The sequence below is a fragment of the Pelmatolapia mariae genome, linkage group LG7 (genome assembly GCF_036321145.2).
Source record: "Pelmatolapia mariae isolate MD_Pm_ZW linkage group LG7, Pm_UMD_F_2, whole genome shotgun sequence".
Lineage (NCBI taxonomy): Eukaryota > Metazoa > Chordata > Actinopteri > Cichliformes > Cichlidae > Pelmatolapia > Pelmatolapia mariae.
The window spans coordinates 41,577,161-41,643,594 of record NC_086233.1 but is presented as its reverse complement, the minus strand read 5'-3'; the positions used below and the strand labels follow the sequence as shown (position 1 = coordinate 41,643,594).

The 66,434-nt window shown below is 39.4% G+C and overlaps 2 protein-coding genes across 2 annotated transcripts; both read left to right on the top strand.

Annotated features, from left to right (window-relative positions):
* The first annotated feature begins 5,708 nt into the window (after positions 1-5,708).
* lrriq1 (leucine-rich repeats and IQ motif containing 1) lies at positions 5,709-41,331 on the top strand. Its single transcript, XM_063480332.1, has 27 exons — positions 5,709-5,790; positions 5,922-6,013; positions 6,816-6,912; positions 7,019-7,101; positions 7,203-7,317; positions 8,898-9,073; positions 10,690-10,764; positions 11,092-12,750; positions 12,905-13,057; positions 13,173-13,323; positions 14,153-14,346; positions 15,099-15,226; positions 15,518-15,591; positions 16,076-16,169; positions 19,343-19,522; positions 23,179-23,568; positions 24,121-24,283; positions 26,100-26,225; positions 26,436-26,525; positions 28,004-28,122; positions 29,348-29,419; positions 29,522-29,610; positions 30,422-30,523; positions 36,064-36,172; positions 36,533-36,593; positions 37,156-37,276; positions 39,862-41,331. Exons 2-27 carry the CDS (start codon positions 5,936-5,938, stop codon positions 39,993-39,995), a joined length of 4,833 nt encoding a protein of 1,610 aa, XP_063336402.1. The 5' UTR covers positions 5,709-5,790; positions 5,922-5,935; the 3' UTR covers positions 39,996-41,331.
* Positions 41,332-45,106: 3,775 nt separating this feature from the next.
* On the top strand, positions 45,107-50,170 carry alx1 (ALX homeobox 1). Its single transcript, XM_063479126.1, has 4 exons — positions 45,107-45,446; positions 45,797-46,101; positions 46,460-46,588; positions 49,016-50,170. Exons 1-4 carry the CDS (start codon positions 45,257-45,259, stop codon positions 49,349-49,351), a joined length of 960 nt encoding a protein of 319 aa, XP_063335196.1. The 5' UTR covers positions 45,107-45,256; the 3' UTR covers positions 49,352-50,170.
* Positions 50,171-66,434: the final 16,264 nt, after the last annotated feature.

The following is a 66,434-nucleotide window of genomic DNA, read 5'->3' as shown; positions in this document are numbered from 1 at the left end:
TTTGACTTTGAATTAAAGTACAAGTCAGAAAAGAGCAATACGAATGGAGACACTTATTCTGCCAGCATCTGCCCAGTCTGCAGGACATAAAAGCAATGATTTCTTGTACACCCCTACCTGAACCCCTTCAACGAGCCTTGTAGCTGGAACCAGTTAATGTGCTGCAAGCTGCCATTGTGTTTTTGCCTCATCTCACCACTATGCCCTCCAGCAGGCCGATTCTGTGATAAAATGAAATCCTGGTGTTTTAGCTTAGGTTTGTTTGTTTAATTGTTTAAGTTCATTGCCCCAAAGGTGCTGAGGTGGTGCTCCAGCTTTTGCTGCCTCATGTACTAATTAAGGAGGTGCTGACTCAAGTTCATCAGGACCACGACCATAAAGGTCTGGAAAGGACTAGACGTTCATGGTGCTACTGGCCAGGTATGTCTGCTGAGGTAGCTCACTGGTGTCAGGCATGGGAACATTGTCAAGTTGCAAAAAACACACAACCAGTTGCTCAAAGCTATATGGGACAGTTGTTGTCTTTTTGCCCAAATGAAAATTTTGCTATTGATTACACTCTGTTGGACTCTTCTTACAATGGGCTGGAGAATGAGCTGCTGCAGTGGCCCGTGTCCTTGTAACCGAGTGGTTCTCAAAGTTTGGTGTACCTCTTTGCATCCATTCAGGGACACAAATTTGAAAGCTCCCTGATCCAGCAACTTTGCATGTTTTACCTAACTGAGAAATCTTATACTACCCCCTACCATCCGTCTGGAAGTGTGAACGTTTTAATAGGACTTTGCATAATTTATACTCTGCCGGTGTCCAGGAATACTGTTGCATCTGTAAATGACCCCAGTAAAATAAAGTATGTTCATTGTACCTTGTGAAGGCTGTGGTAGGAGTGAATCTACCATCAGAAGAGCCCACATGGCGTAGAAATATCGGCCTTGGAACATAACTTGTCAAGTGACAGTGATTTGTTATTCCTGAGTTATTTCTTCATGTTGCCACAGTAGCAATTCATGAAAGAACATCATTTCAACTGCCAAACATGGTGGTAGTAGTTTTATGGTCTGGGGCTGCTTCGCTGCATAGGACATGGGTGACTTGCTGTGATTGATGGAACAATGCATTCTGCTCTCTAACCGAAAATCCCAAAGGAGAATGTCCAACCATCAGTTCGTGCCCTGAAGATCAACTGCACTAAAGTTAAGCAGCAGGACGATGATCTGAAAGACACCAGAAAATCCACCTATGTTCAGCCAAAATGAGTGTCCTAGTCAAAGCTCAGACTTAAATCTGATTGAAATGCTTTGGCACAACCTGAAACAGGCTGTTAATTCGAATAAACCCCTCCAGTATAACTGAATTAAAACAGGTGGGCAAAGAAGAGTTGACCAAAATCTCTCCACAGTGATGTGAAATACTCATTGCCAGTTATTGCAAACCCTTGATTGCAGTTCTTGGCACAACTGGTTTTTTGAGGTTTAGGGGGCACTTAACTTTTTCACACTGGGCCATCCATGTAGGTTTGCTTTTCCCTTAACAGATGAAAATGCATTTTGGGTTTAGTTGCAGTATCTTTGTCTCATATTCAAATTTGTTTGATGACCTGAAACATTTGAGTGTGACAAAAAATTAAAAAAAAACAACTAACAAATTAGGAGCAGGTGGGGAGAGTTTTTCACACTAGGCTACATATAGCAGAGCAACAGTTTGTTGTTCTTTCTTTTTGCACCTCACCTGGATATCAATTGCGATTAGCTGCTTTGTTTATGGGTTTAATACATTTAACACACAAAATAGAACCTGCTTGTAGAAAAATGGTACAACTAGTGTTACTACTTGTTCATATGCCACTCTATTTTGCCTTTATGTTTGTAGCCTTTCTTCATTTCATTTTTAATAACATAAACATTTGATGATTTTTTCCATTCAACTTTCCAATAAAGCTTGTACTGGGAAATAACAAAATAGTTAAAATCATGTAGGTCATGTAGGTTTCTGGATGCAGAATTAATTACATTTTTTTATTATGGAAAACTGGCATTCACTTAAATAAAAATGACAAATTTTTCATGTGATACGCTGCCCAAATAAATCATGCCTTATACCCCACATTCAAGTCTTAAGAATTTAAGGTTTGGCTCTAACTTCCTATAGCAGATGAAACTGCATTTGAAAAAAACCCTGCTCATTTAAGAATTACACATGAAACAACTAAACACAGACACACACACAGATACACGAGACTTGTTGGCTGGATTTGATGCTCTTTCAAAGTGAGGATTAACAGCAGTAACGCCTCCTCTTTTCTCTTTCCTTGGAACTGTCCTGTGCTCAAGGCCAAGAACAAGTCATGGGACTTACAGAACATATCAGACCTGAGCCAAGTGCTCTCATCATGTTTTTTTTTTTCTTTTTTAAAAATCCCTCTAAGGCACATGTGGTTGCCGATTTTGTAATGTCAAAGTCAGTGACATGCTGTAATTTAGTCCATTTGGTAATTCAAATAGGTGCAAAGGATAAAAAATGATTCCAATAGTAGGTACAGTTCTTTTAATCTCAAGACATTCAAAACTCAAATTCTCCAAAGTTGATTGAAAAACTATCCAAACAGTAGATGTTTACAACTTATTTAATAAATGAATACCTTGAAGATTAAAATGAAGACTAGTAGTCGATAAAAAGGTAGGCAAGTTACTTTTAGTGTATAGAACTGAAAATGAAAGCACTCATGCCTTTGCTTCTATATTTTTGTACATTTCAAAATCGTAACAAGTTTTCTGTTTGGACAAGATGTAAGTGACCATTACTCACAGCTTTTTGTCTCATGCCCTCTTCCTCTATTCTGAATGTGTTGTATGCAGAATAAAGTACTCTTTTCTGGAAGAACTATAGCAGTTAGTGTCCTCTACAGTTTGCCTCTGTTCATTCTGTCTCTACACAGTGGATTTTTGTACACTACATGCTGTAGGCTGATACAGAATAGTTTAGCTCGGGACATTCTCAGTAGATACATAGTTTTCAACTCTTTTGTGGAATTAACAAAAGAGCTATATTTCATTTTGCTCCATGGCTGTCAGCATGACCATTGATACAGGCTGTTCTTTGAAGTGTGAATGTTAAACCTATGCAGGGAACATGTTTGCAGTTTTTTGGAAAGCCTTGTGTTGCATATGGAATTTACAGTTCAAACAAGAGAGATGAGTTGTTTAAGTATTAAATGAAAAAAGCACAACTTTTACTTTAAGTCACTTGTAGTGGAGTAAGCTAATCCCAAATTAACCCTCACCAAACCCTCTTAGGTGGACTTATGATTGCAACAATAATCCCACAGTCATTTGAAGCTGATTTAGATGTACTAAAACTCACAATGGCAGCATAATGTTAACTTTGAAAGAGAATCCAAATCTGCCTTAAAGTCTAACTAGTTCACTTGTGTTGTCAGTCCACTGAGAAGAAGAAAAGCTTGGTTAGGAGGATGCTGGGATGACCTGGTTGAACTTCTCAAGTCTGAGCCACTCTTGTGTAGGAACAGCTTTGAAAATGTACCGCAGGTACTGATTGCACAAGCAAGACGTGATACGACAGCAGATACTTGCAAGAACGCAACACAAGGCGTTAAGCTTGCAGAGGTATTTGTGCAGGATTAGCTTGCTTAACATTTTCCCCATCACATGCACATAGTATCTTACCATCAGGTCAAGTTCCTTTATCATCTCGCTGAAGCAACAATCTGACTGTTCAAGTCTGCAAAACAGATAAAATGTATGTTTTCAGGCATGACGTCTAATTCTTCAGATCAATTGCATTAATCATTAATAAATACACACAGGTATTGCAAATTGTACCTTTGTGATGTGCAGTAAGTTAAGTTAAAGCTTAACTTTAAGTTAAGTTAAACTTTTTCCCTCCAATCCCTCTTTCGTCAAATCCCTCAGATGGAAATGATAGGCTCGATTTGCTCAATGGCTGCCAAGATAATGGCTACAGACGAGTAACAGAAAACCCTTGACAGTGTAAACACACGGCTGCTATCTAAACCTCTGCTGCGTTTGGGCCGGAGCCGCTATTGACTGGTGTAATCTGCTGCATAAATCTACAGCTTGGCCCTGTCTGGCTGCTGTCTGGGTTCCGTGCACTTGGACAAAAGCGCCGGACACCTTGCCCACTGACAAAGGGCCTGGCCCTAATTGGAGTAGACAAGGCTTGCTGATGGAGCCTTTTTAAGCAATTGAACTTGGTCAATGAATCTTAGGGGACCTAATACAACATAAGGGACAGGCAGTTTGACTCCAACAACGGCAGTAGCACCAAACTGTCCTCTAGCTCCCCGTCAGCCTAAGCACTGAAGTTGGGCTATGACCCATAATGACTTTTTATCAAAGTACAAAACTGTGAAGGTGTTGATCTTGTGCCACAGTAGGGTTGTAGATGGGCCGTGTTTCATTGTTATTGTGTAATTCAGCTTTGCTTTTTAAAGGACCTGGCGCCATTCCACTGTTTTGTTTTCATGTATTAGAATAGAGAACAGGCCTCACTGTGTCTCCTGACCAAACAGTTTTGGATGGAGGACAAGCTGTTCTTCGTTTGAAACTTATCAGGAAGGAGACTGGGTTCCTTTTAGAAAGCTATCAGGAATGTGTATGGGAAACCTGTGTGGGCCACTGGAATCTCCTCAAAGAGAAGACTATAGGACAAGTGCAAAGCCCTCACCACGGGAGAGAGGAACTGGTCTTTGTGATCAGAAATGCCATGGAAAAAGTGCGCATTGTTAGCAGCCCAACAGATTTTGTCCCTCTGGTCGTGTGATTCACCTACAAGGTCTCGGGCTCACTGACCCCCCCCCCCCTTGCTGGCTGTTAGAATGCCCACACAAGTCAGTGACACTACATTTTCTTCACACTAAGTAGCCAAATAGCTTTGCTGACCTCAGATTCATAATTTTGCTTCTGTAACTTCTGTGCAACTTTTTTCAATAACTGTGCAACAATATCAATTATTGTTTCAGTGTTTTCTAGTTGGACTTGACCAGACAGATCTACAATTGTTATGCTATAAGTGTATTGAAAATTAAAGCATTTTTATTCAGATCATTTTTCTGTAATTTGATAGAATTTGATATTAAAAGATGAAACTTTTGGTGTATTGTCTCTCTAGTTATTGTCACGCATTATAAGGGGCCTCTTCTAGAGCTGTGATCGCCATCTTGTGGTAGTTTTTTCGCTCTCTTCTGGTCGCCTGTTGATCAACGGGAAATTTAAACTGATGATGTAAAAAATTAAATAAATGCCTGCTTATTTGCTCTTTTTTCTTTGTCTCATGCGTTAGGAAGTTTCCAAGGATCAAAATAATTCAAGAATTGAATTATTAAATTGCAGCCAACGTTTGAGGCATTTTGAAATCATTTCATTTTTATAGCAAGCAACACGTTGTGATTTTCTTTTTTCTTCTTCTTTTTTTAAGGACACAATGTATGTGCCACACATAAAAATGCCTAAATTAGCGCCCTCTTCATTCTTCATGTAAACACCATAATGGTGTTTACATGAAGAATGAAGATAAAAATACTGAAGTCAATACAACAAATGCAGTCTAAAAAATTAAAAACAAAATGTAAACCGCCTTTTCCCATTTAAAATATGAATTAGTTTTTCTTTTGCGTTTTGTTCGGTAAGTCCCTTTCGAGACTTCGTAGTTCACAGCGTTGTTTCCATAGAGACAGAAATTCGTCTAGACGCAAGAGGATCCTTCAGCCAAGTTCTTCTAAGCTTGCGAGTATAGCACTAGTGCTGTATCCAGGTAGGACATTTTAAAGAATTACGTATAACTTAGCGGTAAATATGAGTACTTTGGATAAAAGTACGGTAAATGGTTTCAGCAACTGAATATTAGCAGACCGTCTAATGCCTTCATTTTCACTGCTCTGACAGATAAGTAAATCGTCATGCTGGAGCTGGATGAGCCATTCACCTCTGATGAAACTGAAGAAGAACAGGAAAATGTTTCATGTCATGAAGAAGAGGTAAGGGTGTGGGCCTCGTTCTAAAAATACAGCACATGCATGTATGTTTCCGCTATTCTCCAAAATATTCTCTTCATTTACTATTTTTTGTCCAATTCTGCATACATTCTATCACCCGAAGAGGTGGAAATTAGCAGCTATTTGTCAGGGTAGACACCTTAATTTATATCTCTACCACAAAAGCATCAGGATGATTCGTTTGAGAGCCACACGTGAGCTTAGAGTGACGCTGAACCGGACAGCGAAGCTAAACGAATAATAGATAGAAGATGAATTATGCACAACATAAGCTGACCTTCCGTAAATCCACTTACTGCCTTATGACTTTGTCTATACATCCCAACTATTGCTTTTTCATATAGTGAGTATGGATGGGATTTGAGAAATTCTTCCAAATAAAAGTAAATTGTACCAAATTGTCCAGTTCATTGGACTAATATCTCTTTAAGTGTAGTAATGCCATTTATGAATGCTGCTTAGAAAACAAAAAGATAATTGCAACACAGTGACCCCAAAACCTTTGAGCTTTTGTATGTGTGAGTCACATACAGTACAGACCCTTTTTTCTACTTTTGCATTGTCCCTGAACGTCTGCTGGCCTACTTTAAAATTAATCAGAAATCAATAGGGAAATTGATTGACCCATAAGCAGAATAGACAATGGATTTAGTATCAGTAAGAGTTATTGCTTCACTTTTGTCCCCACAATGCTTGCTAATATTGTTAATATTGCTTGCTTATATTAACATTTTCCTTTTGTGGCGAAAGCAGACCTAATAATTAATCTGTTTTCTGACCGCAGGCTTCAGATAATTTCCCACCAGCCCTTCTAAGCTACTTTGAAACATCAAAAACTAGAGCGGCAGTTTGTGAGAAACTTATCCTTGAGGAACTTGAAGGTAAGCAATAACTTACAGCATTTAACTAATGTGTATGGTGATAAAGCTGAGATTATCTCCTTACCGTTTTGGATTTTGTCTGCACTGTCTTTGAATTCCATGTCAGACTTCACACCATCAGATTCCACTGATAATATGATGAGGCTGTCAAATGAAGTCAGCAAAGATATGGTGAAAGTGAATGAACAGGTAAATTGGTCTTAACGGTCTAATCTCGGTTGTTTTATTACATCTAAAATATAATGTCACGTGGCCTAATTTTTAAAAATGATTTCTTTTTACTGATACAGGTGGGTGGTGAAACAGAAAATGAGGAAAAAAAGGCTGATGGGTCCCTTCTTCAAACACGAATAGTGACACAAAATCCTTTGACTCACTATATGTCCATGTGGCCTAATAATGAAGGTAGATAACATGTACATGTGTATTGTTTGGGACAAAGACACCATTTTTGTAGTTTTGCTTCTGTACATCACCACAATTGATTGTAGATCAAACAACCAGCATGTGCTTGAAGTACACAGGCCAATAGCTAAACTGGACTCAAACGTTTTTACAGTGTTTTATTATGAGGTCAACAGGTGAATTCGTGGCAAAGTGTTACTAATGATGCGGCCGTGGGTCAGGGGGGTGAAGGGGGAATTGGCAGGTTGTGACGGGGATGGAGCGGGTGTATCTGGGAAGAAAAGAGAACAAGGTTAAGAAGGCGCCAGACGCAGGGTATTTAGCGGAGGTGGTAATGACTGACAATGCTTACTGATAGTCAGGGTGAGCTTGGCTTTGAGGGAGAGGCGGTGAGAATCCAGGTGAGTACTGGCAAAGGCTGGCTGACCTGAGTGCCGCTGTGTCCGAGGTGGTGAGTGGTGGCTGGAGGGCAGGCAGGTGAGGTTCTTTGTATTTTTCCAGAATGCGAAGATAATCCAAAGAGAGCTGAGGTTGAAGGCAATGGCAAAAAAGGTCCAGGAAAACTGTAGCACAGGAAACCAAACCTGCAGGAGAGATGATGGCTCCGCCCAGGGGTGGAGACCAAGGGACTCAGGTGCCTGATGGAACTTTCCAGTCAAACCTCCAGATCCTGACACAGACTTTCTTTTTTAATCCCAGAGGTTTTTTACAAAATCTGTTAAAGAATTACAGCCCTTTTCATACACAGTCCCCTATTTCCCCCAGTTTCAAATTTAATGGGATAATTGATTGACAAGCAGTGGCCATGTGAGGCCTGATCATTTCTTTTTAAATTTCAAATGAAGCAGATATAATATCTCAAGTCAATTCAATATGTTTAATTTTTGTTTTTATAGCTTTATACTGTAATTTCAATTATTTATAATATCAGGCCAAAAGAGATGTTAGCACAAGTGAGTGAAAAAAGTGAAGAAAAAAAACTATCAGAGAGACAGCCAAAACTTTAGAAATGGCCAGAAAAGTGAACAACTTTGAGGTTACTGAAGTTCTGATGTTGCATAATACACCCATAATACACTCAAAATAAAAGTAAAAGGTAACATAGTTTGCCACAAGACGTCACTATTTTCATAGAATTTGCTGTCACTCACGACTTCAGTAACATGAAAAGGTAGATAATCCTGTCTTGTGAATAGACTTTTAAATTTGCAACTGAAAGCATAAAGCTAATGGTGATCAAGCTTCCTGGAGGTATATTTTAGTTAAATCATATATAATGTAGATGGACTCACAATCACTGCCACGTCACTGATGTAAATTTAGAAAAAATGCAAAATAAAAAAGTTAAAATAAAATGCATTGCCTCTCATTTCCCTAAGCATTGCCTTACACATTTATGGAAGATTAGATTTGGATCATTCTTTATGCAGGAAATTTGGTTGTTATTTGTTATTAGTGCATAACAATCAATGGAGAGGCAAGGCATGTCTTACTTTGAGCCTGATTTGAACTACATATGCATGGCATTCCTTTCTTGCTTGCTCAACTATTGAAGCCTTACATTTTTGTATTTGTCTTAGATGGAGCTGGAACAGATCGATGTTGGGAGACTGAGAAATATTTGGCCCGGGACTTTAGCAAACATGACATAGCACAAGAGAAACACTGTGATGAGGAGATGCATAAAAATGAGGAAAGGCAAAAAAGAGAAATTAACTTCCAGGAGGAGCTGAGGAAGATAATGGAGGCAGAGAAAGTAAGTTACTCTTGACTTTTTTTTCTCCCCTCGACATAGTACTTTTGGATCCAGGTGGTAGAGCAGCTGTCCCATAATTACTACGAATAAACAATAAGCTGGTACCAAATGTCCACGTACGTAATAAAACATGCAGCTGCCCCCACCAACTCTTCAGGGTAATTACATAACCCAGCCTTACTTGGATATGGAGGAAGTGGAAAAGAGGCCTCTGATAGCCTGGTGCACCACAGAGCCATTGTTTATGTTTATGGATGATACCTTACTTAGTAAGTACACAGACTTAGTACACAGACCGATCAAGCTCACCACAGAGGATATGAAAGGTTTGACTGTAATTGTCCACTGGAGCAAAAATTGTGTGTCTTTAGGACACTGTGACACAGTGAGAACACCATCCCCAAAGACACAGTGGGCAGAGAAGCAGAAGATCATCATATCAAGAAGAGCCTGAGTAAATGTGGTTATCCAGGTGGGTATTTGACTACGCTGGGAAGACAACTAAGCAGTGCTAAAGTGTCATCTAAAGTGAAGACCACTGGTGATTCCTTATGTGTCTGGAGTGTCGGAACAACAGTGACACATGTTTTCATAACATTGTGTCTCTGTGGCTTTCAAATTCCAAACAAAACTCTCAAAAGTTTGTCCACCCCGAGGATTGTGTCCTCTGCTTTAAACAGAGTAATATCGTGTACGCAGTTAAGGACCAAGAGGATTGAGATGAATTATGTATTTTGGTAAACTAAACAACCTCAAGCTTAAGAAATGGCACAACACAGAAGAGATAGCTTGTCTAGCCTGGACTCTACAGTCTGTTTACAGCATTAAAGCAGTGGTCACGCTTTCACTGGCACATGGAGGAACACTGGTTTGAGCGTAGTAACAAAGGAACCCTCCAACCAAACATAGTTTACACAAAGATCACATTGGGAAGACAGGTCAGAGAGGTAGGCTGATAAGAAAAAAAACAAAAATACACAACATGAGGTGAGAGGAGGAGAAAAACGAACTCCACCCAGACTGAGCTCCTAATGGGAGAACAGTTTGAGAACAGAAAAAATAATAATTAGGATAGATTGCAGATTATTGTTGTGTAATCTGTAGAGTACTGCAGCATTTTGGTAATTAGTGCAGTGTATTGTGATTGCAGTCCTGTGCTTCTACAGTAACTGTGGCAGGAGCAAGATTGGTGCATGAGTTATTCTCTCGCTCCTTTAAAATGAACTTAAACACCCGCATCGTAACCATTTTTGACAATTTCTGTCCCTTCTGTAGATTATTCCAGAAAACCGGGCCAGCATATTTAAAAGCCTTTCCCCCCCAGTTCTGTTCTGATTCTCAGGACAAACATTTGTATTATGATAATATGATGGGCTGGTATGGTGTGGTACAGGCTGGTATGTACAGCATTCATCACTAAAGTCAAGGGACCTGTTGTTTTACTGTGTTCTTAAGGAGTGGGGAAAATAAATGTATTCATTCAGATGCCTCAGTATTAGATGTTTCATACCCCTAGACAAGGGTACGGAGGGCAAACTGTCACAGAGAAAATACAGAATGCAGCAAAAATGGCTGTATTAATTAACCCTGTTGTGTTTTATTTATTCTGGTTCCAGCTACATGAAAAGAAACTGGAATTGATGGCGAAAAGAGCCCAGGAAAAACTTGAGCAGGAGATGCTGCTTCAGCAGGTAATTTTTTTTTCAAATTAGTGTGCAGTGTGACGTAGTGCACAGGCTCACATTTGTATTTTTAGACATTTGATATACTTTTGGGTATTTGTTATCAGCGCAGCATTTGGTAGAATCAATTTACTGAACATACTGGATTTATAAATCAGTGGTCCTCAAAAACACACCTTAAATTTAGTACTTATAGATTCTTTTTTCCATTTTGATTGAATACTTTTTGGGATGTTTGTAAATTCCATGTAGTTTGCTTAATATATTTCAAAGAATAGATTAAAGAAATGAGGCAACTAGTTTTCTTGTAACTCTATAAATATCATCTCTAATTAGGAACTGATTGGTAACTTACAAAAACAAGTGGAGAAAGAGAGGAGGATGATTGAGGAAGAGCAGAGAAGGAAAAACGAAGAGAAGAAAAGGAAAAATGAAGAAGAGAAAAGGAAAAATGAAGACATGCAAGCGAAAAAGAAGCAGGAAGAGGAAGACAGAAGGAAAATGAAGGAGGAAGAAGAGAAAATTAAGAGTGAAGAAGAGCAGGAAAGGAAGAAACTGGAAGAGAGGAAAAGATTGGATGAAGAGGAAAAGAAAAGCATGATAAAATTAAGACGTAAAGAAGAAAAGAAGCAAAAGGAGCTGTGGGAAAGGGAGGAGGTAAAGAAGAAAAGGGAAGAAGAAGAGATTAGAAAGAAAGAGGAAGAGAGAAAAATTGAAGAAATCAAGGAAGAGGAGAGGAGAAGAGAGATACAAGAGGTGGAGGAGATAAAGCAAAAGCAGAAGGAGAGAAAGAAAAACAGGAAAAGTGAGGACGAGGAAACAAGAATAATGGATGTCAAAAACAATGTGACAGAGGTTTCTGGAAGGAAGATGACTGAAGATCAAAAGACACAAAATAAAGAAACAAGAAGTATTAAGGAAGAAAAGCGAATAGATAACGGAGGTGAGGAAGAGAAGACAAGAAAGGAAGTTGTGAGAAAAACTACAGAGCATAAGATGGAAAGAAATGAGGTAGAGCAAAGAGAAAAGCCTGAGGTGAAGAAAAAGATGTTGAATGAAGACATCAGGGGAAAAGATGAGAATAAAAGAATAGATGACAAAATGCAACTCACGGAAAGTGAAGAAAAGAAAAAGAACGATGAGGAGAGTTTGGAAAATCAAGACACGATGAGGAAGGAGGAAAAGACTAAAACAAACGAAGAAGAGCTGATTACAATGAGAATGGAAAAAATGAAACAGAATGAAGAACAAGAACACAGAAACACAGATGAAAAAATAAAACTCAAGCCAGAGATTTGTGAGAATAAAGACCAGAACACAAAAATGGAACATGAGAGGAAAAAAGATAAAGAAAAGAAGCAAGAAGAGTTGCAGAAACACCAAGAGGGGCTTAGTATAGGAAAAAAGAAGGATGGGACGGGAAACAATGAAGATGCAAAGGATTATGGAAATGAGGTGAAGGAAAACATACAAGCAGAAGAAAGGAAAGTAGAAGAAGAGGTGAAAGAACGAGTCATAAGTAAGAATGAGCTGCGAGACAAGGAAAGAGAAAATAGCAGCATGCAATCTCAGAATCAGAATACTGGCAGGGCCTCACACTCAGGAGGCAACACCACGCAGACCTCAAGTGCTGATCCACTGCAGAGTGAATCTACAGCCGACCCCGTCAGCTCTGAAACGGCAAAACAACAAAACCTAAACAAGAACATCAGTCAGATCCCTGTGTATAAAACCAGTAACCGGCAAGATCCTGCAAAGCCTGGCACTTCTTCTTGTATTTTGCCTGCAACCCTTCCAGAGCACACAGAGCAGAAGAGGCTGTTGTGGATGAAGGAATGCATCCCTTGGTCTAAATTGTCCTGCCAGAACAGGAGGAAGCAGAAAGGATCAGTCCGGAGTAGGACAGGGCCAAGGAGGGTGGCAGAGGGTAGCAGTCTGCCCCCTCTGTGCCCACATACTCTGCTTCAGTCCACAGGCTGGAGATCCCTGCAGGAGGTAACATACTGTATGCTTAGCTGTGATCCAGGAGCACTGATGAAAATGTTTTGTACTTAAATGTTTGTTGTGTTCGGAAAGAATATTCACACATAGAACCCATTATTTTCATTTGAGATCCAGAAGCGCTGAAATATGTTTGGCTCTCTTTCAGGTTACCAGCGTGACCTTGGAGGACTTACCTGGCTGCAGCCTTTTTACCCTTGCCCAGTGTACTCAACTTCAGTCGTTCACCCTTAGACGCTGTGGACTGAAATCATTGGAAGGTATCAACCACCTACAAGAGCTCTGGTACATTGACCTACAGGTGATTATATTAGTTAGAAAATAACAAAAATAACAAAAAACTAGTCATTACTGTGATTTTTTCATGTTGTTTCAGTCATTTCAGTCACAACAGCTTTGCTTTTGTTTTGTTTTAGGAAAATGACATCTCATTTGTGGATTGTGAAAACATGAGCAGTTTACGAGTTCTTCAGCTTGCCCACAACAAGCTGACTTCCATCCATGGTTTAAATGGTGCTGAGAATTTAGATATTCTTGATCTCTCGCATAACTCCATCACCCGTATTGGTGAGAACTCATGAAACACTGACAGCTATTGAAAAAAGCCCCAAAAAAGAAAAACGGATTAATTTTTTCGTCAGTATAATGTCTGAAAGTGTTTGTGTTTTAAATACTTATTTGCTAACAATGTGTGTGTAGCAGCTTGAGATAACGCTTGACTGATCCGAACACCTGGTAAGTCTAAAATCCTCAAAAAAGAGCAGCATTCACTTAACCTGAGAACAGGCATGATGCCATCATGTTCCATGTAAACACAGAAAGTAGTATGAGTGTGAAACTTCAAAATAAAAAGAGTCTATGGAGTATGTCAAATGCATTTGGACTGCTTTATGTTTAACAAAATGAATTAAAGTTATGGCTCTTAACACCAGAATCCTGGTAAAAGACATGCTGCAGTTACAATACATTTCTTACATATATTTCATTTGAAATTCTAAATGACTACATTCAGAGCTTATCAAACCTGAGGAAATAAACGTGAAAATGAAAAAAACAAAACAAAAAACAGTATCTAAAATACCCGAAATCTTTCATGCAACATTTTACTTATTACCTCACATGCTAAAGGACTATCATAGATGAACATTAGGAATTCCAAGTTTCCCTCCAGGTCTAACAAAACTTCCTCTTCTGGTCAAAAACACAATGTAATGTAGTCTAACACAAGAGGGCAGCATCTCTCTTCTTTCCTGCTGAGGACTTCACACCATTCACTCTGCAGTGAAAACTGCAATTTTGACTCCATGTACAGACTGTACTTTTTTTTTTAGACTGTATCATGTCAACTTTTAAGACTCATGCTCTGCTTTCTGCATATATTCTGTCTGCTTCCTAGCTGGTCTGGAGTCTGTAAGGAGGCTACAGAGGTTGTCAGTGAACCACAACCAGCTGATCAACACCAAAGGGCTGAGAGATGTATATACACTGCTCCACCTGGATTGCTCTCACAACCACCTGGCCAACGTGGAGGGTCTGGAGAACAGTGCTCTGCTTCACACACTGGATCTAAGAGGAAACAGCCTTACTGAGGTAAAAACTCACGGCAGATGACTGGAAGCACTAAATCTAATATCACTGTTCACTGTTGCAATTTTGCGAGAGCTGCAGAGAAAGTGGTGTAGGTGTTTGAGACAGGTGATGGGCTTGAATTAAGCCTAAAATCCTTTTGCTTTTATCTACTACGTGCCCTTTTTTATTGAGAAACAGTTCCCCTTATTCCAGAAGTGACGTTTAGTGATAAACGATTGTCAAACCTTCAAAAAATAAAATAAAAACCAGGCAAGTATGACAAATGTAAATAAGGTGCTTAATTTCAATTTAAAAAAAAGAAGCTGATCCATCAGATCTAATCCAAGAAGTATCTCAGTCGAACACATGCTGTTGTTTGCTAATTCGCGTTTCTCAGCTGTGAAACTAAATTTTACCTGGCCAAATTTCACATTTTCTCCAGTCCAGCAGATGTGCTGTTAAAAATGTATATTATTGCACACATGTGATAATGGCCCACTCTATCCTCAGTAATCTTTCAGTCACAGATTAGCTATGCTTGTGTTTGCCAAGCCTGAAAGTTTTATCACAGTGCTTCACAAGCAGTGTGAAAATGAACCTGACGAGCTTCGCTTGTGGCAGGCACGCATAGCAGTAGGCATAGCAGGGCTAAAACAACTGACATTGATGGACGAGGTCGTTTCGTTGCTACAGCAGGAGCAGCGGTGTGAAGTTAGTCTAACCTCACAGTGTGATGGGTGTTAACTGACGACTTTGTCCTGTTGCTTCATCAGCCCCCGATTCTGAACAACCAGGTCCTCCTCAGAGAGCTGCATCTGGATGACAACAGCATCTCCTCCCTTCACGGCCTCACTGCCTGCTGGCTTCCTCTAATGCAGCACCTCTCTGCAGCTCAAAACGGGTATCCAGTATTCATCCAGTACTACTTGCCATCTGTCTTCGCCTAAGTTTTGTTATGTGATATATATTCAAAGTAGAAAATAACACATGTACGACAATTTTTTCTGGCTTTTCTTTCTTTTGAAAATGTAACTTGATATAAAAAATTGCAATCAGTAGGTTCTGTAAAACCACGACGAGTCAAAGCCACACAGTCGCATAAATTCAAAATGCTTCTGTGTTTAACGGTGACATGAGCGATGCATTGAGATGTGGTCTAGCTTCTAATGTAATTTGTCTCTTATTTTCCTAGAATTACTCAGCTGCCCTCCATGTCTAATTTTGTGTCCCTTGAAAATCTGGATCTTAGATACAACTGCCTGTCAGGTAACATGTTTTCTTTATAAAATGGTGAATGGGCTGTGCTTGTTTAGCGCTGTTTTACCTTAGTGGTTCGGCAAACGTCTCTTGTTCACTGTTATGCAAGCGCTACTCCTAATGGAGCATCGCCTGCTCTGTTAGGAGCAGCTTGGCCTTCATTGTTCTGCTCAGGACAGCCCGAGTATAGAGCTGCTAATCCTGTGATTAGTGGTCAACCTGTTTTACCACCTAAGCCACAGCCGTGGAAGAGAAGTATACCAGTTTAAAACCTGTGGTTTTTCTTCTTCTTTCAGCGCACTGTACTTGAACTATTGCCTTTATATTTTGTTGATCTTATTTCGCTGCCTTGTGTAAAATTTTGTAACTTTGTAACTTGGATATAAGTTCACTACACACCTCTGCTTATTTCATGTAGGTTGATATAGTTTGTAAGTTGGAGATATATTGAAGCTGAAGAATATATTGAAAAACGTGTCATGCTCTCTTTCAGAGCTGCAGAATGTGTGTGAAAATCTTGAGGGATGTCAGTTCCTGCGTGAAATCCACCTCACAGGGAATCCTCTTCAGCAGGAGAGTGGCTGGAGGTAGGGTGAGCACTGGACAGAGTAAGAAAATGACATGGGATACTGTCTTTTTAGAACTAAATATGTTGTTATCTGTATGTATCTGCTTTCACGACCCATCATGCAGTGATAGTGCATTGCGCTAGTTTCAGAAATCTTGAATTTTCTGGCTGCCTCTCGTTGAGGCACATTTCCTCACCTGCTCCACAGTTTCAAATCAAGATATAGTAATTAGAAATTTCTGTTCTTTTTGGAAATTATTTGGATAGAAGTTCCAGTTTCTGCCTCTTTTGCTCTTAAATATCACTCGCTATGATGGGTGATCAAAGGAAAATACCACTGAAAAGTCGGTATTTGCCTATCCAAAATTTAGTCTGTGGGCTCAGGTAGTCTAAACATTCCAGCTGAACACTGGTCTCCCTGTCCACTTCCAGGATTACCGCTCTGATCTGCATTGCCTATTAGATTACCAACATCTGTATGTGTGTATGCTGCACTAAGTGGTCATAATTTCCAAAATATTGATACAGCAGAAAAATCAATTATCTTTTCATTGTCAATTTGCTCATTCACTTACATTGCTTAAATATTTTACCAGTGTTAAGGCAGTTGCAATGAGTTTATATGAAAAATATGCAATGAGCACTTATATTCTTTGAGGTTCTACTGGGATGTCATGAGCAGTGATGTCAGCTGTTACAGGTTTGCAAAGTTATTTGGCTCCTCAGAGTCAGTTACACCCAGCAAAATAACCAAAATATGAAAAACTATACTAGTTTTGGAAACTTTTTGCTTATTTAATAGTCAGATTTTTATCATTGTTCATATGTTGGAGTTACTGCCCAGCAGGTTCAATAAAAGCTTCAATCAAAAAAAACACCCCAAAATGTTCTGTTAATTTTCTGCCAGTACCAGTGCCAATGTTGGGTTCCATAAATGGTAAATGGCAAAATTCAATGTGTAATTAAAAAAATACAGGAAAAACGCCTTTAAAAATTAATATTCATTTTAAAATGGTACATTGTACCATATTTTTTAATGATTTTTATTGTGCTGACAATATGAACATAAAATCTATTTTTTTAATCTTTAGATTGAGTTTTTAGAGGATTCTTTGCTGGAATAGGTGTAAAACTATGAGTTACTTGTGAACACTTTCTTCCTTAAGCCTTAACTGAAACATTACCTTAATTTTTCACTGAACTTTACTTAACCTCCAGTGCCAACAGTAGAATTAACCCTCAGTATTTCCACACTCATGCCCTTGCCCTTTCATCCTCAGCCAGTGATAACACTGGCTAAATAAAAGCACCAAAAGGCAAGTGCTAAGAATTACAATCCCTGTAGGCACCCCCTGATCCAGGAGAAATAGATGAAGAAAATACTGGCCCTGATTAATCAGAGCTGCTTAAAGAGCCTATGTTTTGGAGGAAGTCTTCACTAAATGAAATACGGAGTTGTGCTCATAGGAACTGGAGAATCAGGATGAAGGATCCAAAAAAGTGTTTTTGAAAAGAAAAGGAGGATAAAATTTATAACAGTTTAGTAAGACTCAAGTTGAAGTTTGAGTATCTCCAGTGTACTGTAGATATAGCTGTGAATAATGAAGCCCTTATATTAAAAAGGTAATAAGTTGCTGCTATTTATCCAATTTTGTCCAATTCGGGTTTGGAGCTTCATTTAAAGACAGCGAATCAGGCATCCTATTCAGGGTTGGAATCCAATTCTAATCTGTGTTTGAGAGACCCAGTGATCCACATCAAAACTTTAATCGTATCACAGTTTACAGATTATCTATCTATCTATCTATCTATCTATCTATCTATCTATCTATCTATCTATCTATCTATCTATCTATCTATCTATCTATCTATCTCTCTCTCTCTCTCTCTCTCTCTCTCTCTCTCTCTCTCTCTCTGTCTCTCTCTATCTCTCTCTCTAGTACTCTGGTAAGGAAAACCCACTGTGAATATATAAGTACATGTAAAGTACTTCACATTATAAGAAAGACATTTTCATATAAACCATTTGTGAATGCATCTGAAGCAGTAAATGACCTCAACACATGTTTTGTTCTCTCTGGTGAAGTCGTGGGACAGATTTAAGAGCATACAGTACTCTGGGAATCGGTTTTAGAAAACCCAGTTCTTAATGTTTTAAAAACTGACTTTGCAGCCCAAAGGCTTTTATTTTTGCAAATTTTATTGTTGCCGTTCCCTAGTGTCCTGTAGAGTTTCCAGCTCCACATTTTCCCACTGCACAGAGACCACATTTGGCCAGTGCTCCACTAGTAGATGCTCTTAGTCTGTTTCTCTGGCAGATAGTTGAGATTCCTCTGCTTGCACATCCTTAGCCTCGGGCAGTGGTTACCTCTCCCCCTGTATCACAGCCATTCAGGGCGCTCCTCCAGCTGAAGGCTCACACTACCTAACATATGCACTTTGGAAAGGATTTCTATCCAAAGTGGCTGTGTAACTACGCTTTTAGAAAATGGCACAAGATTAATAGTAATGAGTTCAAACAGGTTCAGATTGTAGACTCAGACAACCATTAATACCAGGGGATGACTAAATCACTGTACATATGGTCCTTTAATTAGTTCAGAGAACAAAATGTACTGTGTACAAAACAACATATACCGTGAGAGGAAAGTTAAACGGTTTCCTCAAAACACTACGGTCTAAACAGAGAATGGTTCTGCCAGCTTTAGAGCAGCTTTCTGTCTGGGTGATATAGCTGTGAATATTATTTTCTTAGTCAGGCAGTGATTGTAATTTGACAGTTATAAGTCGTATTAGTAAGTAAATAACTGGAAACAAATATAGAACTAAAATTAAACTACATCTATTTGGCAAAACTATTTTTGTGATCTACAAAATCTATTGAGTAAATTAAGCATCCTGTTTCATAGCCCTGACACCTCTGTGCAACCTTAGCCTCAGTTACTGAGCTAAACCTGAGTTCTGTTCAAGTTGCCCTCATTGTCTTTGTTACCTGTGAATAGTTTTGTTTATTATGAACTTTAAAAAATCACCAAGCTGTTTGCCTTTAATGCAGTGGTAATGAGTTCATACAAAGATACAGATATACATAATACCAGTAGCAGTTAAAATGGTATAAATGATGCATTTAAAAATATTAGTAAAATCACTTCTGCACAGCTCAGGTTTTGCTGATTTTACTTTCCTTTTCAGATCCACACTACAGAAATCAGTGCCTGGCCTTAGAGTCATTGATAGCCAGGAGACAGATTCCTTTTTCTTGCCTCCAGCTGTTCAGCAGGTCAGCTCGGCCTCAGACTGCTTCCTAACTTTGTGCCAGGCTCAGCTTCAGCAGACTCATAATTTACAGCAGCATCACAGCAGGGAGCACAGGTAAGAGACAGGCTGCCTGTGTCGATGTGCTGGCAGTGTGCTATGTGTTTAGTGTGGATAGCTGCAGGTTTTGCCGGTGGTTGGATGTGTGTTTGACCCCAGAAGTTACACTTTCTAAAGTTATCCACATTGTGGAAGAGAAAACAATCTGCAGATACAAGTGCTTATTGTGAACTCAGTTTACACAATTTCCATATTGTCAGATTTCATACTCACACTCATCTTATATTATCTGTATTTGTAAACTAAAATATTGCAGGTAAGCTGCAGATTTCTGAAGAAGCTTGAAAGCAGATCATGGGGAAGAGGTGCGAAATGTTCAGCTTCAAATAATAAAAAAAAATTGGTTATGGTAATAGAAAACGAGTACTGTACTGCAGAATTCTCGTCTCTTCTACTGTATGCATAAAAATCAAGTTATGTTTGACTGAGAGTACTTCAGATGTAAAGAGATAGGATGAAGGCATGAGGTCAAACGGAGAACAGGTTGAAAAGAAAAGCAGAATCAAATAGTAAAAGGGAATAATACAGAACAGGGCAAAACAACAAAAATAACCCGAAACCAATGCACCAGAGGTTATATTTTTTTGTCTTGTGCTGCTGAACCTGTCAGAGATACCGCCATCAAGCAGCGAGGAATGTTAGCTATCCTCTTGTTATGTCTGATACATAGGGCGTAGTGAGCCTAAAGACAACGTCCATCTATTTTCACAAGTCCTTCAATGTCACTGGCCTCTGCACATATTGACACTCCTATACAAGGAGGACCACCAGCACTTAAAACAGTGGTCAACTTTCTGCTTATCTTCCTGACCTTTTCAAATTACACAGTACAAAAGATGAAACGCGGTGGCGGCTTCTTGTATGGGTCACATCGAGGACTCCTATGGCTTGGGGGAGGTTAGCGTGGCCCTCCCCTTGCTTCGCCCCTCACTGTGTGCCCTCTACCCTTCTGGCCTCTGGACAATGAGCCATTTTGGGGGCTTTGCAAGAGCCAACACAGCCATTTAACCCCTGGCCTGACCTTGTGTCAGACTGAGTTTTTAGGGGAGTTGAGAAGAGTGCCACACGCCAGTCAACTGGTGACTGTAAGGTGAGGTACTGTGGCGTATTAGGGCTATTACTCTCTTTTACAAGGTGTAGGGATTCTACCAAAGTGCCTCTGTTTCACCCATAAATGAGCATGCCTTACAATCCAGTCCTGTATGCCATTAAATCAAAACATTTTGTGGATGTGGTGGGAAAAAGACAAATAAACCCATCTACTACCGCAATCTCCCCACTTTTTCCACTGCATTATATGGCACTCAATATTTTTTAGGTTTCAATTGCTCCTAATGTGGTTGTAATGTAAAAGAAGTGAATCAAAAATTTCTGTTTCTATGTCATGTGGAAAAAGATGGGTTATAGAGTTTTGCTAATGTGTGAGCAGTCTGAGTTAAACAAATGAAATGAGTACTTTCCACTCATTGTGCCTTCTGTTTGTGGTACCATCACACAGTATGGTAAGGAAAAACTGCTAAGGCAAAAAGCCAAAGCTTTGAAGAATACACCAGCATTAGTCCATTTCAGATTGCTGAAGCCTCATTTTAGCATTAGTTAAATGTGCCCTGAGCATCTTACAAAGGGTAGTGTGAACATCAGAAGCAACTACAGCAAACTATATGTTTTTGTGTGTTTGTTTTTATCTACATTTTAGCATTATGTCTTTTATGCTTTCTCCCACCCTTCACCCCAGCCAGTCATGTGAGATAGCTGGCCCTCCCTCTGGTTCTGCCGGAGGTTTTCATCCCCACTGTTGCCAAGTGCTTGCTCTTAGGGGTCGTCTGATTGTTGGGATTTTCTCTCTGTTTTTATCAATTTTATTGTTATCACCAAACCACATTTTTCACCCACAATGTAGAAAAAGTGAACATAGAAGTGAAACAGTTACACAACACTTTTGTTGTGTTAGGTATACACTTCTGGAGCTGTGAGGTCTTCTATATTCTGTTCGTAGTTGTCTGACAGTTGCGACAGACACAAATTGAATTTTCAAAAGGACAGTAAATGCCTCTATAATATAACTAGTATAGGGTTTGCTGCTGGCCCAGGAATTTCTTACAGCTCTCGACCTCAGTTTTTTTTAGAGTGGCCTCCTGGAAACACCCATATGATAAATCAACACCAAATATCTCTAAATTTCCTGTATTGTAAGTCAGAAGACAAATAACCACTGAGAGCTTTTAGCATCTACATACATGGTTGGATATGTTCACAGGCGAGCATTAATCAGTGAATAACTTTTCATTTTCCTGTCATGAACATTGTATACTGAAGCTTTCTTTTACCCGTGTTATGGTGACCCTGGAGTGAACCAGCAGGTAGAGGGAGGGAGGGTCACTGGTGTCACAATCCTTTAAGACCTTCTGACTCTTCTCTTTCTTATCCCACTGAGAATGAAGAGCGAGGTCTTTGTAGAGAAGAAGTTGCACTATTTGTGGCTACTGGCCTTCCAGACTGGCCGAGCGTCTCTGGCCCCTCGGGGTTTAAGACAAGGAGCGGAGCATAGCTAATAGATTAATTAAGTTTCCATTGAGGTAGCTTTGTTGTCAGTTTATCCCCTCAATGAAAGAGACATTATATGGTATTAGGGCACACACAGACCAGGCAGACAGCTCTCTCTCTCTCGCCCCTCACCACCCCTACCCTCACATAAATATAAGGACACACACTGACCACACCTATCACAGGCTGGCCAAGAATAAGAGCTAAAAATGGATATATATATTTGATATTTAAATCAAAATGGAATGGCTTTGATCCTTTTTGAATGATTTAATTTTCTAACACCACCGATCACTGTGTGTTTTTAAATAGATCTTTCTTTGAGAGTTTTGGTTATAGACTAGTAGTATAATCCTCATTGTGATTAGAATGTATGTGAATCTATTCTGGAAACAGAACAATTTTCTTCTTATCACCAGTATAATTAAATCTGACCTGCATAAAAGTCAAAGTTATAGCTTATCTGCTTTTACAGTATCAGAGCAATCCTCTCCACGGAATTCACCTCACAGGACATAGAGAAGACATATTTAAAGAATCTCATTCTTGCATTAAACAACCCTAAAAGTGGATAATTGCTTCTCCTGAGCTCAGAACAATATGAAGACATTTAAGCATTGCTGTAATTTTCTTTAGGGGTCATGAAATATAAATCATCATGGATGTATAGCACAGTCTGTGGTCTCACACTTCTCATGCAAGGAGGTTCAGTTATTGCCACTCAAACCACTGCTTACAGTAAACCTATTAAATAAATTTGATTGGGAACCATGTGGACTAAGATTAACTTTAATGTCATTCACTTTATTGCCATTGCACAGTCATACTTTGTGTTGTACAATGAAACTGGGGTTCCTTCCTTCATCGGTACTAAAAGAAAGGCGAACAGTAATCATGATAAATAAGATATATGCAGAGTAAGGTGTACTTGAAATGCAGAAATGAAATGGGCAGCGATAAAAATATATGTGCAAAAATAAAATCAGTTATGTAGGTCAGGTCAGGTCAGGTATTTGCATTGATTAGGACTATTTCCCTGTTGTCAAAACTGGTTTGTATTGCCAGTTAATAATGTAACATGAAATATTTTTGTATGTGTTTGTTTACAGCAGACTTGCATTTCCCTTTAATGATGTGCAAAGCTTCTGCCGGCACTTCAGTATGACTCTGAAGCTGGCTGAGGTCCAGCGATTTGCCCATGAATATGGTGAGACCACTGTGTCTGATGAACACTGGGCTGCAAGTCAAACAGCGCCTGAGAAAACACTGGATAGTGTCATTAGTGAAGAGCTTATGGATTGCCGAGATATAGAGTCCACTAACAAATTACCACCAGTCTTTCCAAATAGAGACATCATGAGATGCAGCTATTGGAATTTTGATGAGACTCCAGCTACAGAGAGTCACTATGACACATTTGGCCCAAAACAGGGTCCAGCGACCTTCTTCAGTGATGAAAAAGCATCTGTCTCCAGCCATCAAGACTTAAACCTCAAAAAGTAATTCACTCTCTGCTTTTATCTGAGTCACTCGTGTGTATGTTTGTATATTCACTCTAATAAAACCTTTGTATTCGATGAAAGATCAGCTGATAAAAATGCATGCGATGAAAACCTCCAAATTCATTCATGGTATACAACTGGATGCTGCCGACGTAAAGCAAACACTCTGTTTTTATGTAATTCTTTTAACAGAGCTCAGCCTTTTATTAGTTTCTGCTGCAAAGCATTTGTCATCATTGGAGCCTCCTCTACTTGATTTACACCAGAAGACGTTGAAGATTTTATTCATTTTAACACGCAGCTTTATCATTAACACTGTGCTATCTTTGGGAGGACAATAGATCTTTGATTTGAAGGGTGGCTTTAGACAGGCTTAAACTCTCCAGAGTCCTGCTCTCCAGATGTCTGCTCACATATAAATTCATGTTTTGAAAGATGAAGGTGCTATGACATCATGTGCAATATATCCCTCACTTTGTGTGTATTTAAATGCCTGTGTGTGTGTGTTTGTGTGTGTGTGTGTGTGTGTGTGTGTCCTTTTTTGAGCAGCACAGCAGCAGTTGTGATTCAGCAATGTTGGAGGAAATACAAGCAGATATGTGGGAACATTAATGCTCCCCCCATCACAGAGATAGGAGGAGAAAGAGGAGGAGATGGAGGAAAGCCAGAGTCAAGCACTGCTGGCAAACACTATGCGGCAACTGTCATCCAGGTAAAACATTTGTAGCTTGTAGCATTTGTAGCGTCCTACAACACTTTCCCTTGAAGATGTCTCGGTAACAACTTAGAACGGTTATCCAGGCGAGTTCATATGAATTCAGTCAATCAAACTGTTTACTGGTAATAGACCTCATAGCACCATATCACCCCAATAGAGCACTTTGCTCTCAGACTGCTGGCTTACTTACCTAGGATGTTTAAAACTAGAACAGGAGGCAGAGCCTTCAGCGTCCAGGCCCCCCTTCTGTGGAACCAGCAACCATTTGGAAGTAGGAGATAGACACCCTCTCTACTTTGAAAATTAGGCTTAACTCTTTCTTTTTTGAATTGGAAATGTTGTAGTACTAAATCCTCCATTTTTTATGCTGCAATAGGCCTAGGCTGCTGGGGGCTTCCCAAGGTGCACTTTCTTCTTCACTCACCTTTTTTCACTCACTATGTGTTTACACCCCTATCTGCATTTAATCATTAGTTATTATTAAACTCTGTCTCTCTGTGTGTCTTTTGTCCTGTGTTCCTCCCTACACTCACAACTTGTGACAGCAGATGGCTGCCCCTCCATGCGCTTGGTTCTGCTGGAGGTTTCTTCCTGTTAAAGTTTTTTTTTTCCACTGTCGCCAAATGCTTGCTCATAGGTGGTTGTCTGATTGTTGGCAATTTTCTCTTTATTATTTTAGGATTTTTAGCTTACAGTATTAAGCACCTTGAGGGTATTGTTGTTGAGATTTATATCCATCTATCCATTGGGCCACTGTGGCTATGATGTCTATTTTCATTTTGCAGTTGCAGAATTCAAAGGCAGAGGATTTTTGGTAGCAAAAGCTTTTAGGTTCCTTCTTGTGGCCTGAGTTTTATGTGTGTAGCCCAGATGCATTGCTTGATGCTTTGCATTTGCTTTGAACATAGCCTGGCTACACTAAAATCCCTGAAAGATTGGCTGTTGCTCCTAGGACAGCAGAGTCAAGGGCTAATCTGACTGCTATGCCCTTTATGCAGATAGCAGAAACTGCTGAATATCACAGATAGCAAATAGTTGATTTGTTCTATTTTGGGTACATTAATTAGTGAGTTTATAAAAATTTGATAAAAAGGAGTAGGAAAAAACCCCCATCAGAGTTTGTCATAGCTTAAGATTATGCATTGAGAAGAAACTGCTCACATTAACCTTTTATTGTGTAATTAAGGATCTTACTTCTGCATGTAGAAAGTGTGCCTGAAGTCACTTCCTCTTTGTGGATATCTGAAAATGCCAATTTTCATCCTTGAAAACTGAACTTCAGGCCTCATACGTTCTATGGAGGCTTACTCGGCTAATCCTCTGCACAGAGGTGTAAGCTGCTCTTCCGAAAAACATGCTACTCATCACCCCTCTCAAATCCCTTTTCAACACACAAAGTGTTTGATGACTCCTTGAGGGCTAGGTAGAGGCTGGGAGTTGCCGTGTACCGTGCACTACAGCACTGTGTAAGTGTAAGTGTGTGTTTTGTGCATGTCAGGGGGGTATAGAGTGATTAATCAGATTCCAAAGACGTGCGGTAGTAAGAGTTCTAAAATTCCTGTGCGGCTCAACTTGAAGTGAAGTGTGCCCCCCCCCCCTCTGCCCATTGGGAATTGCAGGATTTAGAGGCGCACTGGAGCTCTATTTGTCTCAGAGCAGCCTGGAGTCACACAGAGTTCAGACAGCAGAACACTCAGCAATTAAAAGAGGGGTTAACATGTTTTATCTTCCTAATGGGATAACATGCAATATTTACGTTTGCTCCATGATTCATTGAGCAACTACCATTTCTTTTTCTGGGTACCTCCAGGCATTCTGGAGGGGCTACACTCTGAGGAGGAGGCTCACATCTGCTCTTGCTGCTGTGACATGCCCCAGTGTTGGAGAGGATGACACCTTTGAGGAGGTGGACATAGATGAATTTGTCTTTGATGAGGTATCTGCACAAGCCTGCATGTTCTTCACTTTCACGATTTGGCAGTTGTTCCCCATCTCGCACCGCATCAGACCAACAAACCTGCACAGAGGCTAACACATAAATGTAACACATAAATATAGTACTGTATACTTCACTCCAAAGACACTTTATTTGTGGTTTGTTTGTCATTGCCGTCCAGAAATTAAAGTATTTTTCATTTTCAAAAAGGCAGCTTTGGAGGAACACTGCACATTGATGCTTTCTCAGGACTTGTCTCCCAGACATCAACTTGTGTCAGAGCAGCAATTATCTATGAAGGTAAAGTTTGATATTCTTAAAACCTGGTAGTCTTGACATGATATTCTCTAATACTTTGAAACCTGCTATGCAAATTGTGAATTTTGGGATTATGTCAGTGTTGGAGTTATTTTCTTGCTTGTCTCCCTCCCCTCCAGGAATTGTCTCACCCTCCCTTATTGATCTCTAAATTTATTCACTTGGAAAAACAGGATTATTTCCTGGAGGGCTGAAAGTTGCACAGCACCAGCAGATGTCATTTTTCATGCTGGCTGGACTGTCGTCCTGTTTTTTTTCTTCATTTACCTCTCGTTGGATCTTTTCTTTGGAGCGTGCTCAGCGCTGTACATCATGGTAGCCAGTTTAGGCGAGCTGATGTGGTGCAGCTGCTGGCGTGGTCAGCCTCAATATGTTGACACTGAGGCACAGATCAAAGGCAGGGGATGAACAATTTAGCACTTCGACCAAGAGAAAATTGAATCTGGAGAGTAATTAAGCTGTTACTTTGACTTAAATATGAGAATTCCATGATTGTGAACCATTCACTCGGTCAGCCACATACCTACAACAAAAATAGGCCCCTGAGTTAAGTGTCACTGGATATTATAGTGTAGAATGTAATCACTTTCCCCAAGAGTTACAGATAACTGTAGTGTTATTCCATGAAAAATTAATTAGTATGCCACAACAGACCGCTCAGATTTTTGTAACTATAATGAAAGCATGCACAATTTTACCTTTGTTACAGGTCCTTTAAGTACACAGATGTCAGTTGAAGTTTTCCACTAGTAATCTATGTCTATTTTTTTCCTAGGATTTTTGAGTGTGCTCAAGTTCATAAATACAGGAGAAAGCTACATTAGTTTTTCCAGCCTGAAAAACACATTCAATTTTTTAAAAAACTGCAACCAAATCAATTTTGCACAAACTCCAAGTGTCACAGTCTAAAGCTAAAATCCTGCCTTTGTTCAGAGTGGTTTTATCTCCAACCAGCTTTGAGTTTGATGAACAGTATAATAATGAAACATTTAGAAACTGAAAAAGCAAAGTCGCTCCGATTTAATGTCTGTGATGCAGAATAACAGAAATAAAAACACACACTGGTATCCCGGATGTTTTATGTGTATTCTGGCAATTCATTAGGAAAACTACAACAAGTGTGTTTTGGTAACATTTCAAGGCATATATCACCACGTGGGATAGGCATAGCATATAGCATATGGAAGATCTGTTTTTTAAAATCTAAATTTAATCTAAAAATAAACCTGAAGACGCTTTTCAAATTGTTTGCAATTGTTGTATGCATAATAGTCTGGATCAGCATCCTCTCTGATTTTCAGGATTTGATTGATTTTTTTTTCTAGCATCACAACTATCTCCACACACGTAAAAAAATGTAACTAAAAAAAGGTTAAATCAAATCTAAGTTGACGAAAATCTACTCACAAAAAAAAAGAAAAGTAACTTATGACTGTCATTAATTGATATATGTATTTCAGCCTCCTGGGCCCTGTCTTGATCCCTCCCAGGACATACTCCCCCTACCAAAGCATGCCTGGATGGCTGGGGAACATGTGGACTCAGCTGCACAGAGAATTTCAGCAGACGGTTCTAACAGGTACAACAACCCACAGCCACAGCATTTGAAAAAGCTGTTTATTTTAAGCTTTATATAGATTTTCATAATTATTGTACAAAGTTATATAGGGAAAAAGAAGATAAATAATTTTCATAATAGGACATATAGCAAACAGTGTTGATTTGTGACATTAACATTTTTCGTTAATGCAACTCCAAGTAGAAAAATACAATCTTTGCTAAGCACATTAAAGAGTCGGATGTATCTTAGAAGTTAGCCAGAGATTTTAACTGGGTTTACTTTTTCACATATGAAGCTCATGATATGGTGTTTGCTCTTGGAACAAAATACAGACAACCTGAAGTATGTGTTTAAGTGTTTCATGGATAGCAAAATATAAATCTGATATTAAAAATGCAAGGAACAATATTCAAACTGGTCCTAATAATGCAAGATTTTAATGTTATAAGATTTTAGTATAGCATAGAAAAAATGATGATACAGATGTTGACATTTCACTTTCTGGATATAAAAATGAGGATGACACACACTCTAAATCACGTTTATACTTTTGTTATGGTTGTGATCCACAAAATTTATCCACATATTCAGCTAGCAAAACACTCAAATAAGCAGGTTCACTGAATGACTGTTCAATTCTCCTCTCTATGATGTTCAGCTGATGTCACTGGTAATCTATAAAGTGGTAATATTTGTTTTCGTTTACTTTTTTACTTGGTGGCATACAAATCATAAAATTCAATGGCTTCCATTGAGGAAAAAAATTAAATGGAAAAGAAAACAAGGCAGCACTGCTCCACTTCCAGCATGCTTGTTATGTTGGTTACAGTTATGTGGATGACAGGTGCATCTTTTGCTACAGACCAGACAACAGTTTTCAGCTTAAGAGTTTGATCAAGCTTCAGTTCAAGTTGTTTTTGGCCCCACCGAAGATTGTGTTTGGACACACAAACACAATCTTCACTCACCACTAGCCCTACTCGCCCAGTTTAGCTCCCTCTGACTTTGTCCTTTTTCCTTAAATGAAATGGGTTTCCATTTTGCACATTTCTATTGCACGTCCACTGAGCATAATAATATTAGCAGCCATGCAGGGAAATATACAGCACTGCCCAAGGTGACAACCTTGACTTAAAGATCAGCCATAATTCAATCTCGAAAGATTTAAATATGTGTAGTCCCGTTGTGAATTTCTGCATCACAAGTTATGTTTTTAAGGACAGTAATTTCTTTATGATTCCAGAAACACATCTCCTACTTCCACCTCAGCGCTTAGTGGTCTCTCTGAACGATCAGAAAAGATTCTAGAAGAATGGTAAATCATCATCTCCTCCTCACTGCTTGCTGCAACTGTGTGTTGTTAGTAAATGGCAGAATGGCACTTTCTATTTGTCGTTTCTTTCCTTGCCATCTGCAGGGGCTTTACTGACAGCCACACAGCCCTTCTGCTGCTGAGGAGAGCTCGGAAGATGAAGTCAAAGAGACAACTGCAAAAGAAGCAAAGGGGTTAGTGTGTTTAAAGTGGGATAGGTGGAAATTTGAGATTTGGAAAAAAATCATTTTTGTATGTTTCTAGAAAATTCCCCATAAAATGTGAATGCTGTGATTGGAGATTAAACACTGTTGTGGTTTCCTTCTTCAGCCTCCTCATATGCAATGCTTCCTTCATTCATTAATCCTTCTACACCTCAGCTGATGTTTCTGTCTTTATATAGTTCACAAAATGGAGATAACTCCTGTTAAGACATAAATCTGTTGTCTAAAAAGGAGAAAGATCTCTCTTCATTCTCATTCTTCAGCCGTGCTTTAGTAGCAGTGAACCTTTCCGCCGCATGTATGTTAATGAGCCATAACAGACAGCAGAAGCCAGGGCCTGTCACCTCTCATTGGACTTATTTAAGAGCCTGCAAAGGAAATAACTATTGCCAAGTAACCTCATGACAAGTCGTCTTGTGGCGACTTTCATTCCATTTCATTGTAGTGGTTTAGTGTAACTGCAGTGAAAGGTGACCTCACCTCTGCTCTGTTCCAAGAAACAGTAGTTCTGCCATGGGTATCATGTCATGGTCATGTAATGGGAGGTTGGTCTTTGATCAGACTTTCAAATGCATGATTGCATTAGTGGTGCTCTTGTCATCTTGCTCCACCGACACACAGGTCTTTGTCGGCTTTAACTCCTAATGGCATCTGCCTCAGCTGAACCACAGCGCTGTGTTACATATGCACTAATATTTTCCGAATGTTTGATCCTGGTTTTCTGCTTCTGGTTTAAAGCCTGGCGTGTCCTGCTTTGACCTTCTCTTTCTCGCTGTGTTAGATCCCTCCGTCCGACTTGCCTTGTTCAGAAATTGTAATTACCAGCTTGGTCCAGCGGAGGCACAAAACACAACAGCACGATACAACAGAAATTATGCAAAAGGTAAGAAAAGAGATCTGTGCATATTTTCTAACCCAATAGTATTTCAAATGCTTGGATTATTTTTAAGAATTTTAAATTTAAATTAAAACTATTTAAGTCTGGTCTGGTCTTAGACTGGACCATTGCAAAGCAGAAGGGGTAGATGGTCTCACATTTGTCTCTAAAATACTGTGGTAGAGACGCTCATGATCAACTCAGTGATTGCAATTTTCAAAGGTCCTGCAACTACAAAACAAGCCCAAATCACCACCCCTCCACCGCCGTGCTTAACAGTTGGTGAGAGGTTTTTGTGCTGATATGTTGTGTTTGGTTTTTGCCTGTTGGGCCACTGTGCTTTATGACCCAACATCTCCGCTTTGGTCTCATCAGTCTAGAGGTGAAAGGTGTCTTGTGGATGGCTCAAATGTCCACATTCTTTTAAAAGAGAAGAGGCTTTCTTCTGGCAACCCCTCCAAGCCATATTTTTCCAACCTTTTTCTAATTGTACTGTCATGACGGTCAGGGTGTACTTTTCACAGGACTGTATGGCACAACATTTTTCCAAAGAGTTTTCAGTGTTATGGAAATACAGTGTCAAAAAAAGGCTATGGATTGATTATATGTGGGATAGTGTGATTGGTTGAGAAGAGTCAAAAGCCTCCCTCCACCTTCATCCATATTCTGCTGTGGCCTGGTGCCCTGCCCTGAGGTACAGAGAGGATTTGGCATTGTGACACACACAGACAGACTTAAAAGGAAGGGAAGCGCTGGAGGGAGAGCATAAGGGAGAGTTGGGGGGGGGGGGGTCTGTTTTTATCATGAGGGACTGTCTCCGTCTTTCCTTTGGACCCCACCACCACCTACCAGGGTCAAGGCCTCACATCCATGGAGTAAGAGTCTCGCGGTCATCCAGCAGTCAGAGGGATGCTAGAACTGCAGCATTTGCCAGCAGAAAGTGAAGCGATCAGTTATAAGACTAACAAACTAAAGAATTAGCTGTGAAGACGAAGAGCAGATTTGCCTGTCATTTTATGTTGCAGTCTTAAAAAATAGAACAACCATGATCTTTTTAGTGTAAAAATGTGGTGATTTATATGTGAACGAGTTCTCTTATTTTCATTAATTCTGAAGTTCTTCTGTCAGCAAACACTGTTTTGCCAGCATTACAAGTCATTTTCATCAGGACAGTGACGGACTAACAAATGTTCCCTTTCGGAGTAGGTGGCACAACATTCTTTTCCAATAATTATTTTCCATTGACAATTTATAAAATGCATGAAAAATGGAGCTTGACTATGACAGGATCATCCATCCATTTTCTTCCTCTTATCCAGCTCAGGGTCATGGGGGGAGCTGGAGCTATCTCAGCTGCGTGACAGCATCATTATGTTATCTATTGTTTATTTGAATTGCAGGTGTATTATGTCAACTTTCCAACATTGTGATTGCTGACACTGGAATTATGTGTGAGCACAATACTGCTGTGGATAAACTGTCAGCTAACTGGCAATCGAGGAATAGCTGTATCCCAATAACATATTACATTACAACAATATTTCCAGCTCTGTTTTTTTCCCATAGCTTCATCGCTCCTCCCCACCCTCTTATTGACGGTTTATCAAATGGGACTGATGCTTTTGAGCTAATACAGCTGATAAAGTAATGGAAGGATCTCTGGTTAGGGCATTCTCTTTCTTTCCGGTTTATATTCTGTATCCTCAGTCAGTTTTCTGATCTGACAGAAATGTGTAACTCTATCCAGCTTCAGTCTACGGGAAACGATTCCTACTGTCTTTTTACAGCATTGCTATAAGGCTGGCGAGTGAGGTGCTGTGTCAGTTATTAACTTGTGGTGCTGTGAAGCTGGGTCTCTGTAAAAGGGTCCAGGTTTGCCTACCTCCTTGCTCCCCTGGTCCTGACCTGTGTAAGACACCCCCTCCTCCGGATTCATCACCAGTGCCCGGGGCCTGGCTAGCCCAGCCCCAGACTGGCCCAGCCAGCGCTCCCCGACAGGGGCTAACGTTTCAGGCCTCGAGTCAAGCTCCTTCTGGAGGTGATTAGCCTCAAACCCATGACAGATTCTTTCCAAGATATCTGACGCTGCGTGTTTATTTTATCCGGGCTCTTTGTGTGGATGTGCTGGACATGAGTAACCCACTTGAAATGGGTATCAGTTTACATACCCAGACACGGAGACAGAGAGGGAGAGAATAGTGCAGAGCCACAACAAATTTTCTTCTAAAAGTTTAAAAGAGAATATAGATATACCTTTTCCTGTTTAAAATTATTTGCATCTTTTGCATGTGTCTGGGGTGCTGCAGATGTTGACAGTGTGGTGTGCCTCTAAGGGATTCTCCTAATTTCTACTCTTAATTACCACTCAACCCCTCCAGATGCACACACAGATACACACACACACACACACACACACATACATATCCATACATATACACACAGAGTTCTAATCATCCTCTTCCATCCAAACTGAGATCCAACCCCACCAAACATCCGTCCTCGTGTCACAGGGACACAATGGTATATATTTTTGTTTCAGCCTGGTTCCCCTACCTCCTGAGCATTTAACTTGATTTCACACTTGATGTCATCAACAAAGTCAAACTGAAACACAATCATTTTGTTTATCATTGATCAGTCAAAATAGCTTAGGCTGTTCCCCACCATTCATATGCATCCAATTTCAGCCCCGTAATCTCTAAGCTTCTATTTATCTCGTGCAGTGGAGCCTCTCTCCTCATACTACATGACTGAGGTGCATTGGCACACTTCAGAAACGAGCTGAGCCAATGTGCATTGGGGAATCAGTCATTCACAGAGTCAGACATCTAACTAAAACCACTGAGTTGCTAAAATGTCACACATTTCACTTAGCAAATGCCTAAAAAAACAGGATTATAAAATACTTTTCTATATTTTTAAATTTTTTTCCTACATTTTCCAACATTAGCCGTCTGCACAAAACAGAAAACGTATGCACTTTAGCCGTCTTATTCATTTAAATTCATGTTACTTACAGAAGGTCCCTTACAAGTCTCCAGTAATCGAGAAACATTAATCTGTCAAGTTAGAAGTCCTTTCAGGAGCAGTGCCTGAAAATGTGGGAACTAAACATTTACATTTTTAATTTCTGATGTGTTTGGATAATATGCAATTTGAACTGGTTCTCTTCAAGTATCGTCGCAAACATTTTCCTGTCAGTGTTCCAGTGTTTTTACAAAGTTAACAAATGGGTCTTAGAATGCTTTTAGATCAAAAGATGATTAGCATGTATGAATTGCTCCATCCTACTGTGGTTTTTATTTTCATGTTTTAGCAGACCAAAACCAGCCAATATGTTTGCAAGAGACAACTTCATTTTACAGACCTTATTTTGATTCAGATTAGCTTCAGTAACATGTTTGTAGAATCATTTAGAGTAAAGTCGCCTAATGCATGAAACCAAGTTTTAGGGGTTAGAAAAGCTTTACATCTCTGGTGGATAGATGTTCTAATCCACAGATGTGCACTGTTATTCCATCTCACACTTTTACATTTAGATTTGTTTTGTGACACAGCATGTATATAAAAGATGAAGATTCAGGCTTTCAACTTTAAAAGTAAAGTCAATGCGGAACGGCTTTAAACATGCATTTTTTCTCTCTCATTGCCAGAAGGAGAGGGACTCTTCTGGCTGCTCCAGAATCTATAAAAGTCTTTCTAAAAAATCTACTACTTACTTGATTTATGACCTCAGTGAAGGGTTTCCTAATGAGTATATGGTCTCAAATGCTAGTTTGAGTCTTACTGAGTACAACTTGATGTCCATTTTTATAAAAGGAATATAATGCAAGGTATTCTTCAGTGTGGGCCTCCCACTTGATTGATAAATCACTACAGTCTCTTTAGTTGGCTTCAAAAAACCAAGATTGCTCAGTCATCCACAAACTATGGGCATATTTTATCTATGGTTTATGCCTGAAGGACAAATCAAGAATCCTCTGACCTTAAAATATGTCTGTTATAAAGTGACTTGGTTGCTATATTTGTGCAAGTGCACAGTTTTACTCTTGACACAACTGTCCTTTAAGGTCACTATCATTTGTTTAGGAGTTTATTTTTTTTTACTTGTTATTGATACTGGCACTGACTCTGTGCAGGACTCAGTGTTTTTTGTTCCTTTAGTGAGGTTCGAGGAGAGGAGACTACTAAGTGACAACATTTTGAACGTTGTATATTTATGTGGTATGCGTATTTTGACTTTTGTTGTCATGATGCCAGGTCTCTCTTGAAAATGAGATTTTTAATCTCAATGAGATTTTTTACCTGGATAAATAAAGGACAAATAAATAAATAAATAACATCATCTCTCCTTCATCTCTGCTTTGCTGCAGGCCAAAACCTGAATGCTACTCCTCCTCCCCAGCTCTCTGATATTGACGAGATCCCCTAATGTGGTTAAAAGCCCCCCTTAACAGGCATGACTTTTACAGGCCCCCCTCATGATGTCCTGGAGGAGTACTCAAGGGGGATTGAGGAGGTTGAAGGAGGTCAGGAGGAAGCTCTAGTAGGGGGTTCTGAGGGGGAAATGGAGAGAAGAAATCTCTCCATGCTGCTCAAGTACATCAAACTAAATGATTTTTTTTTGTGGTTCTTATCTTGCATCAGTGTGTACAGATTTCTGTGCATGTGTTTACTTACCCTTTGTATTCACTGTATTTACTGTACGCGAGCAGGCTGGTGTTTGAAAACTGATATCTGGACTTCTCATGCACCATCTCTCCCTCTTTCTCTCTCAACTTTGGGAAGTGCAAGTAGCCATTTCCTGCCCTTTGCTGCCCCAGGGGAGGCATCTATCACTTGACGTTTTTAGTGCGGCTTCTCAATTAACCCATGAAAACTGTAAAGCTCTTTTCTTCTTTTTACAGCTCAGCAAAAGCAAGTGAATGGCTTAAATAAATGCATCATTAGTTCCAGCACTGGCCTGTCAAAATAAATTATCAGTTTACACCCATCTAAGGCAGCATTACTGTCAGTGCAACGTAAATGTTTATTTTGAATTACGACCTTATTATGGGATTTCAGCATAACCCGTAAATCACCGGCCTCTTGGATTTTTCACTTTCACAAACTTTTGAAACATTGCTTGGATTCAATTTTACAAAGAAAAACAAGTCACTGCCATTGTTGGAACAAAATGAGGCCTTTCCTGTTGCATCTTTCAGCAGTGCCACATGAATTATTACACCACCTTCTGCCCTAACATGACTTTGACCACTAATCTGTCCCGATGAGGGTAAGCTGGCATGCTGTAATGGCAGTAAAACGTGTCAAACTTTGCCACAGAACAGGCCTTGCAGCTGTTTATTTGTTCAGCTTGAACACTTGTAAGCATCTGTTAACACAAGCCCTGTACTGTCATTTAGACTCATGCTATCTTCTCCACAGCACATGGTGATCAGGCAGTTATTTCTTTATTGCCACTGTTGTCAAAAATGTTACCTAACCAACAAATTGAAAAAAGAACAGCCTGTGACTCTTTATTTCATTTCTTCTGTTGAGTGCAGCTGGTGGGGCTGAGACGGGCCATCAGCAGGCAGAGAGGACAGAGCAAGTTAAGCAAGATCAAACTCAGCAGTGGCTCTATACCCAGGCCACTCATGGGCATTCAGACAGGTGAGCTACTTAATGTAGATCATAAGGTGATGAAGGTGGTGTTTATGCATCTACCTGTATCGATTCATCTTAAGACCTGCGCTGTATCATTATAAAATAAAATATTCCAGTGCACTGAGAATGACATTAACTTCTGCTGAATCAGGGAGATGACAGAAATAAGTGAGTGTGTAGGCCTGTGCTTACCCTGCCCTATTTAAAAAAAACCCAGACATAATCCATATAATTTGTTTCTTTTTTTTTTAAATTTAATATGAGTTTTTTGCTTGGAAATGGAGACTGAAATAGAGAGTTAATCACTGGATTGGTGTGAAACATGCAGAACACTAATCATCTAAGCATTTTATGTTTTATCCTCAGTGATCATTTCTTACCGGACATAAACTCATCCATTCTGAACGGAGGCAGAGTGCAGCTCGTAGTGAGTATTGTCCCCCCCAGCCATGCTGTTTTCCTCCCTTGATTTGAATCTTTTTTGTGGCGCAGTTGCATGCATGTAAAGGTATGTAGTATTTACATTTACCAGTCAGAGTCACATCCCACACCGTAGGTCCTCTCCCTTGGAGTCTGTCTCATCAACTTTGATTTAAAGGAGGAAGGGGGGAGGGGGAGTCTGAGGTTTAGCTCTGTAGTGACACTTTCAATTGGATCAAGTGGGCGCGATTTCTTAATTTCACTTGTTGAAATCCCAGTGTCACACTGGAGCAGTTTGTTTAGACCTGAGAACGATGCTGATGGTTGTGAAGTCTTTGAAGTCACAAACCACAGGTCTCCTCGTGCCATTATGGAGCAGTGTGACTTATGTTTACTGGCAAGAGGAGCTGCCCCTTTCCTCTAGTTTCTTAGATATATGCTTTGACTGCAGAGCTGCTGGGTTGTTGCTTTTCAGAATGTTCGACTACTTGCATGAGATGTTTCATTTTGGGCCTCATTTGTGTGTGTGTGTGTGTGTGTGTGTCTGTTTCTGTGTGTGGTGCATGCAGGCTAACGCAGCATATGCAGATTGTCTAAATCACACCAGTGGACTGTGGGCCAACAGCAGTTTGGTTGGCCAGGGTTGCAAAGTGAACAGTTATGCCCGTAGAACCTCCTCCAGTCATGCAAGTGAGTCTTGTAAACTTGTAAACTGCTTTTCTCCACAACATCACAGTGATACTGGGAATAATGAACTGGTCTCTCAGCAGAGTGTAAAAAAATATCTGTATGTATGTGAAGTAAAAAAAAACAACTCTCCTTGCAGAAGTGTTTCCCTTAGTTGTTGTTTTTTTTAAACTAGTGTAATCCAGAGAAATGTAGTGTATACTGTATAATTTATAGCAAATTTAGAGATGTATATATATTTAAAACTCATTATGTGTGCAAAATCTTTTATGCAAATGTGTTAATTATTACAATTCTAGAAAGTTGCCCTTAACGTGAAACTAAGTTCTGACTTAAAAATAACAATTAAAAAAAGGACCAATAAACATATGAGCTCACTGTCACATATATCTCTATATTCTCCTGTTAGCAGTCACAGAGAGAAAAGCACGGGCTCAAATTCAAACTCTTCAAAATCTTTGGGCGGGGGGTGCACATAACTGTGTGTTTATTACATGTGATCTCTTTAGGTTTGCATAGTTGCACCTATGACTACTGGGCCACACAGATCTGAGTGCGCAGAGCCAGGGATAAAGGCCGCTGCTTATTCAGCCTAGACCGAGTCCGCTGGTCGTCTGCTGCGGGAGGGGAGGGGAGCCACAAGGTCGGACTGGGGACAGAGTGTCGTGAAATTCTCCTCTGACAGGAAACAGGCAACGAGGGAGAGAGAGAGAAAAAAAAATCAGTCCTTTCAGTGAAGAATGACTGGCCCTTCTGTCAGGAGTAGTGGGGCTCAGGAGTTTGAGTGACAAAGATGCTACTGACAGGCTGACAAGCAGATGACCACATTAAACAAGCCCAGGAATCCGAGTGAAGGAGAGCCCTGTCCATGTTAACGAAGCCAAATTGGATTCCGATGATGATTTCAAAATGATATCCACGAGGTGCAGCAACAGGAACGAGCATCTCCCTGTTAGGCAGGCAGACTCTACGGGGAGTGCGGCCGGGAGAAAGAAAGCCTCTTTGTCCGCACTGATCAAAACACCCATTATCAAAATTGTGAAGGGCAAATTGAAATATGGATGTATGTGTAAGGAAAGAATATTTCTTGAAAAGCCAATTAGATATTTTATAAACTTGGAAAGGGCATCTAATGGTCCCAGTGGTCATCAAAAAGTCATGGCTTGGAAATTCCTTATGGAGTAAAATCAGGGAACGCAGCTTCTTTGATGTAAATCTTCATACTGAGCCTACGTGATCCTGCAAAAAAGTGTGACTAACAATCGCCTTCGCCTCTAAAGGGGCATACATCATCAAAGTGGGGGTTTAAAGTTAGAGGGTTCACTTAGTTTGGTATAGCAGTAAAGACTACATAAATAGTCTATAACCTGTTGCAATGCGATACTCACCTCTTGCTGGGACAGTACCATAAAATGCATTTCCAGGCTCACACAATATTTTCATTACGTGTGCAGAGGAAACTACTTAAGTTAAGCTGCTCTTGCAACCCTAATAGGAGTAAAATGACTGAAAACAATTTGTTTGGTCACAGTGGTTTGTTAAAATGAGCAGTTTAAACAAAAATAAAACTGTACTGTTAATAACAGAATGCACGACTAGCAGTGCTATTAGGAAAACATGCAGCAATAGTTCAGTGTTCTGCTTCTGATTTCAAACACATTACTGCACAAAGTTCCTTAATATACTGAGCCACCAAAGCTGACCTGGGAATAAACACCAAAACACTGTGTATTAAAAGAGACCACGAGGAAAGGAAAATCACAGTGTTAGCCCAACAGACTTGAACAAAATCAAAACTTAGAGATGTGTGATTATGTGTGACTTGTGAGCGGATGGATATTCTATATAGTTTGCCAGCTGTGCGGATATTTGGGGCTAGCATAGAACGTGCGATGCATCCCAGCCCTCCCACCTAAAGAGCGCTTCGTGCTGTTGGACTCCCTGTGTGAGGCAGCCGTGCTGACTGCGGGTTTGCACTCTACACGTGGAATGCATCATACCCTGTAGAAGCGCTGCCTTTGTTCTGTATGTTTAAAAAGCTTTGTACTGATCCCCAGGTGAAAGTGGAACGCCCTCTGATACGGCACACACACTGCTCCTGAGAGGCACCGAACAAAAATACAAAAACCCGCCTGCTCACACTTAAGTCTTTAGTGTGAGATTTAATGCAGCACCAGCTTGAGTATTTTGAGTCACACAAAATTGACACTCAATTTTCAAAACATGTATATTAAGTACATATTACAAATCCTCATATTTTAACCTACTTAACACTGCATCATTAGTTAAAGCTTTTATATTTACTTTTATGCCATGCATTTTTAAGTACTTAACAATTTCTATAATGTGACCCTAGCAAACTAACATGACGTTGTGTGTTGCAAAGATAGCCTTCCCTCTAGAAAACTATGTTATGAAATTAATAATAACCCATGTTAATAAATTCTATAAAATATTTGAGCAGACACAGAAGTACAAAACGAGTTCTCAGTATCAACTGTTGTTATAGTATGAGTCAGCAAAGTGAATTCACTCTGCTTGTTTTGAATGTTAAATACTGAAGCCGTCTTCTTCCATTTTGTCTCCAGGAAAAGAAGTCCCATCTCCCGCGCGAGTCACGTCTGCCCCGTCAAAAAAGGAGCGTATCTCCTTCCGTGACAACCCGGTTCAGCTGAGCGGTGGCTGGGGAGGAGGCAAGAAAAGGGACAGAGTGCGCAAGTAAAAACACAAAGCCTCCTTCCAGAGGTCACCACTTTTCCTGCCCTGGCTCTGCAGCCTCTAATAGATGCAGTTGCAGCTTTCTTATATGTACTTCGATGCATTTTGCGTCAAAAGATTATTAAAATATGCGTTGGTAGAGCAAACGTGGATACTTTAGAAAGTTTTTAGCTATTAAAATTCGATGTGATTTTTCTTTGCCGGTCAGCTTGATTTTTAATGCTGTTTTATTGCCTGCACTGAGATGGAAAAGCAGATGAAAACTCAAGACTCCCTTTTCTGTAAATTAATTAAGGCCAACAGGACTCAGACCAGCCCAAATATCTGCAGGCAGTTCTATTATGTTCATTCAAGTATCAAATGCTGTGTTCTCAAGTATCATTGCCCAAACCTCACTGCATCCAACTAGCACCGAAACACATGGAACAAAGTCACAAATGTTGAGTGGATGACATGCTTCATATGCAAATGATGGCAGGAAATAAGAACCAGAACTTTTAATGCCTGTTTCTTAGGATGCTGTCATTTTGCCTCCATGCAGATTTTAAATACAGATTGTAACTATGAGATCAGTCTTACCCTTTTCCAATTTTCTGTTGCTTTCTCAGAGCAGACTTTATGAAAGTGCAGAATTTTAGTTCGACTGCCCTGTATTTGCGTTTAGCGCTTGCTAACCAAAAGTGCACGTGAAATGACTGCATTTATGTTCTCAGCACAAACGTTGGTGTTAGATTTGGAACACTGTTTTCTTTATCTTCTGCTGTGGATCGTAATGGCCTTGTCTGTGTATTTGAATTTGGAGATCCAAGGCATCCATCCACAAACACAAACCCTACTGAAGGCAGTGAACATCAGGCTTGAAGGTTCCTTGCTGGTCCGCTGCCTGAAAATGATAAGTTAATGAATGTCAAAACAAATAGTCAGAGTTGCAGAGTGGCTCCCTGGAAGGAAATGCATGTCGGCCTGTTTATTTTCCTTCTGTCTTTCACTTAAGCATGGCTTGAGGCTGTGTTTTGACTGTACACGATCTGATGGGGATTTTTGTCTTGGAGAGTGGCGCATGCCAGAGATGTGGTGGTCCTGCCCACTTGGGGGCTGTTGTGAAACTGGAGAGCACTGTTCTCCTGCAGCGGGGAGACTGATTCTTCTAGTTGCTTTTTTGTAGACTGTGATCATACCAGTACTGCATAAGTCAAATCTGATGCTTTGCTTTACAGACAGGTGTGCGTGGCCTATCTGTGCCTATGTCTTATCACTAGTATTACTTGACACAAGTTCAGATTTGCCATTAGAGCTGTTTTCTGCAGCTTCCTATTCTGAAGTGATATTGTTAAGCTGTAATCTACCACTCTTCATTTCATTTGTTTACGTTTGGATTATGTATGTAACCCAAGAGATCCAAAACCCATTGCCTTGTAAAATGAGAGCTCCACTGCACATTTAGATAAGACCAAGAATGTCCCTCTCAGCCTCGTCTGCCATGTCAATGGGACTTTGCTTCCAGATCTCTCCAAGTGCTCTCTTTAAATGCATTCAAGTCCATAAAACCACATTTCCATGTTTTCACTACAATTCGCAAATTTTGCACATTTTTGCTGGACATTTTTGAAGTACGTTGTGGAGTTATAACCAATTCCTGGCAGCTTTTAGGTTCCTATTCATTTCTGAATGTTTGAAAATGAATTAACAGACACGTGAAATGTTAACTTTGGCCAGTGGTTTCAATTTAAAGAAAGCAGTGGCTATCTGGAAAGATTTCTGAAGAACACTGGTGTACTTGCAGAATAATTCACTGTGATGTTAAAATAGTTAAAGCATGAGAAACACACAGACCTTTAAATGCAAATAAAGAAAGAATAAAGAAAGCTGTGGTGAGGCAATGCAGGATAAGGGTGTGGCATGACCTTGATATCAAGTTTGTGTGTTGCAAGAAAATAATATATACTCTGAAGTGATTACATTTTTTTTAGTCAATATTAAATCTTAAAGGGTTTGAATTGTATGTACATTCTTTAAAAAGGACCTTAATTTTGCAGAAATATACTGCTTTACTTAAAAATGCTTTCGAATGTAAAACCCTTATTGATAAAAATGACAGAGGAGTTGGATTCTATTTATTTCTACTTTATTAGTAACTCTGTCAGAGTAAGAACAGATTGTGCAAGCTGCCCTCTAAATGCAAGTTTGAGAAAAAGAAAATGGAAATGTTTTCATTATCAAATGTATCATTAAATGAATGTTTAGACACACTTTTTTATGTCTGTTTTTTTATGATGACTCGAAATATAAGATGTGTTTTATGAAGAAGTAAATAAGAAACACAATTTTTGTATTGTAATAATAATTGATGTGATATGATTTTGTTTGTTAAATTTGCTTTGATAATGCCTAAACTGCCTTTTCTTTTGCTACTGGTTTCAGCAGTTTACTACAATAACAATGGTTTATGTATGGTGTTTTGTGCTTTTATAAGTACTTGATGTCTTTTAGCATCTCCCATGACACAGAGGTCGTAAAGACTGTTTTGCTGTTCATTGATTTTTTTTTTTTTGTTAAGCCTAAACCTTTTAGATATGTTTCAAAGTATTAGGAAAAATATATTAATTTATTAATGTATTAATTGATTAATCATATGCGAAATTTATAGTCTACAAAAAAAATATCTTCACAATGACAAGACGAAGAAGAACGAATTTCCCATTTATAATTTCCCTGATATATAAAAAAGCATATACTATTATAAACAATGTATTTACCATTTCCTTTACCCTTGTACTGTACCATAGCATTCCATTAGCGTGGCTTACTTAACTGGACGGTTTGCAGTGGTTTCAGTCGTATAGGGGGCCTGTGCAACATGTTTACATGAACTCAGAAGACTTAGTGAAATCACTGAGACTTGAAGCTTGTTAGTGCTCAGGAATGCCTGACTATGGAAAAGCAAATGGCAAACAAAATGAAAACAAACTTTCATGACGCTGATGCGCTGCTTTCACTTTCTGAAATTCAGCCAAATGTTCTGCAGACTCGAGTGGCATCAATAAGCTCACAGTTTGTGCTTTTGGGGAAAATAAACTTTGGTCTTTTTCTGTGTGTGTTTCATGCAGCCAAAGTTTGAAGACATTTCGTTAAATTGAATTATACCCAAGGGTAGCTTTGGGCATCATGATGTCATGTTTATGCCTTCTGAAGTGGCATATTTTGGCCTGTTCAGCTTCAGCTTTTTTGTGTGTTTGATCATGTTCAGTCACATTAAGGCTCAAAAGGTTGAGAATTAGTTCAATTCAATCATATATTTTAGAATTGTCTTTTTTTTAAGTCTATTGTAGGTCTTTCAAGGTTGCTCACATGACATTGGCAGCAGTACTTATAGAATTAGCCTGACTGATCAACTCATGACCAGCCTCTCCACTTTTGCAGAACCATGCAGGAGCTATTGTGGCTGGAATTTCCAGCAGAAAGCCCACCAAACCACAGTGAACTTTTAACATTTTCTCCACAGCATGAGCCAGTGTGCAAGGTCATCGTAGGAAGGCTAAGACACCCCCTGCTACTTAAGAGCACACCTATTTATTTTTATTTTTTCTCCTGTGGCACCATGCAGCCCCAGGTAACTGCCACTGACCCTCGAGCGAACCAAAGCTATGCATGGTGTGCATCGCAGGTGGTGTAGCTCAGGGTGGAGATGTGGAGGTGGAAGATGGGCTTTGGTTAGCGGTAATATAATTCTTACAATAAGAAAATACAGAAGAACAACTCTTCCTGTTCTTTTTTTTTTGGTGAAAAACTCGCAGCTGGGTCCTGTGTGTGTGTGTGTGTGTGTGTGTGTGTGTGTGTGTGTGTGTGTGTGTGTGTGTGTGTGTGTGTGTGTGTGTGTGTGTGTGCTCTTGAGGGCTTAATGAAACTAAACTTTCCCGGATGTTTCAATTAAGAAAAAAAAGGAATGATCAATATTCCAGTAATGGAACTTTTTAAGTTTATTGCTAAAGTTCATAAAATCCTCTTTTCACCCAGCAGACAACAGTGGCATTGTCTACTCTAATTAGAGAGCATGGTTTTAGGTTTTTAGTCCAACTGAAAAGAATTTCTCGTCTTATGCTTTTAAAAAGTTTTCAGTTAGTTTTGCAAGCATCAAGCAGCAGCTTCATGCAGGTTTGCAGCCGTAATATTAGATTCTCATTACAAAGCAATGAAGTGCACAAGATCCTCCGCGCAGCTCGAAATGTAATTTAAAGTTTAGCTAAAAATGAATCTTACTCTAAAGCCACCAGACATGAAATTTACATTATTATCGTGTTAGAATAATAATAATAATAAAATCACTTCTTAAAATCCATTTTTTGATCGCGTAAAAGAGAAAGCCTGGGATGTGCCACGGTGTTAATAAAGATCTGTTTCTGGCCGCAAATAAATGAAATAAAAAGAGAAAATCTTTCATTGGGTTTTCAGAAGGATTTGAAATAAGCAGATTTTTTTTAATAATTAACAAATTAATAATAATAATAATAATAATAATTTACCCGACAAAGACGAACGCATTTTCCACCTTCATGTTTTAATAATTAAATATGATTGATTATTTTACTTCGTCACATGACAGATTCGCAAATGTCAAATCTGCTTTATATCGATTTTACTGGTTTGAAGTTTCAGAAATGATCTTTTCTTTAAAATGGTCATAAATCAATCCTCCGAACTTAAATGACTTACTGCAAAATATAACAAACTTATTTATATGTTCACGCCAATAAAATCTCCTCCGTTTGAGAACATCTGACTGTTGACTTTATTCTGCTGCCTGCAGGTTAAAATATCCCTCCAAATAAATAAATCACGAGCAGAGTTCTTACAACATTTCCAAAGACGCGAATTAAATCCCATTTTCAGCTGAAAGGTTTAGCTGTAGAAAAATTATTGCCTCATTTTGGACGTCTAAACATGCTGTAAATTAAAGTCATTTTTGATTGTTTCCTCGAATTCGTTGTGGGTCTCCAATCACTTTAAACTGCTGTTTGGTTTGGATTCAGGGCGTAGGAGGAGTGGGAGGAGGGCGCTTTTTCATATTCAGAGAGGGGGTGCTCTTTAAGGATCTCGTTCTCTTTGGGGCTATAAAGACGTTGTGCCTTCAAGACAGAGCAAATTATCTTCATCGGCGAATTATTGCTTTACAAGACGTCTCTACTCGTCGGTGCGCGAAGCGATTAGTTTCTCTTTTTTCTTTTTTTTATAGTGACATTTGATTAGAGCGAGCGGTTTTCGGTGAAGATGATGGAGTACATGGAGGATAAGTTTGCCTTGAAAAGCCAAGCGATGAAGGCCAGCGATTACTACATGGATCAAGTCATGGAGAGCCTGGACAGCGCGCAGTACTTCACCAAGTCTTCCCCAAAATGTGTACAGGCCTTCGGGCTGCAGAGCGGCGAGCACCGCTCCTCTCCCTGCGGGGATCAAACCCGTGAGTACAAGCTTGTTACGCTCATTTTTGCGAAGTCAAAAGTTATCCCGCAAATGTGTGCGCCAGTTAAGCGAGAGAGAGAGAGAGAGAGGGGGGGGGGGGGGGGGGGGGGAAAGCTTACATTCCCCGAAGTCGATCTTTTCAATGACGTTTAGTTTTATTCTCCTACTTATTAATTACAATTTCTTTTGAATTTTTATTTTCATTTTTTAATCTAATCTATTTTTAACATGATCTGATATATAAAATAATTTAATTTAATCTCCAATACAGGCTAGTAGGTTACATATTTTGGTGCAGTGACTAGCAAATTGAGACTGTTGTTAACTTATCACTTATTTGTATTGTAGCCAGTTACAGTGTGCCAAAAACAGATGAAGACACCTTGCACTCTGACCTCGGGAGGCCCATGGACAGTTGTTGCACTCTGCGGGCGTCTCCGGTGACAACCGGCTCGGAGAAAACCGATTTGGATGAGATGGGAGACAAGTGCGACAGTAACGTGTCCAGCAGCAAGAAGAGGAGACACCGGACGACCTTCACCAGCGCGCAGCTCGAGGAGCTGGAGAAAGTGTTTCAGAAGACACACTATCCAGATGTTTATGTGAGGGAACAGCTGGCAATGAGGACGGAATTAACAGAGGCTAGAGTGCAGGTAGAGTTTACTGACCGACTCGTTTTTGCTTAAACATAATGAGAACAGGAGCCTTTAAGCGCTGAAAGGCGTAGCCTAGTACGGCAGCGGGCGTTAATACCCAAACCCATACAGCCTACGTATACGTGAATATATAAGCATAAAGGTTTTGATAGTTGAAATAAATTTACATGTGTGTTTCTTTTAATTTTTTGTTTAAATGTTGCAATTTTTTTATTTTCTGTTGTCCCATTTTTTTTGTTATTTTTTTTTTAAATAGATTGGCTACTTTTCTCGCTTTCTGAGCCTTTGGGAAGAAATAATATTAATAAATGTAAACATATTTTATATTTCTCTCTTTTTTCTTTTTACTTAAAAGGTGTGGTTTCAAAACAGAAGGGCAAAGTGGAGGAAAAGAGAGCGCTACGGACAAATCCAGCAAGCCAAAAGTCACTTTGCAGCCGCCTATGATTTATCCGTGCTACCGAGGACAGACAGCTACACACAGGCATGTATTGACAGTTTTATTTTTTTTTTCATTTTAAGCATTCATGGACTTTATTCTCTTTTCAAAAGAAAAGGAATTTCTTTGTCAGCTGCATGGGCTGGAGGCAGTGCTGTGCTTTATAAAGAATATGAACTCTTTACTCTCACTCCTTTCTAAACATCTCAGTTATGTAGGTCACTTCAAACTTAAATTAGTGCTTCGGCCCGATTGCTCGATAAATCACTAATTATGAAACCCATCTTCAGATAGGAGCCTGAACACTGATTAGAGTCGCTGTGAGGTGTCATGTCTGAATGAATGAGCTTATATCAGATTGCATGTTGGCTGAGCATTTGTCTTGCTGTTTGGACAAAGGTCAGTTACAAGATGAGAGGAGGTGAGAAGAGAAGAGATGCAGAATGTCAGTGTTTTTTGTGTCTTTTTCTCCTTTTGTTAGGTGTTACATTAAAAATGGACATAAGGCCTTCAAGTGTTGTGGAGACTTTTAGGTTTTCAGAGATGTAAATATGCACACAGAAACTCTGTAGAGAGATTCGCATTTACACTCTGAGTTTGAGAAAAAACAAAACAAAACAGCTGACGTGTTTGATTCCAAGAGGCAAAAATAATCAAATGTAGTAAAAGGCAGAGTCATAGCTCTGCTATACCCTGGCTGAACACCAGGTTAGAATTCTGTTGGACTGTCTCACATTTTTTCCTCACATATGTTTCTGATAGATTCTCCTGGATATGAGCCATGCCTGTTCATACAGCTGATCCCCATTACTATCATTAAATGGACAAACCTACTTGTAACTCTGTTGGCACTGGCTGTTTCTGTCTGCTGAAACACACTGGACATGAGTTGCATTGCTGTGGCTTTTAGAGAACTTACTTTTTTTCTGTCAGCGAGGTTTTCGGTTGTTGTTGATTTTTGTGCAAAAGTTGAAGTCATGCATGTGGTCAAAAGGGCACCAGTCGATTCTTATGCTAGTTTAACTTAAGAATGTTCATCTGACTCCCAAAACAAACTTATTCAGTCAAAACTTATTTGGCATTTTGTCATTTGATTTTCAAAAAGCTATGCTTCAACAAAATGAGCTCTACCAGCTTGGTTACTATTGATGTGCAATTTGCAGAGTCTTTTGAAGAGGCAGACGTATTAGTTGACTTGGGATTAATGCTGTAGTGACTGAAGCTGCAGTGGCACATTTCAGTCACTGTTTTTTGACCGAGGAAATTTGCATGCTCCTTAGTTACATTGGCCTGTCCTCTCAGTTTAATTGAAAATTTGGCACTGTGTCGGGATCAAATTATTTGGATGTGATCAACCAGTCAGTAGACTCTGAGCTTATAAGTTAGACAGTCATCCTCCTGTAAGGTGAAGTTTATTAAAAATCTGTCATGTAGTGTTTACTGTAGCTTATCAAATGAGTGCATCTCTTGTGTTATCCTACTGCTCCCTGACTAAATTTTGGCCACATGACCTTTTAGAGTGAATTTAGGACATTTTAAACTACTTCGGAGTCACTATGACTGATAATCATACACATCACCATCAAACGTAATCATATCAGCAGTTCACTGAAAAATGTTCACTTAACATTTCATGGAAAGATGCATTACAAACACAACCCTTTAAACAATAATTTTAAGTTTTCACGCTTTGTATAAAAATATTTTTGCCCACATTTACATTTATTGTATTATTAATATGCAACTATTTAATATTCCTGTAAGTAGTTTTTACACGCTTTGGAGAATCAGGTCCAGATATTTTCTGAAGTTGACCTTTCAAGCAGACACTTGGTTACTAATGAAAATACTCTAGCTTAGGCAAAGTCTCTGCCCAGATACAACATGTGGGATGCCCAAGCACTCATTGTGAATTCTAGTTTAAATGACCAGTTTTATTCTTACCTGGGCTCAGTTGGGCATCACTCAAACTTTGTATTAGAGCGCTGTCAGTGTAAAAACTATGTAATATTCATTGCTATTCTCCTCTCTTTTTTTAAAGGTAATTTTTAGAAAACTTTAGCGCTACAGTAAAAGTTTAAAATCAGTTGCAACTTTCCAGTTGCATGAGATAACTATATATAAATAACAGAGGACATTTTAAAAACAACAACAACAACATTTTTTAGTGAAAAATACTTCTGTAAACTAGATGCTTGTTAACTACATCTCATACTCTGTATTTTGTGTTCCATATAGACAGTTTGAATAGCAATAATTGTACCCAGGATAGATCATAGTTTACTGTACAAGATCATGTCTGTAACCCTGTATTTACAATTCTCTTACATTTTTTCAAATGGTATGTCACAGATAACAGGTCAGCGTACAGTGTCTTTACGAGTTATTAATCCATACAAACTAATTTGTAGCATATGCTGGAATGAATTGAAGCCATTCCCTGTAGTATCTAACGGCCTCTTCACCCAACAGATCCCCAACAATCTGTGGCCGAGCCCAGCTCCTGGCAGCTCTGTGGTCTCCTCTTGCATGCTGCCCCGAGGTTCCCCTCCTTGTGTCACTTCCTACTCCCACTCCCCTCGTTCGGCCGCCACTGCTGCAGACCATGGCTACATGGGCTTCCCAAATCAGCAGAACCAATTTGGCCACGTCTCGCTCAATAACTTCTTCAGCGCAGACTCGCTTCTCACGCCGGCAAGTAACCCAGCTTTTGACACCAAACCTGAGTTTGAGAGGCGGTCATCCAGCATCGCCGTGCTGCGCATGAAGGCCAAGGAGCACACAGCCAACATCTCGTGGGCCATGTGATCAGGGTTCCCAGAAAGCCCGGATACTGTGTGGGAATTTTTTTTTTTTTCAATTATCACCTTTTGCACAAAAAAAGTGAAAAAGTGAACTGTTCGGAAAAAAAAAGCTCTATGTCACTCACAGTGAAGCTCTAACAAGCCTTTCTTTGCTTGGTGGACTAGAGTTCACTCTCCTACTACTTATGGTTCTGTGCTTATTAAAAAAATAATACACTCAAGCTCGGACCATAAAATTGAACTAGCCATGAAAGTGTATGACAATCAGCTGTGTTTCTGGCTGAAGCCTGTTTGAACTAATTGAAAGTTGTCATCAAACGGAACCAATACATTCATATCAAGGTAATGGTCCCAGCAAATATTGTCCACTCTGGTGAGAAGAGACATTTAATGAACCTTTGTGATCAGTGGAGATGAAAGCTCTGATGTGTATAAGCTTTGTCGTTGTTGTTTTTCTTTTCCTATCACCCTTTCCTCTTGACAGAAACAATAACAAAAACCAAAGGCTACCGTGGGATTTGGTACCACTTTGTGCACACTTGGATCCAGAGAGAGGGGTCCAAAACCACTTCAGTATTTCCAAGCACTGTGAATAGCTTTCTTTTACCTTTCATATTTCCCCCTGTCTCAGGACTGAAGATGAGCAGAGCAGAGGAAAAACCTACTTGGCGTACTAACGTGTCTGTGTGCTTTGCAGCAAAGCTGTAATCTCTGTTTTCTGCCTTTGTTCTGTATCAAAAGAGGCAGGTGTTTTTTTTTTTTTTAAATCATGTTTGTGCTATAAATTTATTTGATGGAATCATAATAAATGGATTTTACTTGATTCTGGTATGGCTGCATTTTTAAAAAAAAAAAAGAGATTACACTTAAATGTAAGGCAGGTGTCGACAAACCATGGAAAGACGCCTTGAAGAGCCTTTACATCCAAGATCTATTATTATTTCTGCTATTGTGCAGCAGAGTTTTAATATAAGTTAAGAAATATTAAAAACATGAGAGCGTCAAACAGTTTTACTGGGTGATGTATTCCATCATTATTAATATTAGTGCTGCAAATGTTTCTTTAGTCTGTATCTCACAGAGCACCCACATCTATATTAATCTGCAGCTGACTATTTCTAGCAAATTCACTCTTTACTCCACTTTGAGAGATTGCTTAAGAAATGATTTAGACATTTTAAATAATTACATTTGGAAATTAAGTTGTTTTTAATTATGCTGTTCCATATTTGCACAACTGGTTTATTATGGGAAAAATAGATTAGACAATTAAAGTCATGCATACCTCAGTTCATCAAAGTCAAGTATTTGTTTGGAATACATGATTTTTAAAATTATTTGTTTAACTAAATACCTCTATTTGGATAAAAATCAACCTCTTCAATAACTTGTTGGCCGTAGGATATGACTGTGTTCATTTACAAGGAATTTCTTTGTTTTACACGGAATCGTGTTTATGCCGAAGAGCTGCAACAAATACCTATTTTCTCCGTTGAATATTTTTTGATGACTTGGTTATTTTGTCTGTGAAATTTTGCGAAATATTGAATTATATTAATAAGTTCAGCATTTCATTTAACAAAGATTAAAAAAAAATACTGTGGTTGGTAGAAAGTAAAAAAAATGCTGGATAAATGGCACAACAAAATGTCAGTATTCTTTCACTTTACAAATTGATTGTAAAGTGAATCATTTTGGCATTAGCTGCTGCAGTTTAAGCAAGTTTTAAATATTATCTGATAGATATAAAGCTAATGAAAAATACCAAACAAGCTGTATGTAACAAACTGTATCCACTGTCTTTGAATACTTTTTATTTTACTTCTCTGGCCTGTTTGTGGCTCGGTTTCTACTGAACATGTAATTTTTAAAAAGTGGTCACAAATGTTAGCGATTTGTCAAACAGCTGGACACTAGAAAAGTCACCCAAAGAGAAGTTAACAGCGCTTGAGAAGAGACCTATTTTCAGCTGTGGAGCGACACAATGCTTTAGTATTCATGCAGTAGGACAATGGGATTTGGTTCAAGATAAACTACAGTTTCTGTGGTTATAGTAATGGAACAAGATATGAATAAGGGATATAGGAATTAGATATATGACTCTTATGCAAGAGTACTAGCATACATTAATTGTTGGATTTAAAGTGTGGTATTTACATGGGATTTGTTAACAACAAGAAAATATACATGGAACCTTATCCAAAATCAGACCTTTCCTGTGGAGTCCAAGTCAGCTCATTAAATGCATTTTAATTTATTTATTCACCAACACCACACTATGTAAAAAAAAATAAAAAAGTTTTGTAGTCTATCATGCTGTCATGTAATTAGGAGCATGTCTTGTTCTTTCTCTGCTGTTTTTTTTACTGACATCATCACTTTGTTTTGCTCTGAAATCCCAGCCAGTGGTGAATTGCGTTTCAGGGAAACCCTGTCTATAGGAACAGCGGGCTTGATTCAATTAGGACCGTAACTTGTGTCAGATGCCTCGGTTTGGAAATAGGTTTGTTTTTTTGAGGTACTTCCTGCTTGCTGCCATTCTGAAGTAGAACACCAAGTGCCTTATCTGTGCACATTATAACACACAAGCTTTGATGCAGAAGTGTTCATGGAATGAGCGCTGCATACGCTCCCAAAAGTTGCAGTGAGACTCTTCTCATAGTGGACAAATAATTTACGTATATCTTCACTTTTTCATAACTGCGTGTATTGTGATAAGATATTTGTAATAAAACTGCAGTTTAATGTTGTACATACACTTTCAGCTTTTGAGTGGATCATGGCTGTTGTCACCAATTCATATCTTCTATTAAGTACTTAATGTTTGATTGTTGTAATTCTTAATGATAATATTGTGTCAAATGTTCAAAAGTTAGTCATCCATCCATCCATCCATCCATCCAGTGGGGGAAATTATTTGAACCTCTGCTTTATTTGTTAGTTTGCTCACTTAAAAAGATACATTTTATTGTCATTTTACTTTAATGGAGAGAGAGAGAGAGAGAGAGAATATGAATCAAAAATCAAGAAATAGGACATTACATGAACGTTATAAATTGATTTGCAAGTCACTAAAATTCCAAGGAGTCAATAATAAGTTAGTCAATCAATTACAGATACTTGTGATCTCAACTCGTTATGTGTATAAAGCACATCTGTCACAGAATCTGTTTCTCTGATCCCATCCTCTCTGCCTCCGAGGACAACAGATGTCAGGAACAAGTGTAGACCTGCACAATATGGCTACAAGACCATCGCCAAGAAGCTTGGTGAGAAAGTGACAGTTGTTGACATGATTATATGGAAATGGAAGGCCTAGAACTCCAAAAATCACACTCATGAGGTGAGGATGAGCATGAGATAGGTGGTGGCTCATCCCAAAACTACTTGAGAAGATCTTGCTAATGATCTAAAGGCTGTTGGAACCACAGTAACCAAGAACACCATTGGTAACACACTATGCCATATTGGAATGAAATCCTGCAGCGCTTGCAAGGTCCCCCTGCTTAAGAAGGCACAGATACAGGCCCATCTTAAGTTTGCCAAAGAACATTTAAAGATGGCTTGAGAGAAAGTGCTGTGGTCTGATGAAACTGAAACCAAGCTTAATGGCATTCATTCGATCTGCTGTATTTGGAAAAAGTGAAACACTGAGTATAAGCCAAAGAACACCATCCCCATAGTCAAGCTCGGAAAATGTTAAATAGACTGATTCTTATATAGCGCTTCTCTACTCTACCTGAGCACTCAGAGCAGCTTCTGATACACGCCTCATCCACCCATTCAAGGTCTGTGACTCATGATGACTGGTGTAATTATGTAGTAACAACTTTGTACTTGTGAATCAAAACATCCCTGTGTTGATTACATTGCCACTTGTGTGATCCCATCACCGACAATCTGTCTTTGCTTTGTGGTGCTTATTTGTAAACTATAACCATGAACTCTGTATTTACAGATACATCTAATTTTGGTGGATTTGATGTTTCACTGGGCAGTGGCTAAATTTCTTTAGTATTTTCTGCGTAGGATAAACAAATCTCTAAGCTTCCTGCAAGGACAGAATGCTATGTCGCTCGTATTTCTAGTGACGTTTCTTACTAAACTTTCTTCACTACAAATCTTTGATACTATTAGAAATTGCCCAAGGCAAAAGCTTTGTTGCAGGTCTTCTTAAGAGGTGAGATCTTGTAGCAAAGAGAATAGAAACTGCTGTCTATGAAAAGTAAGTGAGTAGTGTGACATTCTCACCATACAAATGGTTTAATGAGATTCCACTTGCCATAACCCTCGGTGATATACTGTACTCAAGGATTAATTAAAAATTGAAAATCTATCTTGTTCCAGTTTTTTTAATTATTATTTTTTTAAACCCTAATTTAAAAACTCATAATTCCTTTCTAGTCTGCCTCTGATAAAAATGCCTGTAACCAGCACTCTGATCTGCTCTTTTATATTCATCTTCTTTTTTCCCCCCTCCAACCATCACCATGTCCATGCTGTCCTGGCCTCCACGCCATCTTTTATCTCTCTCCATGGCGCCGGTCATCACACTGTGCCTGGAGACTGATCATGCAGTCAGGTCCACACTGTGTTCCTGTTTTTGTGCGTAGGAGAGAGAGAGAGAGAAAGAGAACTCCTGCAGTCTAGATCCATCAACAGCTCCAATGGGTTTGACCCTTCCAGGTTAACCGCAGCCATTAATATAAAAGCTTCCCTCCTCTGCCTCCCTTCTTCCCGCACAACCTTACGTGGGGGAGTACAAGCCCCCGTGTGTGCGCATGTGTGTGCGCATACATACGCACATGGCCATTGGTACGAAGAAAAAGAGGCAGATCAAACACTGTGGTGGCAGGCGGCTGAAAAATGGCACTGGCGGTCACACATGTTCCACAGCAGATCTCCGCTGTGGAACATGTGTCTTGCCCACTGTTGTTTTTCTAATCACTCAGCAGCGATGTTTTACTTCTTCCTCTGCTCTGGAAGGATGGACCAGTTCACCTTTGCCGTCTTCCTCGCTACATGTAATATAAGACTACATTTCTTTAGAGGTCATTTAATAAAAGATTTTCATGTCAAACTGACAAAGACACATTTCATAAATTACGAACTTATGTTAGCTGGTAGACATTTAGCTTTCTTTGATTTGCACGATAAAACATATAACAGTTTAAAAAAATGTAAAAGATGAAAACACGAACACGGAACGATACACTGAAACAGCACCAGGCCTTCCTTGCACATTCAGTGTAGTTTGAATTTTAATATTTAGCCATGTGACTCATGATTTGGCTACTTAGCACAGCAGTAACTGCAACAAAAGAAAGAGAGCATTTGGAGAACATTACGATTTGTTCCACTGCAGCCTGTAGCATTCAAATTCGATTTCCTGCTTTTAGTTACTTATGAACATATGTTGTGCGTAATTTGCAGTATTAATTCAAAGTTTTGTATTTCTGCAAAATATCTATCAAAACCAGTCAAATATCCAATGCCATTAAGACTACCAGCATATGCAGACAATAAGTACACTTTGTGAAGTACTGCTCGCTTTTAAAGCCATCTAGTGGTCATGTGTAATGTAAGCAGAGTGTATTACTCATACAATGCAACTAAAATGACTTGAATTTACCTTGGTAAAATCTTTTTGTGTAAATCACTAAAATCCATTTAACCCCAGTATTAACACTGGGTGATGTTCACCCATATGAAAGTGAGGGTGATTGTGTTTCAAAAGCTATGTTGGTGTCTAGGCTTAACAGCAGTCAGGTTATACTCATTTTCATATTATGTTTATTTGGGGCAAGCTGTTTTAACACCTGAGGCTCTTTTTTACGTGTTTTTTTGTGTGGCAATAATAGGGAACAATTTGTCTTTTGTGTGTTCCTTTGCAACACCTTCCTTTATAAAACCTCTTGTGAGTTTAAAAGCAGGCATACTTCTTTTGCCTAAGCTGGGCGCAGAAAGCTTCATTCTTCAGTTCATGGAGCTGAGAAAATATGATCAATTCAATACAATTCCAAAAATTCAAAAACATCATCATTTAGCGATGTTGCTGTGTTACAAATGCTCTTACTTTATCTCTTTTTTTGACACATGTCCTGTTGTTGTCAAAGCCCCTCCAAATCTGCAAGAGCTTAATGACCCAGAGGAATCCGGGTGCATGGCCAAAAATGCCTTTCAGGAGGTCCCTTATTCTCAACGCAGGGAGGAAGTGGTCCACAGCAGGCCCGAGGTGGCTTACAAGAGGCTATTAGGAGGCCTGCGGCAGGATGCCTCACAAATCCATTTAGGAAGAGTTGGGACTGGATCTGGACTTTCTACTGCCGGCTGTCAGTCAGAGCAGGAGAAAGCAGGTGTCCAGTTACCAAAGATGTCAAAGTGGAACGTGTATGTATTTGTGTGTGAGAGAGAGTTTGTAAGTGTTTGTTCCTATGGAAGCCATTTGAATGTATTCATATGAAGTGTAAATATTCACGTTTTAGCTGCACCCTTATAAATAAAGGGCATGTGCCAGTGGTGGTGTTGTGGGAAAACTGCAGGCCAGGTCCCTTGGTAAATGGAGTCCACCATAACCAATGAAAAATCCAAATGCCAGTTACCTAATCTGTGATGTAATCTCCCTGCAGCACACAAGGTTTGACTCACATCAGTGGATTCTGTCACTCATTATTTTTTCCTCAAGTTTGCCTAAGTTTTGCTGGAGTATTATTAAGCTGTCATCAGTGTAACATCATTTTAGTAAAGGTAGTAATAAGAAGTAATGAGTCTTTTCATGGTTCCAGGCTTGATAATGATTATGATTGATAATGGGAATGCTAAAAGACATAACCCCACTGGCCCACTGCTCCCTGAGGAAACTCAGTTCACCTGAGATATACAAAGCTGGGAGGTCAAATGCAGCCCAGAAGAATAGGTGTTGTCATTTTATAATTCACTCAACTCTCAAGTCTGTGTTGTTTTCTTTCATTAATTCACATTTCCAACAGATTTGTTTGAATCCTGAGCCTCTAGTGTGGCACAGCGGCTTGCATTCTTAGCAATGAGTTCTTCAAAGGGGAGGAAATGATGTGATAATTCTTCAATAATTACTTATCAGAAAGAAACTCACCAAATCAATGAAGTTAAATATTTGGGAGTAATATTGGGTGATGAATTAAAATGTGAAGTACAGATTAAGAAAATTTCCAAAACCATCAAGATTAATTTGAACTGTCAATCTAATACAATCTTGTCTACCTGTTAAAGCTTCCAGTTATATTTACATGCTGGGATTTTGTCACGTCTTTCATACTGTGATTTTTTATGCCAGGCAACCAAATCAGATATAGAACCTGCAATGTCAACATACAAAAAAGCTTGAAAAAGCCAGTACAATAGAATTATTGCAAAATTAAGCTAATAATATTTTTTAAATAAATGCTTTTATACAATTTGCCCTTTTAACATAAATTCTAAAGGTGTGATTGGCTCTGAAATTTTTTAATGAAAAAGCAAAATTATGGCTAAAACAAATCTGTGATCACTGAAATAGGTCTTCTAGTGTTCTTAATAATTTTACTTAAATGTTTCTCTACATAAATTATTATTATATTATTATTATTATCATTTGATCTCATCTTTAAATTGACATATTGTGTCTTAAAAGTCAAAACAGGGACAAAGTCTGTAAATTAGCTGTGGCTAGAAGGCCTACATACATACAAGCTGGCTGCCGGCGGAGCTCACGGGCACGTCACTGCAATCCCCCCTGGCTTCTGCTCCGCGGCTGCTGAGTGATCCCTCATCTGGGACTCTCCTCAGCTCTTTCTGGGACAGTGGCGCGGCTGCCCCTCTGTTGGTCTTCCTTGGTCTCTTGTGTTCTGGGGGCCTCTGGATGTCTGGAGTTTGATCTCCTCCATACCTGCTTCATGCCCTGGAGGATGGGACTGTGGCCCCCCACACCCTCTAGCAGATCATTACATTAAGGAACCTTTTAAATACAAGCGCGCTCATGCTCACAGGTGTACACACAGGTGATCACACACACAAACTACACCCTTTTTGGCTCCTACCTCAAAGCACACTGTGCGCTGTCGATCTTACGTGCTGCACAATAATGTTTAATATTAAGTATTTAGTGTTATATTCCCATATATCATTGTGATCTTGTTTATTCTATTACTCTCGTTTTCTTCTGCTTGTTTTCTTTTTTCTTTCTCAACAGGTGATCCAGGTGATCGATATATGTATTTTTTGTCTGCTTATTTTGTTGGTTTTTGTTTTTTGCCCTTTATCCCCGTCCCTCTTCTCCGCTTTTTCCCCCCTCTTTTTTCTCCCTTTTCTTTTCCCCTGTCCCGTATCTAGCAAGTAAAAAAAAATAAAAATAAAATAAAATAAAATAAACAATAAAAGGTAAATCAAATGGACCATTAAGGCAAGGCTGGGATGGTCCATTTGGTAAAGTAAATCCGTTGGGCATCTTTCTTCGCCTTTAGACAATAATTCTGATGGCAAAAGAACCAAACGGGACAGGTCTATAAAAAAAAAAAAAAAAAAAAAAAAAAAGAAGACCTACATACATAACATCAGTTATATTTTTAAAAAAATATATATACAATTTTTACATAAATTGTGACTTTGCACTGGTGTTCAACGCTCCTCATCAGATGGGACCTTTAATCATTGTATTTGCATGTTCCCCCTGTGCCTGTTTGGGTACTCTCCAAATGCTGCAGCTTTCTTGCACCACCTACTGACATGCATCTTAGGTGACTGGTGATTTTAAATTTGCTGTAGGAGTGGGTATCAAGTGTGTGTCCTCGTATCAAGCCTTTTAAAGGGCTGGTGACTTGTCCAAAGTGTACCACTTCGCCAGAGAGTCAGCAGCAATAAGCTTTAACCGCCTTTATTCTGTGTACTTGTGGATAGTTGACCTGGCCAGTGTTTGCTGAAACACATGGCACAAAGAATGTCACAAAAATTGGCTGAATCGTTTCCCTGACTGCTCCTCTCCTTTCACTAGTGGACAAAGAAATCCCTCTTGAGGCTTAGCTCTTCTGCTGTCCTCATTTAGCTTCCTAGAGATGCAGCCCTGTCCTACCATTGCAGTGGAAGTAGATTTATAGTCAGTGTGTACTCAACTGAGTCTGCACTCCTGAAGTGGGATTTTGTCATCAATCCTAATTGACAGAGCAGTTTATCTCAGTGAGAAACTTTCTTTCCTAATATACTCTTTGTCTTCTTCTTTCTCCTAATGTGCTGCAGACTCTTAAGGATATTGATAGAAGCTGAGGCCTGCATATAAGCTGCATGTAAGCTGAGGTCCTGCATATTTATACCAGATCAGGTTTCAAAATCTGAAATATTAGCCCAAATGTAGAGCCACTAATCCATCAGCTGGAGTTGGTAAAGTGGTGATGATTTCCTTTTTGCATGACTGTAGAAGTTTTGATTCTGGTAGGTGTGGTAGAAATCAGAAAGCTAGCCTGAGTTGGTCACCTATAGAATCTCCTCTGTAGACCCATTTCCCACACACACCTCCTGTATCTAATAGACTGTTTTGCAGCACACTTTTTTTTTTTTTTAGAAGTGTACCCACACAGACACATTCACAAAGTTGAAAAGAACAGCACCTAACAGCAAACATCTAAACATCACACACGTTTGGACAGTGAGTCATCAGTAGTCATGTCTGCTTTGGAAGCTGACTGAGTCATAGGGAGTCAGATTAAGTAGACCTGCAGAGTAATAATTCTGACCCAGGCAGCAATCAGTCAACAAAAACGGAAACTGAAACTTTTAGTGTTAGAATTACCTTGGTATGAATAGTTTTACAGTTAAAGGCAGAACTGATGAACCGTTTTTGATTAACAAAGTTTGAAAACTCACTTTCTTTTGTGTCATGGACAGAAACTGCTGGTAGACTGATACATAGAAATATGTCTTTTAACCTAAAAGTAAGTAGAGAAAAAGTATCATCCTTAAGGTAAGAACTTAGGTTTGCACCCTCACATTGAAAAGAAGTTATCTTAATGAATCTATGTGTGCAGGTAGCCTGAACTGTAGTGCAGATTCTTCACTTTGAATCATTGTCTTGCTATCGCCAAATAAAGCCTCTTTCCCTATGTACAGGATAATCTCTATCACACTTGTTTTCATTCATTTAAGCCCCAGAGTTGCACAATGTGGATGAAGATTCACATAGGAAAAATTATTCACAATCTGCTGGATCTCAAGCGTTGTTAATATCGTTCCTTGGGTGTCTTGAAGACTAATTTGTCAAATAAAGATAGAGACAAAACTAACAAAAGGTCCTCTGGGCCCCTCTAGGCAAAGCAGCAGCTTTCTTTAATAAGTAGAATGTAAGCTCTGTGGTAACTCAGCACTGCCTGGGAGACATTTTTGCGATCTATTATTAACTGCTGATTTTTCATTGTTCTGTTTTTTCATGTCAGTGTATGATATCCAATGCCAGAATGTCTGCTGGACAAATGAGGCAAATCTCCTTTAAGGAAACGGGTACCAAACTGCCATCCAGTAGCTAAGTCCCGTTCCTTCATTTATAGTATTCAAAGGGCTAAAAGACTCACAATATTCAGATGTTATAAACTGTTGGCGTGCTTGGGCCCTTCATCCAAATTAAAGATGGCTGTAAGCATCATGACATCACCCCTTGGTAGATTTTAATTCAGTTAATTTCAATTCGGCGATTTGGCACTTAGTGCCAAATCACAACAATAGTCACCCCAAGGTGCTTTACATTGTAAGGTAAAGACCCTACAATAATATAGAGAAAACGCCAATAATTAAATAATCCCCTATGAGCAAGCACTTGGCGACTATTGGAATATAAAACTCCCTTTTAACAGGAAGAAATCTCTGGCAGAACCAGGCTCAGGAAGGGCCGGCCATCTGCTGTGACTGGTCGGGGTGAGAGGGGGCCGACAGAACAGAGACATGCTGTGGAAGAGAGCAAGAGCTTAATAATAACTAATGATTAAATGCAGAGAGGTGCAGAAACTCACAGAGAAAAAATGTGAAAGAAGAAGAAGTCGCACTCAGTGCATCAGAAGAAACCACCAGCAACCAGACCTATTGCAGCAGAACTAAGGGGGGCTCCAGGGTCACCTGATCTAATCTTTATCAAAAAGGAAAGTTTTAAGCCTATTCTTAAAAGCATAGAGGGCTTTTGTCTCCTGAATCCAAATTGGCAGCTGTTCCACAGAAGAGGGGCCTCCCATTCTCTTTTACAGATTCTAGGAACTACAAGTCAGTAAAGAAGAGGCCTGTTTGTTCAAGATCATGTATGTGAGGAGGAGGATTTTACATTTGATTCTGGATTCAACAGAGAGCCAATGAAGAGAAGCATTCTGGTTCTGGATTTCTGTAACTGGCCAAGGCTAGTAGGTTTGGTTAGCAAACTGCATTCTTAAACTGTATGAGTGCAATGCATAAACATTTCTGCTAGTGAGTGCTGACAGACTAAAATAACACAAACAAACCTACTGGATTGTCTGTATTACACAGCAGGCCACATTATTTGCCAGAAACTCCCATTAGAAATACTCTAAAAGGCCCCAACACGACAAAAACAGCTGAGAGGTCCAGTTCAGAGACTGGAGATAGTGGAGGTGATGCCTCGCAAACAGTAAACGCCTACAGTTACCAGTCATCCAGCATCAAATGCTACAAAGGGAGAAACCATCCAAAAGGTCAAAAACATTTTTTGTACCAGGCTGAAAAATGTGTCCAATACTGTTAAGCTGGGCATGTTAAAATGAATCCATGGAAACTGATTGGCTTTTTGAGCCACTGGGATAATAGGATTAGATATACTTTGTGTCCAAAGTTTGGAAAATCTAGTGTTATTGGAGCCAAAACATTAGACACAACTGCAGTTTTTGACCCCTAAGCATGGGCTTTAGTGGTGCTGTCATACTCAGACTCCCAGCAGGAAGGAGGAGGTATGTTGGTATATTGAGTTTGCCTGAAAACACATGCCTACTGCTGATGACTTACTCTTCATCCTTCCCATTAACATTATAGATTTTTTTTTTGCACATTTACAGAAACCTTTAAAATTTCTAATCCACTAGCTCATAACTCAGTGACAAGAGCTTTACTGTGTGCAGTCTTTCAAGGGTGTCACATCCACTTAGTGAGAAATACGTAGAAGAACAATGTAATCAAAAGCTATCCAGGATATGAAAACCTCAGTTTTTGCAGCCATGGAAATTGGGCCATAGAGATAATATTCATGAGGCTGCCTCCACAGAGATGGATGCCCTCGCCACATGAAAGCTGACGGGGGGAAGACGACTCCTGCTGTGTAGTGGCCAAACCAAACTGAATCCTTGCATCTCAGGAGTGTTAAAGTGGCCCATATATCTGACATAAGTGTGTTTGGTTTACACTTCGAGGTAGTTCATATGTGTCATAAATATACATGAGAGCTCAGGCACACAAGCTGAGGGAGGGAAGAGATACTTGAATGAAGCTAGAATCTAATTTATGAGTCATACATAAGAAAGTTATCTCAGGTTTGCTCAGATAATGAGGATATATAAGATAATGATCACATATAAGCTTGTACTAAAAATGTGATGAAAAGCCTGCAATATGACAAAGGACAGATTCTGTAGAGTCTATCAAAGGATTAACAGCAATTCTACGTTTATTATTATTACTAGACTGTAGAGTTTTGTATGTGTCCTGGCAAATCCAGGTAGCAAAGGCTACAGAGCAACACACTGAGAGACACAATGCACACATATCCGGTGAATACAGAATGAAGTGCAGAAGCATCTCAAATTAAAACTTTGAAACAGAGACTTAAGACATCACATTCATCGCAGGTCAAACAGGGTCACACACAGCATCTGCAGGAAGATGTGACTGCTTCTAAATCCATTAAAATGACTGGTCATTTAGAGAGACCATCTGAAAGTGTAAAAGAGAGAAAGAGTATTTATTCAAATAAACTATGTTTTAGAACTCTGTAAAGTCGTGAGTATTAACTATAGTTTACAATTTAAATTTTATTTTGTCACTAGAATTAAAAACTTAGTTTTAAGTCATTCACTGTGCTAAAAGCAAACTGTAGCTGAGGTTGAGCCTGCTTATGGGCAACAGGAGTAGAGATGTAAAAGTAAGGGATTTCTGCTCTAGTCCACTAGATGGAAGCATATGATCACTTTAGGGATGAATCTCCAGTCAGGCTGTATGCTTTTTTTAGGCACACAAAGCTAAACCTTATTTATTTCAGAAATAAAGAAAACAAACCATACAGACAAACAATAAAAGATTATATCGTTGTGGGATGCAAAGAGCCATGACATGAAAGTCTTCCATCACCTGAGGTGAAGCACTAAAACCTCATCATCTGACAATAATTGTAGCCAAGTTGCAAAATCTTGTAACCTGGCTGCTAACTATATATGCTGTATATATCGAAATACCTGTGCAACCTCTTTAGGGTCCAGATATCACCTCACCAGCAGTGACGCTGACCCTAGGGGATTGCCAAACTAGTGAAAAGTAAAGTGAAGTAAAAGACAAGGAGGGAAGAGTGTCAGTGTCCTCCACCTGTAAAACCATTCCTGTTTTGGGGGTTGTCTCATTGTTGCTCCTCTAGTGCACCTGTTGTTGATTTCAATAGCAGTAAAGCAGCTGAAACTGTTTAACAACCCCCTTTGCTATTAAACTGACCAGATAAATAGACCACAAGTTTAATTGATTTATTGCTGTACAATGATTAAACAGTGTTCCCTTAACTTTTTGAGTTTATATATAGACATAATTCTAATAACAAGTAAAAACCCAATAACACCCACCTCAGCCCAGTAACAGTCTCTACTCTTCAGTATTTTCAGTTTCTGTTTTGGAGAATGGCTGTACAAACTTGCTTCATTCCAAGGTGGTTTGATGGACTGAAGGTCAGGGCTCTTTGCAGGCTGGTCAACATCAGCACTTTAATGTGAAAACAAGTACTAATAGAGCTGGCTTTGCCAGGCCAGGGTTCCAGGAAGACGTAGCTGCCAATTTGTCTTTAAACTACAGAGCTCAGGATAGTTACGGGGGTGACTTTATTCTGTTTTTCCAACAAGACCACAGCAACTATATCTGTGACCTGTTTGCTGTGCCACTTTGAAGTGGCATACAGTACATCAGCTGAATACATCAGCTGAATTTGAGGGCAGCTATAGCGGGGCTGCTGACCTTCCTTTTCTGCCAGAGTGATATTTCTTTGAAGCACAGTGTAAGTGGCTCTAAAACCACTTAAAGACAATGGGGGGGCCCAGGTGGTACTGAGTACTGCAATCTCCCACCTTTTTCATCAGTGGTGATGGAAGATGGCAGAGCACTGGCGTTATGATGGGGCACTCAGTCTGTGGAACCAAGATATAAAAGGAAAGATGAAACCACTTCATACTCAACTCTTGGAGAAACAAAGAGTGGCAGTAATGGCATGGTAGTTGTATACAAGATAGAAGTGGTATTGATCAGCACGGCAGCTTGTACTTCAACACTGATGAACTTTCCATATTATCTTTTAAATCGACCGCGTTTCTTCTGAAAACAAATCAGAAGTATTTTCCGTAAAATACAATACAGCTTCATGATGGCGTTAGGTCAGAGGTCATAGTTACATATAGCAGGAACCTTGGCCTGTTTTGCTCAAGGACACTTCAGAGATTTTCCCTTGAAATTAGAAAATCTGATTTAAACAGTGACAGGAAAATCTCAGTTGACCACATTTTATTATTTTGGACTTGGAGAACTTTGGACTTTACCATGTAGCCTGAACACCTCACATACAAACCTAATGATGTTTTATCCTTTACTCTGTCAGGCATCTGTATACCCACAGATGTACTGTTAACGCTGGTCTAAATACGCCCTTTGGATTTTGCAGTGGGGCAAATGAGTTAATATAAAAGTTGGCCCTGTGTATTAGAGTGGCCACCTTTCCAGGGTGTACACCACCTTTTGGACTATGACATATGCCACGCCCCCAAACCCCCACCACCATCACACCACACCTGTAACCCTGATTTGAATGAGTGATTAAGAAAAATATATTGACCAAGAAAATGGATGGATGGGATCACAAAAAGAACTAGTGAAGTTGTGAGTACACGGGTATTTAACTACTAAAAGGACAACTTGTGTTTCCTAATGAACTGGAGAGCAGGATTTCTTCCAGCGTATTGCAAGCCCAAGTTGACCTTCTGATGGGTCTAACCATAGTCAGCAGTGATTCACTGCTTTCTGGCATGTGTAGCCTGGAAATAGCAAACAGTCCTCAGTGTCTGTCAGGCTCTCCTGTCACCCACTGTGCCTCAGTGCAGCAATTACACAGCCCGACTGTTTCTTCTGTGCCACACAAATAGTGTCAAAGCCACCGGATTTAACAGCTTCTTTAGCAGAAACCTCGCTGGAAACAGGTAATTGTTTGCAAACATTTGAGACATAAAAGCTCACAAGAAAGTTATAATATCACAATGAAAGTTTTTCCTGTTTACGCCATACATTTCTGTGGTTGTCATGCTGGATTCCACCTCGCCAAGGAGTCTGAGTGATGCGCTGGCTCATAAAAATGATAATTACACTTGTAAAGATTCCTTGTGCTAACCTGTGCAAACAAAAAAGCCATGCAGTAGTCTGACTGAAATGACAGACCTACCAGAAAAAGTAAGTTTTCAAAATCACGGGAGATTTCCCATTCAAACAAAAAGGAAAGAAACTGCACACAACAAGCAGAGAGTCAGCATTTTCCACAGTGACTGCTATAAAGACAAAAGCAATGTAAACTATCACAGCAGTCTTCCTGTTGATGATAACCCACAAAACTATACATATTGTATCATGACTTTCTGCTGAATCTTCTCTTAGAAGATCTTTGCAAAAGTAGAATTTAGCATGTGGACTTAACAGGAGATGTTTTTCTTTTGTAAAATTAAATGCTTTAACCTGCTCCGCATGAAGAGGAGACTACAAACCTTTAACAGCTCCTTCTTGAGCCAACAAGGGAATTTTGTCCAGTTACAGAGACGAACACGGGAATTCTGGTTTGAGTGTTTTCTTCATGATATGTGATCTAAGGAGCTTGGAAAGAAAAGCGTCTGGACTTCTTTAGGTTGCTTGAAGACGTTTCACCTCTCATCCGAGAAGCTTCTTCAGTTCTAGGGTCAAATGGTGGAGAATCCCAGATTTACACCCCATGGGAGTATCCTCCCAAAGAGGGACAAAAGGACCCCCTGATGATCCTCTACCTAATCACATGAGCCAAGGTGTAAATCTGGGACTCTCCACCATTTGACCCTAGAACTGAAGAAGCTTCTTGGATGAGAGGTGAAACGTCTTCAAGCAACCTAAAGAAGTCCAGACGCTTTTCTTTCCAAGCTCCTTAGACTACGATGACCTGGATGACTGAGAACCTTCACAGACTTGATGATGTGTGATATATATCAGATTTTCATATCCTTACATAACCCAAATAATTCACATAAACAATATTTTGTGATATGGATAGAAATGCTAAAATAAGAAAATTCTTTCATTGAATTAATCTTAAACCCTCTGAGGTCTAAGTAATGATTGAGCATCCTAATTTTAACAGTGATGCTGACCCTAGGCAATCAGAATATCATAAGTTTGAAATGAGGGACCAAAGAAAATAATCATTCTAACTGACACATCAAAAACTACAGACGTGTTTTTCTTGACTCAGATCTTGTTACTGTTCACTAAACATGTCCTTAAGGTTTTCTCTTATTTCCATTTTTATAATTCTCTGTCTACAAAATATTGGCGTATTAATATTATTCACTTAAAAACATCAAGGAAGCAAAGTCCAAAACTTGAATAAAATTCAGATTTTAATTACATTCGATGCAGGTTCCTCAACTTTTGCAGAAATTGGGTTGTAAATATTTACCATTTAATCACTTCTGGTTCTACACTGCTTGCTGCTGTGGGCAGACCAGCATGTCCAGAGAATGTGTAAAGCTTTTGAAGGTGATACACTTGCGTCACTGTTACGATACAAATCCATGTGACTCATCTGAGACACATGATAAAGCTCTCATGTGAAGTTGAATGAG

What these genes read in the sequence shown, in the direction of transcription:
- lrriq1 (XM_063480332.1), top strand. Translation starts at nt 5,936, where the DNA reads ATGCTGGAGCTGGATGAGCCATTCACCTCTGATGAAACTGAAGAAGAA. An exon ending in GAGGAAACAGCCTTACTGAG is followed by an intron (nt 14,347 to 15,098) that starts GTAAAAACTCAC and finishes TTGCTTCATCAG; the next exon opens with CCCCCGATTCTGAACAACCA. An exon ending in TAGATACAACTGCCTGTCAG is followed by an intron (nt 15,592 to 16,075) that starts GTAACATGTTTT and finishes GCTCTCTTTCAG; the next exon opens with AGCTGCAGAATGTGTGTGAA.
- alx1 (XM_063479126.1), top strand. Translation starts at nt 45,257, where the DNA reads ATGATGGAGTACATGGAGGATAAGTTTGCCTTGAAAAGCCAAGCGATG. An exon ending in TAACAGAGGCTAGAGTGCAG is followed by an intron (nt 46,102 to 46,459) that starts GTAGAGTTTACT and finishes TTTACTTAAAAG; the next exon opens with GTGTGGTTTCAAAACAGAAG. An exon ending in GGACAGACAGCTACACACAG is followed by an intron (nt 46,589 to 49,015) that starts GCATGTATTGAC and finishes TTCACCCAACAG; the next exon opens with ATCCCCAACAATCTGTGGCC.